The sequence below is a fragment of the Aotus nancymaae genome, unplaced genomic scaffold (genome assembly GCF_030222135.1).
Source record: "Aotus nancymaae isolate 86718 unplaced genomic scaffold, 86718_ANA_hifiasm-v0.15.2.pri h1tg000030l, whole genome shotgun sequence".
In the NCBI taxonomy this organism is placed as follows: Eukaryota; Metazoa; Chordata; class Mammalia; order Primates; family Aotidae; genus Aotus; species Aotus nancymaae.
Window position 1 is genome coordinate 823940 of NW_026988443.1, and position 54837 is coordinate 878776.

Sequence of the window (54837 nt, forward strand, 5' to 3'; positions counted from 1 at the left end):
TCCACTGTGCCTGGCCTGTTTCATTCTTTCAATGGAGTCTTTCATTGAATAAAAGTTTTTAAATAATTTTTATTGAAGTCTAATGTTTTGATAAGGTATAAGGTTCAGGTTGTGGCTTATTTATTTATTTTGCCTGTGATTGTCCAATTCTTCCTGCACCATTTATTGAAAAAACTATCTTTTCCTCACTGAATTGCTTTGGCCTCTAAGTAAAAAAAATCAGTGGGGCATTGTTTTAATGCCGGCTCATTCACTCTTTTGGTGAGGGGAGGATTCCAGCTCTGGGGTTTGGGGGATGGCTGAACACCTGACACTCAACACTTGAAAGAAGAGCTCCACAGCAGTTTATGAGTCACATGTACTGAGAGGAGGATACCCCATGTCCACTGGATAACATAGGGGCTGCATTTGGGAACAGAGTGAACCAGCAAGGGCTGTGGGAACAAGAGGGAGAGATGACTCCTGGTTCCTGTAGCCTGTAGGAGGATGTACTGGCTTGTTTGAATAATTCTGTGGGCTGGCAGGAACTGAACCCCATTATTCTGAGATAAGCAGGAACTGTGCCTGGTCCCCATTACTCTGAGATAAGCAGTTAACTGTGCCTGGTCCCTTTGATAGAGCGCATTATCCACCTTATCCACGAGGAAGAGTGGGGAGTAGATCTTATGGTTAGGCCATTAAGAGCCCTCCTGATTTCACCAGATGTCAAGGCAGCAGTACATATTATTGGGCTTTAATTTTAGGCCTTACACAACAGGCATATTTGTGTATGCTGGATTTTCTAATCTGTTCCATCAGTCTGTCTATCCTCCTTCAAAACCACATATTCTTGATTACTGTAGCTATTATCTGACCCCTGGAGGCTTCTTCTTAGGTGTCTCTTTCTGGCCGACCTATGGTTTAGCTGGCTGTGCTTAATTAAGTGGTGTTACCAGACTCTTCCTACTTGCTGACCAACAAAATCACTGTTGTTAAGAGTTCCCTTAGGTTTGAACTTCCCCAAACTCTGCTTTAAATAAAGTCAATTCCTTCAGGGGTAGCTTTGGAGCGCTCTAGTCTTGTTGACTCTCTCCTACTGGGCAAAATTTCGGAGCCACTACTCCCAGGTGATGGGTGGGGTGGTAGCCTCAGATCTTCTTGGCTTGATTCTCTTGGTGTGGAATGCCTGTCCAATGAATGAACTGAGATGACGGCAATGGGAGCCCCTATCTCCTCAGCCTAGTGCACCAGGGATCTAGGCTTATCCTGTAAGTTGGGGCAGTGTGGAGGAAGGAAGCCTCTGATCTCTCAGCTGCACACAGTAGGAATTTAGCCTGTTCAGCTAGGAGTTGGAAGAGATGGGGAATCTTGTGGTCTGCCTTTCCCAGCCAGACACCACATCCCTTAATTGGGAACTGAGGGGAGAGGGAGCCCTGTCTTCTTCATCACACCTGCTGAGAATGGAGCCTTCATCAAACTGAGCTGGGAAGGAGGGTGCTGAGGTATGGAGTGGATTGTAGCTCAAGTGCCATGGACTCTTTTGTTCTTACTGAGTTTTAGTAGATATTCCTGAATAAATGTTTCTTCTTTGCTGTACATCCTTAGGACAATTTCCAGAGATTAAAAAGCTTCGCCAATTATGCTTATTTCACTGGGGAGTGGGTCTGCATAGCTCCTCACCATGCCATCCTGGAAGTGAAACTCCTCCCTATGCAAAACTTTCATAGTCAATATTTTGGCTAAAGAGGCTAAAAATGTCACCAACAATTTTCTTGGTAGACTGATGGAAGAGTAGGCCCAGGGTGGCCTACACAAGAGGAAACTGACATACCAAAATTTCCTTGGTATACAACAGAGGAAGGGATCCAAAGACTTGGGGAGATTAGAATGTTAAAGTGGATTTATCTTATGAGACCTGCTCACTCACCTTGAGAGGGTCAGAGGATCCTCCTTTCACTATAGTTGTGACAAATAAGTTGTGAGATGAGCTTCAGCATCCTTGAAGAGCTCTGTGATGGCTCTCTTTTTTCCACCTTCTCTCCTCCTCCTCCTCTTCCTCCTTATTCCTTCTTCTTTGTCCTTCTTTCTCCTCCTTCCTCCTCCTCCTCCTCCTCCTCCTTCCTTCTTTTTTTGAGACGGAGTCTTAACTCTGTCACCCAGGCTGGAGTGCAGTGGCATGATCTTGGCTCACTGCAACCTCTACCTCCTAGGTTCAAGCAATTCTTCTGCCTCAGCTTCCCAAGTAGCTGGGATTACAGGCACACACCACCATACCCAGCTAATTTTTTATTTTAAAAACTTTTTGTAGAGATTGGGGGGTTCTCACTATGTTGCCCAGGCTGGTCTTGAACTCCCACATTCAAATGATCCTTCTGCTTTAGCTTCCCAAAGTGTTGGGATTACAGATATGAGCCACTGCATGTGGCCATGGCTCTTTAAGTCAAAAATACAGAGGGAACAGCTACCATCAAACTAAAACACTAGGTCAGGTGTGTGGTAGCTCACGCCTGTGATCGCAGCACTTTGGGAGGGCAAGGCAGGTGGATCACTTGAGGTCAGGAGTTCAAGACCAGCCTGGCCAACATGGTGAAATCCTGTCTCTACTAAAAATACAAAAATTGGCCAGGTGTGGTGGCAGGCACCTGTAATCCCAGCTACTTGGGAGGCTGAGGCAGATCACTTGAACCTGGGAGGCAGAGGTTGCAATGAGCTGAGATGGTGCCACTGCACTCCAACCTGGGCAATAAGAGCAAATCTCTGTCTCAAAAAAAAAAAAAAAAAAGAAAGAAAGAAACAATGGTCGGCTGTAGTGGCTCACTCCTGTAATCCCAGCACTTTGGGAGGCTGAGACACAGGTGGATCACTTGAGGTCAGGAGTTCAAGACCAGCCTGGCCAACATGGGGAAACCCCATCTCTATTAAAAAAAAAAACCCACCCCCACAAAAACACTAAACATAATGAGCATAATGAGGTGAATGGGCACTATGTTGTGGCACTTAATCACTGAACGGAAGTTGAGTATGGTTACCATATGGACAGTAGAACAGGCACAGCCATCAGAATGCCTGGCTTACAAGGACCTTTGGTGTTGCTACATGGTGTTTCTGGAAATAAAAGAGATGGGGAACCTACTGAAGACTTACTTGATTTGTATAAGCAGAAAATATATAGGCCTAGTGAACAGAAGTCTGACATGAATTGCCAAAAGAGGGAGTCATGTCTCCTCAATCAGACTTGAGTGAGTTCACAGATCCAGAGTCCCTTGAGTGAAGGGGTGGCTAGATCCCCCTTCAGGAAGGGCATTGGTACCCTACCAAAAATGTACACTGTTAATCTTCCTTTCAGCCTTCTCCAAAGGTACCTGCAGCCATTTACCAGGGTGACTGTGCATTAAGGACAGAGAAATATCCAGACGTTTTAAGGATTACTCAACACTGGTTCTGAGCTGACACCAATTCCTGGAGACCCAAATGTCACAGTGACCCATCAGTGAGAGCAGAGGCATAAAGAGGTCAGGTGATGGAGTTTTAGGTCAGGTCTGTCTCATGGTGGGCGCAATAGGTCCCAGAACCCATCCTGTGGTTATTCCTCTAGCTGTGGATTCCATACTTCAGATAAACATACTCAGCAACTGGCAGAATCTCCACATGGCTTCTGTGACCTCATAATGAGAGCTATTATGGTAGGAAGATCCAAGAGGAGGCCTTTGAAACTGCCTCCACCTACAAACATAGAAAACCAAAGACAATATCATATTCCTGGAGGGACTGCAGTGATTGGCGCTACCATCAAGGACTTGAAAAATGCCAGGAGGCAAACTTGCCAATTTTTCCTCTTCAAAAGATAGATGGATCTTGGTGAATGATGGTGGACTATTGTAAACTCAATCAGGTGATGACTCCAATTGCAGCTGTTGTTTCAGATGTGGTTTTATAGCTAATCAATATATCCCCTGGCACCTTGTATGCATATTGATCTGGTGAATGCTTTTTTCTCTAATCCTGTTCATCAAGAGTACTAGAAGTAGTTTACTTTCAGATGGCAAAGCCAGGACTTCACCTTCAGTGTCCTACTTCAAGCATATACCTACCCTCTAGTCCAAAGTAATAATCTAGTTTCAAGGGACCTCGAATGCATTTCCTTATTACACTGGCCTATTACACTGATCATATTATGCTGATTGGATCTGGTGAGCAGGAAGTAGTAACTAACCTAGATACATACATTGGCAATATACTTGCATGCCAGAGAGAGGGAAATAAATCCCACAGAAATTCAGGGGCCTTCCACTTTACTAAAATTTGTAGGAGCCTAATGGTCTGAAGCATGCCAAGATATCTTTCCAAGGTAAAGTAAAAGTTGTTGCATTTGGCCCCTTAAAAGGGACCACTAAGAAAGGGTCACAAAGCCTAGTAGGCCTTTTTGGATTTTGGAAGTAACATACATCTTATTTGGGTGTGCTACTCTGACCTATTTACTGAGTAACCAGAAAAGCTACCAGCTTTGAGTAGGGCTCAAGACAAGAGATGACTAGCAGATCCAGACTGCTGTGTGAGTTTCTCTGCCACTCTGCCATGACCCAGCAGATATGACTGTGCTTGAAGTGTCAGTGGCAGATAGGGATGCTGTGTGAAGCTGCTGGCAAGCTGCTGTTGGTGAATCACAGTGCAGACCCTCAGGAATTTAGAGCAAAACCATGCCATCCTCTGTGTATAATAACTTCTCTTTTGAAAAACACCTTGGAACAGAATAGAAAACCCATGTATGTCCAGATGATTTTTTTTATAAAGGTGCAAAAACAATTCAATGGAGGAGCAATAGTATTTTCAACAAATGGTGCGAGTGATATACATAGACAAAAATAAAAATAAAAAATAAACCTTGACCTAAACCTCACACTGTAAGGCCGGTCGCCTCGCCGGGCGCTTGGACACACCCCTCTCCCTCGCTGGGAGCTCGGACACGCCCCCCCGCCCTTGCCAGGAGCTCGGACGCCCCTCATCCTTCGCCAGGAGCCCGGAAAAGAAGCCCTGCCAGGACCTACCTGATAGCATTTTGTCCCATCCGGGTCCCACGCCCCTTGGGCTCAACCAATCAAATGCCTCCACTCCCTATAAAACCCCCCCCGTCTGAGAGGAGTCTGTGCGACTTCTCCAGCATCTCCTGTCGGACCGCAGAACCTCTCCCGGGAGCCAGATAAATTCGCATTGGATCTTCTTGTGCTGGCCTCAGTTTCTTCTTTTTAAACTCAGCAAGAACCTAACAACCCTTACGCACACATTTGTCCAAAAAGTAACTAAAAATGGATCACATACTTAAATGTAAAATCAGAACACTTGGGTTGCTTGCACACTTGGGGTTGCTTTCACCCAACTGTCCATTGACAGATGAATGGATAAATAAAATATGGTCTAATCACAGAGTGGAGTATTATTCATAATATCAAAAGTATGGAAATTCTGGCACATGCTATACCTGGATGAACCTTGAGGACATCATACTAAGTGAAATCAGCCAGTCACAAAAGGATAATACTATATAACTGCACTTATGTGAGGTACCTAATAGTTAAACTCAGACACAGAAGGTAGAATGTTGGTTGCCAGGGCTGGGGGAGAGGGGAATGAGGAGTTATTGTTTAATGGGTACAGTTTCAGTTTTGAAAGATAAAAGCCTCCTGTGGATAGATGATGGTGATGGTAGCACAACATGATGAATGTACTTAATGCCACTGAACTGTACACTTAAAAATGATTAAGATGGCTGGGCACGGTGGCTCACGCCTGTAATTCCAGCACTTTGGGAGGCCGAGGCGGGTGGATCACGAGGTCAAGAGATCGAGACCATCCTGGTCAACATGGTGAAACCCCGTCTCTACTAAAAATACAAAAAATTAGCTGGGCATGGTGGCGCATGCCTGTATTCCCAGGTACTCAGGTGGCTGAGGCAGGAGAATTGCCTGAACCCAGGAGGCGGAGGTTACGGTGAGCCGAGATCGCGCCATTGCACTCCAGCCTGGGTAACGAGCGAAACTCCGTCTCAAAAAAAAAAAAAAAAAAAAAAAAGATTGAGATGGTAATTTTTAAGTTATGTGTATTTTACACAATTTAAAATTTTCTGGCTGGGCATAGTGGCTCCCAGCACTTTGGGAGGCTGAGGCAGGCGGATTGCTTGAAGTCAGGAGTTTGAGACCAGCCTGGCCAACATGGTGAAACACCGTCTCTACAAAAATACAAAAATTGGCTTGGCATGGTGGCACAGGCCTGTAATCCCAGCTACTGAGGAGGCTGAGGCAGGAGAATTGCTTGAAACTGGGAGGGGGAGTTTGCAGTGAGCCGAGATCATGCTACTGCACTCCAACCTGGGTGACAGAGTGAGACCCTGTCTTAAAAAAATTAAAATAAAATAAAATTTCTAAATATCAAAAAATCACCTACATGAATGTTCATGGCAGCTTTGTTTGAAATAGTTAATAACTAGAGACAGGCTGGCCACGGTGGCTCATGCCTGTAATTCCAGGACTTTGGGAGGCTAAAGTGGGTGGATAACTTGAGGCTAGGAGTTTGAGACCAGCCTGGCCAACATGGTTAAACCCTATCTCTATTAAAAATACAAAAAATTAGCTGAGTATAGTGGCACACGCCTGTAATCCCAGCTACTGGGAAGGCTGAGGCACGAGAATCGCCTGAACCCAGGAGACGGAGGTTGCAGTGAGCCAAGACTGTGCCACTGCACTCCAGCCTGGGCAACAGAGCGAGAATCTGTCTTAAAAAAAAAAAAAAGAGAAATAATTTGAGACAAACTAAATACCCTACAATGGGTGAATTATTAAACAAATGGTAGTACCACAGAATACTACTCAGCAGGGTAAAGGAAGAAACTACTGGTACATGGAACAACTTGGATAGACGTCAAGGGTATTATGCTAGTGAAAAAAAAAAGCCAGTCTCATAAGATAATGTATTATATGATTCCATTTATGTAATGTTCTCAAAACGATAAAATTATAGAGATGAGAAATATTAGTGGTTGCCAAAGGTTAGAGATGGTGGAGGAGAGAAGAAAAGAGGGGGTGGGTTTGACTCAAAGGCAGGAGCACAAGTGGTCTTGGAGATAGAACAATTCTGTATCTCAATTGTGCTGGTTACAGAACTCTACATGTGACATAATTGCATAGAACTACACACACACACACACACACAAACGAGTGCATGTAAAACTCATAAAATCTAAATAAACTCTATGGATTGTACTATTATCAGGTTCCTGGTTTTGATGTTGTACTATAGTTACGTAAGATGTTACTACTTGGGAGAACTGAGTAAAGGATACATGGGACCTCTCTGTATTGTTTTTGCAACTTCCTATCTGTATCTTTGAATCTATAATTATTTCAAATTTAAAAGTTAGAAACAAACAAATAAGCAATCAAAACCAAATTTGCTTTGGGCCTTAACAGAGTCTGAAGGCTTGACCATTGACCAGCAACTTACCATGCAATTTAAGTTGCTCATCATGAACTGGCTGTTGTCTGATCACCGAGCCATAAAGTTGCATGTGCACAGCAACACTCCACCATCAAACGGAAGTGGTACATATGAAATTGAACTGGAGCAGGTTCTAAATGTGCAAGCAATTGTGTGTCTTCCCCATGTCCATGGCCCCTACTATTGCTATATTATCTTCTCTCAATCCCTACCCACAGCTTCATTAGGAATTACCTATGACCAGTTGCCTGAAGAAGAAAACTCTTGGACTTGGTTTACACATGGTTCTGCATGATCTGCAGGTAGCACCTGAACACGGACAACTGCAGTGCTGCAATTCCACTCTGGGATGGCTCTGAAGGATGGCAGTGATGGGAAATCCTCCCAGTGGGAAGAAGATAAGAGTAGTGTACCTGGTTGTTCATTTTACCTAGTTAGAAGTCTAGATCCATACTTTTTTATGAGCAGTGGCTAATGGCTGGATGGTCAGTACTTGAAAGGAACATAATTAGGAAGTTGGTGACAAGGAGGTCTAGGGAACAGGTATGTGAATGGACTTCAGCTCGAAATGTGAAAATAATTATTTCCCACATGAGTGCTTATCAAAGGGTGACCTCCACAGAGGATTTTAATGAGATGGATAGAATAACTCATTTTGTGGATGTCAGTCTGCCTCCTTATCCAGACAAATGGACTCGTGAATAAAGGGCTAGGGATGGTGGTGACGCATGAGATCAACATGGACTTTCACTTGCCAGGGACAATCTAACTACAGCTCCTGATATGGCACCACTCCTGAGGTCTCAGTCAGCTATCTGGTTGTAAGTTAATTACATTGGACCATGGAAAGGGCAGCACTTTGTTCTCACTGGCATAGACACTTAGGATATGGATTTGCCGTTCCTGCCCACAGCGCTTCTGCCAAAACAACTAACCTTGGACTTAATACTTTATTATTTCACACACTGTTACCTCTGACCTAGGAACTCACTCCACAGCAAGTGAAGTGTGGCAGTAGGTCCTTGCTCATGGAATTAGCTGGTCTTCCCAAGTTCCCAATTATCCTGAAGCAGTTGGCTTTACACATGGGTGTAATCAATCTCTTTTCTCTTAATTTGGCCAACTCAAGATGTAAAAGGTCTGTTGAAAATGGTGTGCATCAGAATAGCCTGGAGTGAAATAGATTGTCTATTTTAGCAGAGAAAATGGGAAAAGAATAAACAACTGTGTTCCTCTTGATAATTTTTAACTCTAGCTTGTCAGTATTTTCACTCTTCTGTATGTTTGCAAATTTTTATGCTAGACTTGAAAACCAGACGCTTGTCTGAGCAGGCTACCCTCTTACAAGACATTGTGCCCTTCCTTCTGTGTTGCAGGTGTCTGGGTCACTCGAGTAGGCGTAGATGGTATAGAGGCAATAAAAAAAAAAACAAAACAAAATCATGGCCCAGGGCTGAGATATGCACGTGCGACCAAACGTTAGAATCAGTATGAATCCACAAGTGCGCTGATATGCAGGTCATTCAAGTGCTTAATCTAATGAAACTCAAACCTTTACTGGAGTCGGGAATGAGCACTTTCTCTACACTCCTCGTCTTATTCATCCCTTAGATCCTCATTGCACTTGGACCCTCCCTTTCCGTGCTCCTATGAACCTCGCCGGGGTCCGCAGTGCCAGTTCGGGTAAGCCCACGGTCCCCCGCCAGCGGACCTCTCCGGAGCCCCTGAAAGAGCAGCCAAATTCACCTAGTCGGTTCCACCCTCTTTCGGGCGCTAGCTTAGCCCGCCCACGCCCGGCCGCAGGTCCAAGCCCCGCCCTCGGGTCCTAACGCGAGGCCCCCGCGGGGCTGTCCGCGGCCGCGCCGGGCTCCACCTGCCGTGTAGCCCGTCCGGACAGTCCCCCACCCCGGCCTGCGCTGCGGTATAGACTTAGGCTTCGGGAATTCAGCTGGGGGCCGAGGCCCACCGTTTGATGAGGAGCAGTTGCGGTAGGCGGTGGGCAAGGCTGCCCTGGGCGCAGGCCGAGTCGCGGCTCGGGCTCCAGCATGGCGACGGCGGTGCGCGCTGCGGGCTGCCTCCCTGCGCTATGCACCGGGACGGCAGGTGAGAGCTGGGACGCCGGGAGCAGGGGCTCCGAGCGGGCCGGGAGGTGGGGGTTCGCCTGGGGCCTGCAGAATTCTGGGCGGAGGGAAGCGAGAAGCCGCGGCCCGGTTCCTCACGCCGTGCTCCCACCCTATGCAGACCCGCTGTGTGACCTTGCCCGCGTCCTCTCCCTCTCTGGGTCCCGGAGCTCTTGTCTGTAAAATGAGAGGGAACTGGAAGTCGTTCTCCGGGGTTCTTTCCTTCGCAAAATCGCTTGATCGTGCTTGGCGAAGAGGAGCGGGAACTGGCCAGTATTGCCTTTGGGGTGCGCGCGACCCCCGGGTTGATTTGGTATTGTCGGGGTGGGCTTGCCCTCCAGCATTACGCTCCGTGATAGAATTTGCATTTTCTGTTTGCTCAATTTTTTTTTTTTTTTTTTTTTTGAGACAGAGTCTCGCTCTGTCGCCAGGCGCCAGGATGGAGTGCCGTGGCGCGATTTCTGCTCACTGCAACCTGCGCCTCCCGGGCCCAAGCTATTCTCTTGCCTCAGCTTCCCGAGTAGCTGGGACTACAGGCGCGTGCCACCATGCCTAGCTAATTTTTGTATTTTTGAGTAGAGACGGGGTTTCACCATGTTGCCCAGGATGGTCTCAATCTCTTGACCTCTTGATCTGCTCACCTCGGCCTCCCAAAGTGCTGGGATTACAGGCATGAGCCACCGTGCCCGGCTTTGTTTCCTCAGTTTTACTGGAAGTCCACAATCCAGCGTTTGTAGTTTCGAAATCTGAAGACCCCTAAAACCCGAATATATGTATTTTAAAACTAATTTAGCTGCAATCTTTGCAGTCATTTGGCAGAAAATCTGACTAGAACATTCTTTTGTCCATGTTTTCGCCGTCTCCTCCTCTTTCAAGGCCCCGTTCAAATAGCTCCTAGCTGTTGTAGCTTTCCGTCATTTTCCTTACTTTATCTTTACAATGCTTTCGTGAGATAGAGACTGTTACTCCCATTTTACAGATGAGGTCGTTAAGGCACACAGATTCAGAAATTTGCTTAAGGTTAGACTAGGTGGACATCAGATTTGGCACTCATACCACCTGACTCCAAAGCCTGTTTTTTTGTTTTTGGTAATAGCCTCCTTGTTGAGATACAATTCACATACCATACAATTAATACATTTAAAGTGTATGTTTCAATGATTTTTAATATATCACCAGAGCGGTGCAGCCAACATTATCATCACTCCAAAAAGAAAACATGTACATTTTAGCTGTCACTCCCCAGCCTCCCGTTGGCCTCCAGCACAACCACTGATGTACTTTCCCTCTCTTTCTGTAACCTGCCTGTTCTGGACATTTCATATAAGTAGAATCATGTAATATGTGCTCTTTTGTGACTGGCTTCTTTTCATTTAGCATAATGTTGTAAAGGTTCATCCTTGTAGCATATACCAGTACTTCATCCTTTATGGATGAATAATATTCTATTGTATGAATACCGTATTTTGTTTATCTCCTCATCAGTTGAACATTTGGTTTGTTTACACCTTTTGGCTCTTAGGTCTATTTTGCTAGAAACATTTGTATGCAGTGTTTTTGTAAGTTTTTATTTCTCTTGGGTATATACTTAGGATTGTAATTGCTGGGTCCTATGGAAACTCTGTTTAATGTTTCTTTCATTCCCACCTTCTGTCGCCCAGGCTGGAGTGTAGTGGCACGATCACGGCTCACTGCAGCCTCCATCTAACAGGCTCAAGCGATCTTCACACCTCAGCCTCCTGAGTAGTTGGGATTACAGGTGCATGCCACCATGCCCAGCTAGTTTTTCCTTACTTTTTGTAGAGAGTGGGTCTCATTATGTTGCCAAGGCTGGTCTCTAACTCTTGGGATCAGGCAATTCTCCTGTTTTGGCCTCCCAAAGTGCTGCCATTGTAGGGTGAGCCACTGTGCTGGGACCTATGTTTTGGTGTTGAGGAACTGCCAAACTGTTTTCTAAAGTAGCTGTACCATTTTACATTCCTAGCAGTATATGAGGCTTCCAGTTTCTCCACATTCTTGCGAGCACTTAATATCTGTCTTTTTGACTATAGCCATCCTAGTGGATGTGGATTTTTTTTTTTTTTTTTTAAATACAGGGTCTCACCCCATTGCCCAGGTAGAAGTGCAGTGGCACAGTCACAGCTCACTGCAGCCTCCACCTTCTGGGCTCAGGTAACCCCTCCCACTTCTGAGTAGTTGGGACTACGGGTGTGTGCCATCACACCTGGCTCATTTTAAAAAAATTCTGTAGAGACAGGATCTCACAATGTTGACCAGGCTGGTTTTGAACTCCTGGGCTTGAGCAGTCCTCCCGCCTTGGTCTCCCAAAGTGTTGAGATTACAGGCATGAGCCTCTGTACCTGGCCAGCCCAGTGGATGTGAAGGGTTATCAGTTTGTGGTTTTGATTTGCATTTCCCTCATGAATAAGAAGCACATTATCATGTGTTAATGGCCATTTGTGTATGTTTTTTAGAGAAATATCTATTCAAATATTTTGCCCACTTTTAAATTGGGTTGTCTTTTTATTGTTGAATTGTAGGTGTTCTTTATATATTCTAGGTATAAGACCCTTATATCAGATAGATGATTTGCAAAATTTTTGTCCCATTCTGTGTGTTGTCTGTTCACTGTCTTGATAGTATTTTTGAAGCCACAAGTTTTAAATTTTGGTGAAGTCTCATTGATCTATTTTTTCTTTCTGTTGTTGTGCTTTAGGTGTCTCATCTAAGAAGCCATTGCAAAATCCAAGGTCATGATGATTTACCCCTATTTTTTTTTTTTTTTTTTGAGACGGAGTTTTGCTCTTGTTACCCAGGCTGGAGTGCAATGGCACGATCTCGGCTCACCGCAACCTCATCTCCTGGGTTCAAGCAATTCTCCTGCCTCAGCCTCCTGAGTAGCTGGGATTACAGGCACGCGCCACCATGCCCAGCTAATTTTTGTATTTTTAGTAGAGACGGGGTTTCACCATGTTGACCAGGATGGTCTCGATCTCTTGACCTCATGATCCACCCACCTCGGCCTCCCAAAGTGCTGGGATTACAGGCGTGAGCCACCACGCCCGGCCCCCTATGTTTTCTTCTAAAAGTTTCATCATCTTAGCTCTTACCTATAAGTCTTTGGTCCATTTTGAATTAATTTTTTTTTTATTTTGAATTAATTTTCTTTTCTTTTTCTTCTATTTTTTTTTTTTCTGAGACAGAGTCTCGCTCTGTTGCAGGCTGGAGTGCAGTGGTGCAGTCTCAGCTCACTGCAACCTCTGCCTCCCGGGTTCAAGCGATCCTCCTGCCTCAGCCTCCCGAGTAGTTGGGACTGCAGGCGTGCACCTTTTTGTGTTTTTAGTAGAAATGGGGTTTCACCATGTTGGCCAGAATGGTCTTGATATCTTGACCTCGTGATCCACCCACCTCAGCCTCCCAAAGTGCTGGGATTACCGGCCTGAGTCACTGCGCCCGGCCTGAATTAATTTTTATCTATGATGTGAGGCAGGGTGCCAACTTCATTCTTTTATATGTTGATATCCAGTTGTCCCAGCACCACTTCTTGAAAACATGATTCTTTCCTCATTGAATGGTCTTGACACTTTTGTCAAAAATCACTTGCCATAAATGCTTCGTCGGAGCCTGTTCTGGATTACCAGTGTGTGAGGGGGCACACGGTACGGTCAGCCTGGTGCTGCGGGGGTTCCAGAGGGAAGCAGGAACACTGCAGAATCAGGGAGCCTTCGCTAACAGGTGTTGTTTCAGACAGGGAACCTTGCAGAGACACAGAAGTATGCAAAAGCACAGTGGGTTCACGACTGACTATAAGTCTGGCATGACCAGAGGGAGGATGGAGGAGAGAGAGGTGGGGCAGCAGGCTGGTGTGGAAGCTTAGGGCCATGTGGCAGGCCTATAGGCTATGCTGAGGAGTTTTGACTTTGTTCTGAAGGTAGTAGGGAACCAGAGAATAATCTATCAGAGCTGTGAAGTGACAGACCTGTTGTTTTAGAAAAGCCATGAAGCAGAGGGGGAGAAATTGAAAGCAGGAAACCTACTAGGAAACTGTTGTTACTCTGTGGCTGAATGATGATGAAACTTGAGCAAATAAGAGTCATTGAGGCCACAGGAAAAGGTACAGCTGACAGGTGGATTGATTTTTGAGGAAACTGAAGGGCTTGGTAACTAGTTGGCTGTGAGGGTGAAGGGAGAAGATGAGGTGTGATGTCAGCTACTTGACGAGTTGTCCCGGAGCCCAGAAATTACTTCTTCCCTTGTCTTGGTTATTTATTCTATATTTTGTGGGTGTTACTGTTTAAAATGTTCCTTTTCATGTAGACATGTATCTTCATTTTTTTTTAATTTGCAGGTCATTTATTGGGGAGACAGCTTTCCCTAAACATCTTACCAACAGCTTCCATTTTGGCATGGAAGACTGCTCTCAGCAATGGTGAGATTCATTAATGCTACTACCTTTTCTCATAAGACGTAATGTCGGAGTAGTTTCTATAGTTTTTAAAAATGTCAATAATCACCTGCTTTTTTCTCTTCTCTCTTATTTTTTCATTTGTTAGCCTGTTTAGTCTTACTGCAATAATCACATTCTTTATGATAGAAATACATAGGATTTGAAGAGTATTTTCAGATTTCTTAACGATTGCAATTGTTATGATTCCACACTTTAAAAAATAATAACTAAATAATAATTACTGGGTTGTTTCTGTGTATTAGACTTAGAGCTATTATTTTGATTAATCCTCACACCAGTTTTTATGAGGGAGTTACGATTCCCGTTTTATAGACAATGAAGTGAGTCTCTGAGAGGCTAAGTGACTTGTTAGGAACACACAGCCAGTACCTGGCAGGATTGGGACCTGAGCTGTCTGGAGACTGTGATGCTTTCTCATACTGTAGCACCAGCCCTTCACTGCCTTTCACTGCCATAGGACAGGGCCCTCTCTTCATTCACTCTCTAGGAAGGAAGGAAGCCAACCCATGCTGAGCCCATTATACTTGTGATCTGTTAAATCCTGTTTTTTTTACATGGACTATAGTTAAGACAGAATTGAAATCTTACTGTCCCCTTGAGTACTTGGAACTCTCAGTTGCTAGGCTTGGCTTTTACTCTTGTTCCCTTTCCTCTTGTTAACTTCACCTGTGAGATGCCTTTATAGCTCGGTTGAGAGGTCCTGGAGAGGAGCTTAGCAGACCTGGGCTCTTCGCTTTGTCTGTTCACTTGTTGGTTGGTTGATTCATTCATTTACTCGCTCACTCACTCACTCACTCACTCACTCACTCACTCACTCACTCACAAGATGCTTCCTCTATTACTGTGAGCCAGGCAGGGTCCCCGACCTGAGCTAATGTGGGGCCTAGAGAGGGCTTCTGTGAGGAAAGTAGAGCAGAGCGTTTACGGCCAAGGGGACAGCCCCTGGCAAGGCCCTGGGTGGGGAAGAGGCTGACTGTTGGAGTGAAAGCAGAATTCTCTGCTCCACCACTTCCTATCTTTGCAGCCAGGTGCAAACGTGACCTGGGAGCCCTGGTTTCCTCATCCATAAAATAGGGATAGTAATTTCTACTTTGAACTGTTATATTATTTCTTAAAATGTTGAACTTCCAAAAAGGTACTAAAAGGATTATATTTTAAAACCAATTCCCTTTTCTACTCCTTCTCATTGCCAGTGACACTTTTTAATTATTTCAGTTTTCTCTGGTTATATTTATAAGTTATGTTGTGGATATTCTTTATCAACATTGTTACGTTAATTGAGAATTTAACTCTTCATTTTCCCTGCTTTCTCCAACATAGTTATAAGCACACTTTTGATTAATCTCCGATCAGTGTTTTTATTGTTAAGTTTGTATATACTTATAGCTGAGTTAGGTAGAATTCTATCATTACATTTTCTTTTTCCTACAACAGTTTCCTTAGTACCTGTTACTATATTTTTGTAAGTGCTGCAATAGATGGGTCAGACAAATAGCAATAGTTTTCTAAAATCTCTCAAACACGTCATTGATCAGCTGGTTTGACGTAATAGATGAGATTTAAATTAGAAGGAAGAAGTTCATCATGGTGAAAACTGTAAATGCTGAAACAAAAAACCCTCGAGATCAGACTCTGTGTGATGTTTGTTTTTGAGAGTCTTGCTCTGTTGCCCAGGTTGGAGTGCAATGGCACTATCTCGGCTTACTACAACCTTTGTCTCTGGGTTCAAGTGATTCTTCTGCCTCAGCCTCCTGAGTAGCTGGGACTACAGGCGTGTGCCACCATGCCTGGCTAATTTTTGTATTTTCAGTAGAGACAGGATTTTACCATGTTGGCTAGGATGGTTAGAACTGACCTCAAGTGATCCGCCCGCCTTGGCCTCCTGAAGTGCTGGGTTTACAGGCATGTACCACCACGCCCAGGTAATTTTTGTATTTTTGGTAGAGACAGGGTTTCACTATGTTGGCCAGGATGGTCTTGAACTCCTGACCTCAAGTGATCTACCCACCTTGGCCTCCCAAAGGACTCTGGGTGTCTTTGACTTGACCCACACAAGGGTGCTTTTTGGGCTTGGCGCATTTTGGACTCCAGGGCAACTGTTTCCTGAGACGGGGAGTTCATAGACTGAAATTAATAATAATTCAGAAAATGAGAGCAAAACTGATAATTGATCATTGATGGATAATCTATAACTGAGTGATTTAGCATAAGCTGATGCCATCCCGTTTTAAAAATTACAACACATTTTAAACAAAGTCGGTTGTAACAGTGTATTATAAGTGACTGCTTCTCAACTCTAAAGTCAATTTCTTTCTGCTTTTGACAATTGGACGTTTTTAACATTATTAGATAGGAGAAATATTTCAGGCTTTCAAAAAAGGTTAAAGAATTCTAAATTTGTTAGTAACAATTTTCCACTTTTCGAAGTATATCCGAGATTGCAGTACTAAACAGTACAAGATTAAATATCTTCTTTAATGTTAATGTAAGTAACCTAATATTAAGTAAGATATTTTGTTGAAAATTAAAGAGTTGGCCAGGTGTGGTGGCTCACGCCTGTAATCCCAGCACTTTGGGAGGCTGAGGCAGGCAGATCACATGAGGTCAGGAGTTCAAGACCAGCTTGGCCAACACGGTGAAACCCTGTCTCTACTAAAAATATGAAAATTAGCCGGGTATGGTGGTGGTGCCTGTAATCCCAGCTACTCAGGAGGCTGAGGCAGAAGAATCACTTGACCTGGGAGGTGGAGGTTGTAGTCAGCCGAGATCGTGGCCATTGCACTCCAGCCTGAGTGACAAGAGCAGAACTCCATCGCCAAAAAAAAAAAAAAGAAAAAAAGAAAAAGAGCATACAAGGAAACCTAAAACTAAAGTGTATGCTGCATGATGGGATTTGGAATGATGAAGTCCTCAGTTTAAAAATGAAAAGCCAGTATTTCCCATCTACTTTTTATTTACTAATTCATTAAGTGAGCTAATAGGTCCAGAGGGACCTCAGGGTGTCATCTGTCTGCCTCTGTGCAGCTTAGTAAGTCATCTGAAATCAGAATTAATGTTTAAATCCCACCTACTAACTAGTCTTGTGACTTTCAGCAACTCCCTAACCTCATAGACCTAAGTTTATTTTGTAAAATGAAGGGGTTGGATTAAATGATCTAGTTTAGTTAGATCATTTAAATTAATTAAGAGAGGAATAACCTTTTAATTAAATTTTGATATTTAAATAATTTTAAAGATCATCTAAAATCATTCAAAGATCATCTAATTTAATTAAAAGGGGATTGTTCCTTTATTTTTCAGTGTCTGTATGCTGTGGACATATTTCGATAGCTTACTGTAACCATTTAATACTACTTGTTATTGCCATGGAAGGTCATTGCTGGTGTGTGGCCCTCTGTGGCCATAAAACAGCTGTTACCATCTTCTTCGTCACTTCATGTAGACTTGAAAATAGCTGTTGTCACTGTTTGATTTTCTATTTTTCAAGCCCATACCCTTAAATAACTTTGTTTTCTTTTCTCTAGGGCTGTTCTAATTTCCTGTATCACTTCTCTTGTAGTCACTAGTATCTCTATTGAAATGCAAAGCTTAAGGGTGTGTGCACTCTTATTTGTTAGGAGTGTTCCCATTTCTTCACATCCACCAATTCTCACCCTCCCCTCTTCCTTCACAGGACTTTACCCTCCATGAATTGATTAGATGCTGCCTCTAAGACATAGATGTTTAAAAACTTTTTAAGTAGTATGTGCATTTGGTGATAACAATTTCAAAAAATACAAAAAAAGCAAGTCCCTCATATCCAGTTTTAAATGTATCATATTTCTTCCCCAGAGGCAACTGTTGTTTCCAGGTTCCTGCATACTTCTGGGATAGTCTATGAAGTGCATTCATGGCCGCTCCTTGTTTTTTGACATGAAGGGTAGGATAGTGTACATGCTCTCCTGCACCTTGCGCTTCTGACCAGGCCAGTTGCAGGTCTTTCCACTGCAGTATCTTGCTGGCTGCATACAGCAGAGGGCGCCAATTGCCCTGAGTAGACTGCTCATCTAGGTTATCGAGTGCAGTGCAGAAACTCTGGTATGGACAAATCTTCTTTCTTTACACATTGCGCCCATTGTGTGGATGAACTATAACTTTCCCAATTAGGATGGGCATTTAGGTTGTTATTGGTCAAAAGTTTTGTTTTATTTTTAAAAGAAAGACTGTCCTAAAAATCTGATTCTTAGAAGTTCAGGATTTTAGTGACTTATTTTTGTTAGTAATGATTATTTGATGCTATCAGTGTTTTTCCACAGCCATGAAGTGTCTAACTCAAAGTTTAACCCATCTGCCTACAGGCCCTTTGTCATCACTGGGAACCAGAGACACCCATCCTTACGCCAGCTTGAGCCGTGTGCTGCAGACACAATGCCGTGTTTCTTCTTCCAGTTACCTGATGGGCCAGCAGTATAGACCGTATAGTTTCTTCACTAAATGTATGTAGAGTGGCCACAAACTTCCTGTTTCTTGAAACAGGAAAAGGATTTCTTGTATCTGAATTTTTCATCTTTTTTATATGAATTAAGATTTTAGTGATTAGAATGTACTGTTAAAATGAAAATGTTCCTTGATGTACCTCCTAGAATTATCTTACATGCTACCATTTGTATTTTGGGGAGTTCCAGTTTGCTTTAGTCCCCTCATTTGGGGCACCTGAGGCCTGAAGAATATTGAATCATGGCCAATATCCCTTGCTGACTTAGATTCACACCAAGAATATATTCATGTTTTCATTTGTGCCTTAGTTGAGGAGACAGGACATCTAATTGGGAAAAGTTAGTTTTAAGGAGATTTATTCATTAACACTACTCTTATTTGTGATAGCGTTTGAAAGAGTCTAATCTGAACTGAGACTAGCTTGTCAGGTAATAAACGGAGATTGAAGGCCAGGCACAGTGGCTCATGCCTGTAATCCCAGCACTTTGGGAGGCCGAGGCAGGTGGATCATGAGCTCAGGAGTTCAAGACCAGCCTGACCAATTTAGTGAAACCCTGTCTCTACTAAAAATACAAAAATTAGCTGGGTATGTTGGCATGCGCCTGTAGTCCCAGATGCTCGGGAGGCTAAGGTGATCACACCATTGCATTCCAGCCTGAGCAACAAGAAGCTCTGTCTCCTAAATAAATAAATAAATGGAGATTGAATTCACAACTCAGCATTAGGCAGGTTAAAAGAAATTAATATTACAAAGACAGTTCATTATTAGTTTAGAATATTTGGTAAATGCAGGGAAAAAAAAGAGATAGTCACCTGTATTCCTACTACCCTGAAATACTGAGTTTGCTGCTTTTTTCATGTAGTAATATATTACATTTTTCAATGGACTTCTGCAGTGCAGTCTTACGACCATAGAATATTTCATTGTATAGATTCTATACATTCTATACAATGTATTCATTCTATACAATGAAATATTCTATGGTCGTAAGACTGCACAGCTCGATTTAATTTGGAAATCTCCTGATAACTAGGTCATTTGTGTCGCAACAACACAGAAAAGTCTTGGTGGGGGATTAAGCAACATAGGTTTAGCTGAACCTGCAGATTTCAGTACAGAGAAGAGAGAGATGGGTAGAGTTGGGGCTTTTAGTCTCTCCCCTTGGTATCCATAGCCCCAGTTTTTTCTAAGAGTTGACTTAGTACTTTAGTGGGTATATCAGATTTACAAGCCTTGGGAATTTTTATTTTTTAATAGCCTTTTTCCGTTCTAAAAATCCTTGTTCTAGAGGTGGCCTTACCCTCCGAGACCTCATCCTTCATGGTTGTTCTACCCCTGCCTCGGACTCTCTTCATTCACTGGCATTCTTCCTCAGTTACAAGACTCAGTACTTTTGTGGGTTTATGGCTCCAAGTAATAGTAAGATTCACTCCAGTGAGGCCATCTCAGTTGAAACTTGCATGTGGCTAGTTTTTGCTGTTTCAGTAGGAAATAGTCTTTGATTTTCTGAATCTCCAGGAAATAGGACACACTTTTTCAAAACTTGTTAAGATTTCCTACGAATATCGAACCTTGTCCTTGCAAACCTATCTCTTTTCTGTGGAGGATCCACTGTTTAAATCCCTTTGATTCAAATTAGCAAGCTGTGTTACTTAGCATGATTAAGAGAGAAGTAACTTGGTGTATAAAATTAGATACTACAGTGGATTTATGTATATGTGTGTATATATATAACATGAACTTTATCTTTTATAACTATGATAGTTAATAGGTGTATATATTAACCTAGCTTCACCCTTCCGGAAAATGACAGAAAGGATTGAAATGATAGTAGATGTGTTCTAACTAGCCTTTTAGGTTATTTGGAATCTTAGACCTGTTGTAAAAATAGTAAAATCTCTATTAAAAGAACTTAATTCACCTTATAGCCATTATAGAACATTATGATCATGAATAATATTTAAGAATATGGGAAAAGACTCACAAACCAATATATACTATGCATACATGTATAAAGAAAAAGGTACAATGTACATTCTTATCTAACAGTGGTAATGGGATTATAATTATTACATTCTGTATTTTCCGGATTTAAAAAAAAATAACTATTTTATAATTTGAAAAAGGATTAAAAACATTTTTAATAGCATAATGGTATTCAAAGGTTGACTAATGACTTGCTGTCTTTTTCTTTTTCTTTTTTTTTTTTTTTTTTTTTTTGAGACAGTCTTGCTCTGTCTTCAAGGCTGGAGTACAGTGGCATAATTATAGTAATCTCAAACTCCCACCTCAGCCTTTCAAGTAGCTGGGGCCGTGGGCACATGCCACCACACCTGGCTAATATTTGAATTTTTAGTAGAGATGATGTCTCACTGTATTGTCCAGTCTGGACTCAAACTCTGGGCTCAGGTGGCCCTCCTGCCTCAGCCTCCCACAGTTCTGGGATTATAGGAATGTGCCTGGTCAACAGCTGATTTTATAACTATAGATTGTGGTCCAGATTCATGGGTTCAGATTGAAATGTTGATTCTTGTTTGGACTAGGAAACTTAGGAAGGATAGTTATTATTTTACTGCTTATAATGGAGGCAAGAGGACAGGGAGGAGGCCTACATCATGGTTGATAAAATATCAGGGAAAAAAACTTATTGGTAAGTAACTGAGATTTAAATGCTGGCTTTTAAACAGAGGGCAAAATCAAATAGTGAGAGTTTTGTGGAGGAAAGTAATAGAATTGTCTCTTCTTGGGCTTTCCAAATGTAACCATCTGATATGTGCAAAGAATGATTTAATTTTGCTTTCATTACCTCAGTGATATATGGGTAAAGCTATAAGCTGACCTCTACTTCCCTTATTATTCTATAGGAGAGCATAGACCATTGCTTGAAAACTACAGAATTAGAAAAAAAAAAAAAAAAAAAACCCTGTTTCATTACAGTGACTGCAGGTGAGCTGTGGAAAGGTGCTTTAGCAGAGACCGGTGCTGGAACAAGAAAAGGAAGAGGCAAAAGAAGTAAAAAGAAGAAAAGAAAGGATCTGAACAGGGGTCAGATCATCGGTGAAGGTAAACTTATTCATAAAAACAACTAAAGTGCTTTTTAAAGTTTTTTATCCCAGATTTTAAAGATACTTTACAAATGAGAAGCATCAAAACATTTCTCATGAAGGGCACTAGAATCCGTGGTTTTAGAATTCAACCAGATGACTTACTACTCATTTCCAGGATTCTGGGGGAGGAAGATCCCGTAGAAATGGATTTATTCATTCAGCAAGCATTAAATATCCCTGTGTGTCATCTCCTATAACAGTGTGTGCCCTCAAAAAGGTTATGATTAGTGGTAAAATAGAGAATAAATGGAGAGTTGGCAAATATTCCCTGGAAAGGGAAGATAGTAAATGTTTTTGGCTTTGTGAGTTACATAGTCTGTTTTGCAGCTGCTCAACTCTGCTGTTGTAGAAAAGTTTTAGGTTTTTAATACTTTTAAATGCTTTTTATCTGTATAGCATCCAATTTTTCAACAAACAGCCACAGACAGTACACTGTGGAATAGGCATCACTATGTTCCAGTAAAACTTCATTTACAAAAACAAGTGGTGGACTTAGTTGGCCTGTGGGCCTTAGTTTGTTGACACCTAGAACACACAATTGTTTATACTCATGGTTTTGGAAGAGTAAAAATAGTGTAGTGTACTTCAATCAGCCCTTCTTGTCCTGTGCTTGCTGACAAACCATCTTTGATAGTAATGACCTTTCAGGAATAAAGAAAACACCTGGTACCACACCTCCAGCATCACATGTCTACTCGGATGTTTTTCTTTTTTTCTTACCTTATATCTTTTTTTTTTTTTTTTTTTTGAGACGGAGTTTCGCTCTTGTTACCCAGGCTGGAGTGCAATGGCGCGATCTCGGCTTACCGCAACCTCCGCCTCCTGGGTTCAGGCAATTCTCCTGCCTCAGTCTCCTGAGTAGCTGCGATTACAGGCACGTGCCACCATGCCCAGCTAATTTTTTGTATTAGTAGAGATGGGGTTTCACCATGTTGACCAGGATGGCCTCAATCTCTTGACCTAGTGATCTACCCGCCTCGGCCTCCCAAAGTGCTGGGATTACAGGCTTGAGCCATTCTTACCTTATATCTTATTTTTTTAACACTTGTTTTTTAAAATTATAAGAATCATGTATATATACTTTCTCAGTAAAAAATATAAAGATTACAGAGAAACCTAAAGTCCCCCTGGATGCTGCTTCTACTTTCTTCAGTCCTCTCTCCCTCAAGGAAACCACTGGCCTCATATTGGTGTGTTTCCTTCAGTTTTTTAATACATAAATACCTAAAAAGGTAATACTAAAGGTATTATGTATTTAATTTATGGATAAATACCTAAAAAGAAATAGATATCTTTGTTAAAAAAAATAATTTAGATTATGTCACATGGTACTTGTTGTCTGACAGTTTACTTTTTTCATTCAATAATAAGTCTTGGAAATTATGCCCCATCAGAACCTAGAGAGCTACCTCGTTCTTTTGATTTAATGCAGAATGCTTCAGTGGAGATGCTGTGGTTCATTTAACCAGTCCACAATTGCTGGATATTTGGACTACTTGCATTGCTTGCTTTTACAAATAATATTTCAGTGGATGTCCTTGTTCAAGCATCCATATGCTTTGTACCTGTATGTGAGTGTTTCTTTAGGTAATACCATGAAGTACATTTAAGATTTTGATTGTGCCAAGTGACCTACCAAGGTAATATGTTAGCTTATGCTCCAGTGAACAGTGTCATCATTATCTGTACATGGATTGCATGATTTTTTAACACTTGGAAAATGGGTACTTTAAAAAAATTATTATTTATAATATTTTTAAACCTTCAGGGCATTGTGGTTTTCTGTGGCCTGGTCTGAATGTTCCTCTTATGAAAAATGGAGCAGTGCAGACCATTGCCCAAAGAAGCAAGGAAGAACAGGAGAAGGTGAAGGCGGACATGATCCAGCAGAGAGAAGAGTGGGACCGAAGGAGGAAGATGAAGGTTAAACGGGAGCGAGGATGGAGTGGAAGGTCATGGGGAGGCGTCAGTCTTGGACCCCCTGACCCTGGTCCTAATGGAGGTAGCAGACTCCTGGTTTTGTTTGCCTTTGTGACAAAGACAGAGAGAGTGCTTGTAGTTTAAAATTTCCTTGAAATGGTATTATTACTTGTCTTTATTTTGCCTTTTTCCAAAAAAGATTTGAGCATCTTTGAAATAACATATATTAATATCCCAACTGTATTTTATGGAGTGCAGAAGTATTCTACTAACAGGATAGAAAGCACTGGGTTCCTGGTGTTTATTGTGTACCTTCTCAGATCCTTAAATGTGGGGATGTGCACTGTAGACCTGCAGGAGCTGCCTGTAGGATACAGTGTTTCCCAAAAACTGTTGGCCACAGGGGCACCTGTGGAGCAGCATGGCTTGGGAGTGCTATTTCCGTACTAGAAGTCAGCAAAGCAGATAGTTGTCATTAATCCTATAAAAGAACACATGAAGCAAATATTGAAAATACTTAGGCCAAATTTGAAAACAAAGTTTCCCGCTCCCTCTTTGAGTATGTAAAGCAGTAAAAATCATCCAAGAAGCCTATTCTTGTCGATGAATGAGAGAAGAGGAAATAGCTGAGAGTTTGACTGCTTTCTTAAGAACTTTGGTGTAAAGAGGAGGGGAGAGGTTGAAATGGAGAGATTCCAAGGAACATGCTTAGAACTGATCAAAATGCTTCAGTCAGGAGGAGGAAGGTATGGAAGGAAGAGAACAAAGTCAATGAACCAAGTCCCTCACAACGGCCCAGATCCAGAGTCTAGAGACATGGCTTCACTTGTTCACAGAAGGAAGGGCAGGGCAGAGAGTCAGGTGAGCCTGTGGGGTTGTAGTGGAAAGGTAGGGGAGGGCGTTGCGTAATGTGGGGCCGCAGTTGGTCTGTAAGGAAGAGGTGGAATCATCTGCGGAGAGTGAGGTGGGAACATTGATGATTATGGCCTCCAGATTATTTATGAAAAGGTAGGGTATCTGAAACTGGCTTTGAAATTAGCCAGTGGAGTGAGAGTTGAACAGAGTTTAGAGGAAAGAAAATTGGCTGTGGGTTGATGTGTGTTGAAGCTGACTAATGCATACATAAGCTTTTGTTGGTTCTGCTGTTCTATTTTTCTTTGATTGAAATTATCTGTGATAAAAATGTTAAAAAAAAAAAAAAGAACACAGAGAGTCTTTGAAATGGCTGCAGTGGTAAGTGGAGAGAGGCCTAACTGAAAGGACAAAAAGGCCAGCTGGCAGCAGGGAAGACTTGATGGAATTGGAGTCCATGAATTTTTAGTGGCCCCTGTGTATGAATACTTTGACTTCTCTCTAGCAGCATCCAGCAGGTCAGGAGTGGCCAAGAGCTGCAGGTCTGGCTAGTGTGGAGAGAGCAAAGGGTGAAGGGTTTGAGGGCATTCACAAGATCTGGTGGAAATGATGGACTATGGTGTCTTGGCTGAGTGGGAGAGGCCGTGAAGACAGAGGGAAGCGGAAGGGAAAGCAGGGATCCAGGGTCTGGAGGGGCCAGAAGCTGATGAGATAGAGATGGATGGCCAGGAGGAGGATGCAGGTAAGGAGATCAGTGTCTGAGTTTATGAACATACTGGTGGAGCAGTCTCTAGTGATGAGGGGTAACTGGGGCATGGCCTTGAGAGTAGGACCAAAAGATCTGTGATGGTGCCCATGCTGAAAATGCTTTCATGTTAGTTGTGTACACACATTTCATCTGTATGCCTGTTTCTTTTCTTCCTACAGAAACATACGAGGATTTTGATACCAGAATTCTTGAGGTAGGCTTGCAGAATTAAATACCTGGTTAAGCCTTTGGAGAGGCTGGGGTGGAGGGGGCAGGGACAGGACAAGAGGAACTGTGAGGGAATGCCTTGGCATGACTATTTCTTACACACAGCTGATCTGGGGAAGGAAATTATGCAACTTTAATATCATTTACTTGATACTGGCTTTTCTGACTACTGCACTCTGTGGGGGTGCTACCAGATTGAGGTCTAATGATAAGGTAGTATTGTGAACTGCAGGATTTGGAGTTGAGGTTTAAATTTCCTATTTCCTAAGACTAAAGTAGCATTGGGAGTCTATTTTTGAATTATAGACCAGCTGTATCTAGCACTCAGTGCAGGAAGCTGGGGTTGGGTGGAGCTCTGGGGCAGGGTAGAAAGCTTAAAGTTGTGGTGCATGTCTGGTTTTTGATAGGGAAATGGTCTCTGGGTTCCTCACAGGCCTTTGAAACTAAAGCCTGTATCAAGTAAACTATAGTCACTTTCTGGAGCGTTCTCTAAAATAGTCAACTTCCCTTTGAGCTGGCACTGAATGCTCAGTGTTTAATACCATGTGGAATAATCATTTATTGAGTTTGTGATTGAGCCTCACCTAATATCTGTATTGTTTCCTCAATATCAATTGCATTGTAGGATTTAAAATGTTTACCAATATTATGTCTTTGGTATTCCCACTTAGAGCTTTTGAAAGTTAATCTCTTTGAAGAATTTGTATGTATGTGGGTGATTTTCGATAAGATCCATGGGGGTGGATTCAAGCTCCCTTTCCTTTTAACCCCATTTTATGGGAAAGAGACAGCTATGTACTAGAGAGCCAGCTGCTGTGTAAGCAGTTTAGTTAACAGTTCATAGTTCCTGGCCTTTTAAATACACAGAAAAAATACACATTTTCCTATAATTCAGAATAAGCAGGTATTTCCAAATATTTCCAAATATGCTAATCCTGCCGGGCACGGTGGCTCACACCTGTAATCCCAGCACTATGGGAAGCTAAGGTGGGTGGATCACGAGGTCAGGGGTTCAAGACCAGCCTGGCCAACATGGAGAAACTCCGTCTCTACTAAAAATACAAAATTAACCAGGTGTGGTGTAACATGCTTGTAACATGCTTGTAACCCCAGCTACTTGGGAGGCTGAGGCAGGAGAATTGCTTGAACTCGGGAGGCAGAGGTTGCAGTGAGCTGAGATCATGCCATTGCATTCCAGCCTGGGCAACAAGAGCGAAACTCTTGTCTCAAAAAAAACCAAAAAATCCTTAGCATAGAGAGCCACTCCTGTGCTCGTTATATCTGTATACTGCCTGTCATAATTTCTAAGGATTATTTTCCTCACATTTTAACGTCTCTGACATTGGGATACATCTTACAATCAGTGATAAACTATATCAAAGTTTGATCAGCAACTTTTTTCTTTCTTGTGGTACCTTCATTAAGACAGGATATATCGAGATGTATAATGTCAAATTCCTTTAAAGGTTTTCTCAGTTGAACCCTCTCATAACCCTGTGAAACGAAGAGAAAGTCTCGTTTCTGTTTTCTTTCTGAAACAGTCAAGGAGGAGGTTTTGTTTGGAGAAAGGCTGCTACTTTTGCTCGGGAGTTGGAGGATGTTCTCTGTGTGTGCCTGTTCACCGTGTATGCCTGCAAGAAAGGCAGATCCCTCTAGTTCCCTCCTTCAGATTTTCTTAATGTGCTATATTTCTGAGACATTTTGCCTTTTAGGTAAGAAATGTTTTCAGTATGACAGCGAAAGAGGGAAGAAAGAAATCGATTCGTGTCCTGGTGGCTGTGGGGAACGGAAGAGGAGCTGCAGGTGAGTGGGGAGTGTTGGCACCTCAGTGGCAGTGGTGTGCAGGGGCAGGTGTGGTACGGGCCATGCTGTGGAGCCCACAGTATCATGCTGCTGGCCAGACTTTTTCCACTGATTAAACCTTTTAGTGGTTTGGGTTCACAAAGCTTATGTTAAGCCCATGACATCCCTTAGGGAGAAAAGATGAAAATACCTTTTCCTCTGAGGAAAAGGAGTATTATAAAAGGCTTAGGACATTATTTTATTATGTATAATAGTGGAAAATTAGAGAGAAAAACACTAAATGTTCAATAGGGCCATGGTTATAAAAATAATATAGCCATATAATGTAATATTCTGTATCCATTAAAAAATTATGGGAAATTACTTATAAAATAATGTGCTAAGTTAAAAAACACAAAAACTTTATATAAGACCATATAAAATCCTAGTTTTTTTTTTTTTTTTAAATATATTTATATGCAAAGAAAAGACTGGAAAACTATACACTGAAAAGGTTAATAGTGTTTACTCCAATTAGTAGGTTTGCTGGTCCTTTACATTTTCTCCTATGTGTAGTTACCATAGTGGACGCCTGTTTTTGAAATGTGTTCATGTCTACTGAAGGAAAAGAAAACAGGAAAATCACCTAGTTAGTGCTGAATATTTATATTGTTTCCAATTTTTTTCTAATTATAAAAAACAGTACAGTTCGTGTATATGTAATTTGCTTTACTTCTGCAAGTTTATCAATAGGGGAAACTTGTTGCAGTGAAATTGCTGCCCTAAGGTTATATGCATTTTAAGTGTTGATAAATATTGCGAGATTGCCCCTTCCCAAAAGGTTGCACCAATGTATGTTGCTCTGCACCATCTCGCCCTTGCCAGCCTTGGGTATCATTAAATTTTACTGATTGTCAGTATGATTTGTGAAACAAATCTCTCAGTTTTTATTTGTATTTTTTAAAGTATGAGAGCTTGAACACCATTTTACATGTTTATTGGCCATCATTTTTTTTTTTTTTTGAGATCTGTTCATTTATGTGCTTTGCCCATTTTTCTATTGGGTGGTTATTATTTTCCTTACTGATTGGTATAAGCTGTTGGTGAGTTAAGGACATTAACCCTTTGTCAGTCAGATATTTTGACTTAGGTTTTGATTTTTTCCCCACACAGAAGTTTTAAGCCTTTCTGTGGCAAATGTATCAGTCTTTTTATCATGACTGGGTTTCTGTCTTGCTTAGAAAGTGTCATTTGAATATTATAAATATTAATAAGTTTCCCCATATTTTCCTCTAGAACTTCCATGGTTTAATTTGTTTTGTTTAAACTAGGAATTGGCATTCACAGCCTCTTTTGTCCCAGGTCTCAGAGGTCCCACGTGTCGTATAGAGCAGTATTGTCTTATGTTATTTTCCCCTGTATGATATAAAAACAAAATACGTTGTTAAAAACAAGATACAGTGGCAGCAGATAATGGCAGCATCTCTGTAACTGCTGGTAAACCATATTTCATAGTTAAGAGTTTGTAAACTAAAGAGTCATTGATTTGGATTCCTGGTTAATTAAAATCTGAATTCCATTTGACGTTCCAGTGAAATCATGGTTTTACTTTATAGCAGTGGATGTTTTTTCCCACCTCTTCTGTTTTGTTTTGTTTTTTTTCCTTCCTGAGAGGATCTTGCTGTCACCCCAGATGGAGTGCAGTTGCATCATTACAGCTCACTGCAGTCTTAACCTCCTGAGCTTAAGTGATCCCCCGACCTCAGCCTCTTGAGCAGCAGGGATAACAGACACCTACCACTATGCCTGGCTAATTTTTGTATTTTTTATAGAGACAGGGTCTCACTATGTTGCCCAGACTTGTCTTGAACTCCTGAGCTCAAGCAATCTGTTCATCTTGGCCTCCAAAAGTGCTGGGATTACAGGCATGAGCCACCATTCCTGGCCCCTTTAATCTATCTTTAAATGTTCAAAGTGATTTGCCTAATTAATTTAGAACATACTTAGTTTTTTAAAAGTTGAGTGTATTTTATCTAGCTATTTTTAAAAGGCCACATCTAACCTTGGCTTTTATAAATACGTGTAAATTTATTATTTCCAGAATAATTCAAAACAGATCTCTGTAGCTTCGTGTTTTGTTACTTTTTTTTGTTTGTTTTGATACAGGGTCTTGCTCTATTGCCCGAGCTGCTTGCTGGAGTACAGTCATAGCTCTATACCCTCAAACTCCCAAACTCAAGTAATCCTCCCACCTCAGCCTCCCAAGTAGTTGGGACCACAGTCAGGCACCACCATGCCAGGCAAATTTTTAAAATTTTATTTTTAGTAGAGGCAGAGTTTTGCTATGTTGCTCAGGCTGGTCTCAAACTCCTGGACCCAAGTGATCCTCCCACCTTAGCCTCCTAAAGTGCTGAGATTACGAGCGTGAATCACCACACCCAGCCGGTTATTGGTTTTGTATAGCAAGTCTTTTGTGGGTGGTGGAAAGATGAAGTGCTAGAAAATATTGTAGGAGGTGAAACTTGAAATGTGGCAAAAGCCACATGGGCCAAATTTTTGTCTCTTTTCTTAGTTTTGCTTTTTTTTTTTTTTTCTTAAGGTTTTGCTCTTGGGAAAGCCACTGACCGGTTGGATGCTTTCAGGAAAGTATGTACATTCTTTTCTTGGTTGACACTCAGTAAAAGATTAGTAAGCTATATACTAGACACAGTGGGAATCACAAAAAGATAATAATTTGTCCCAGAACCTTCCCAGGAGGCTTGCTGTCAAGAGTTAATTAGCTCATAAAAATCAGTTTCAGAAGTACTTACATTCCTTCACACCATTTTTTATCAGATTTATAATTGCCAGCCAAGTTAGGAGACAGCTGTAGAAGTTTCAACACTGACAGAATGTTTGAAGATACTAAGGAATTATTGTTAATTTTTTTTTTTTTTTGAAATAGTATCTCACTCTTGTTGCCCAGGCTGGAGTGCAATGGCATGATCTTGACTCACTGCGACCTCTATCCCCTAGGTTCAAGTAATTCTGTCTCCACCTCCCAGATAGCTGGGATTACAGGTGCCCCCGACCACGCCTGGCTAATTTTTGTATTTTTGGTAGAGATGGGGTTTTTCAATGTTGATCAGACTGGTCTTGAACTCCTGACCTCAAGTGATCTGCCTACCTCAGCCTCCGAAAGTGCTGGGATTATAGACGTAAGCCACCACGCTTGGCCAGGAATTATTGTTACTTTTTTTTAGGCATGATAGTGATATTGTGGTTAAGAATTAAAAAAAATAAGTCCTTATATTTTAGAAGTATATACTAACCTTTTTGCATAAATGAATTTTTAATAATGAAACATTTTATTAAAAGTATTTTTGGAATCCTTGAAAAGATGTAAATTTCAACAGATTTAAGAAAAACATTTTCCTTCTTTCAGGCAAAGAACAGAGCAGTTCACTATTTGCATTATATAGAACGATATGAGGACCATACAAGTGAGTGTTAATCTATTTTGTTTTTAATTTGCAGGATTACATTTGTTAAAGTATGTGTGGCAATATATCTCTATAGATACCTTTGTGTTCTCTCTTATTATATTCTTACACATACATGAATTATGAAAACAATCTCCTAAGAAGGTTAGTAAAGTGAATGAAATTAGAGCTTATCATTTAGTGAATGTGCATTGGCGGTTGAGGCTAGTGTACGTTGCTTTGCAATATTTGCAAAGGCATTAAAGCCACACACCTAAACCTTCTGTGTTTATGTTTTTACCTTCCAGTATTCCATGATATTTCATTAAGATATAAAAAGACACATATCAAGATGAAGAAACAACACAAAGGTAACTTTAAAACTCTTACCATTTGTTGATGATGAAGCAGAGAAATTATAGCAGTTCTGTCCTGTCCTCTATTTTTGCTCATCTTTAGTTGAATTCATCTTGATTTAAGAACTCATATTAGATTTAAGAATGATGAGGCTCTAATAGTCAAGGCACACAGGCTCCCGTGAGCACAGGCTTGTTCCAGGAATACTTGATGGTGGGGAGAGCACATTGGAAATGGGAAATAGCAACTGACTGGAGTAGGGTTTGGAGGAGTGGAAATATTAGTTCCTCACAGGGAATTCATTGATGCTTTCAGACATTTCTATTCTAACTTATTCAGGTCCAGGTGTTTACTGCTCGTCAAGTTCTGATTGGATGTCTTCTGTGAGCTGGGTGCTACGCTAGGCACTATGCAGAGATGGACTTTCCTGTTTTGTGGACAAGAAGGCAGGCAGGCAGAGTTCAGGGTCATGGGCTAGGGCAGGCATGCCTAGTGGTCTCTGAGTGTAGGATTCTTGAACATTCTGATTTGCATTTCACCTGTAGTTCTACAATAAAGAATGATTTTATGTAACTTTTGGTGTATAAATCTCAAAAAGTTTGAGTCAGAAGAGATAAAACATTATATTTAAAATTGCTTATCAAAGCTTGTAATACAACTTTGCTAGAGCTATGGCTTGGAAATAAGTAGCCCTCAAATACAGAATCAGTTGTGTTAATGCACCAGAACTTGCCTTCTGCTTTAAAACCATAATTAACCATTTAAATGCTGAATAAAAACTATATATTTTGTCATTAGAAAAGGTGTTGACTTCAAGGTTTAGATCTGTGCTGTCCCACACAGTAGCCACTAGCTGGCCTGGCTAGTGAGCACTTCACATGGGGCTCTTGAGATGTGCTCTAATTGTCAAATACACACCAGAATTCAAAGACCTAGTACAAAAAAAGAATATGAAATATTTCTGAAAAAATCCTCATCACCACTGGTTATTAGAGAAATGCAAATCAAAACTACATTGAGATACCATCTTACGCCAGTTAAAATGGCGATCTTTAAAAAATCTGGAGACAACAGATGCTGGAGAGGATGTGGAGAAATAGGAACACTTTTACACTGTTGGTGGGAGTGTAAATTAGTTCAACCATTGTGGAAGACAGTGTGGCGATTCCTCAAGGACTTAGAAATAGAAATTCCATTTGACCCAGCAATCCCATTACTGGGTATATATCCAGAGGATTATAAATCATTATACTATAAGGACACATGCACACGAATGTTCATTGCAGCACAGTTTACAATAGCAAAGACCTGTAACCAACCCAAATGCCCATCGATGGTAGACTGGACAGGGAAAATGTGGCACATATACACCATGGAATATTATACAGCCATCAAAAACGATGAGTTCGCGTCCTTTGTAGGGACATGGATGAACCTGGAAACCATCATTCTCAGCAAACTGACACAAGAACACAAAATCAAATACCGCATGTTCTCACTTATAGGCGGGTGTTGAACAATGAGAACACATGGACACAGGGAGGGGAGCACTACACACTGGGGTCTGTTGGGGGGAAATAGGGGAGGGACAGTGCGGGGTGGGGAGTTGGGGAGAGATAGCATGGGGAGAAATGCCAGATATAGGTGAAGGGGAGGAAGGCAGCAAATCACACTGCCACGTGTGCACCTATGCAACAATCTTGCATGTTCTTCACATGTACCCCAAAACCTAAAATGCAATAAAAAAAAAAAAAAATTTCTCAAGACAAAAAAATAAAAATTAAAAAAATAAATAAATTGAGGCTCAGAGTGATTTAAAAAAAAGATATTTCAAAAATGTTATTGTATTGATAACATTTTTAAATGATAATGTTTGGACATATTGGGTTAATAAAACACATTATTAAATAAACTTTTAAAAAACTTTAGAAAATGCATCTATGAGAATGTTTAAAATTATGTATATGCATCTGCTTATGACTTGCATTATATTTATGTTGGGCAATGTTGTTTAGATACATTTTTATATCTGGATGATTTTGAATGACTGCTTTAATTTTAATTTAATTGAAGAAGCTACCTTTTAAAATCTTCCCTGTCTTTTAATCAAAGCTGTATTGTATTAGCTAGACCATTACCTGTTTATTGGGGTTAAATATTCTGATTTTGAAGCTAAAACAGTCTGTAGTACTTTTAGACATTTCCTAAACACGTATACATTTATAGACATTTTGTACATACATGTACAAATAGGCATTTCCTAAATGATGTTCCTATGTGTTGCTAGTTCTGTGGGAGATAGAATAGGTGTTACTCCAGAAAGGATGCCAGATGTCAGAACAGGATTAAGGAAAGGCACCAAAAGTGTTTGTGCATCTTTGTGAATGTTACAGTCTTTAATGCACTGCCATACGATATGAATCTCCCAAGGGAAATGGAAAGTGTGTGTTTCCAAACTTATTTAACCATGGAACACTTCTACCTTGGCAATAGGACAGTATTCCGTTCCACACACAGCACTGCAAAACTTTGCCACATAAAATACATGTTAAGTTTTATTAAACAAGTGTTTTTTTGGCATAGTCTCTGCCTGGAAGGTAGTCAAATCATTACCATAAGGCTGTGACCACTGTCACGTGGGTGTTTGTGTATGTGTGACACAGTGGCCAGCATTTGTGCTGTGTCTGTGCTGGTCCAGGTACTGTATATTATACACCTTGGTGCTCACCAGCAGCACTGCTAAGTAGGTATTGTAGGGAGGAACCTTCTTGTCTGGGTCATCCAGAGAGCAGTGGCAGGGTAGAGGCTGCCTCTCAGCTCCTTCCGGAATCTGCATGATACCCCCTTCCATGTGTAACTCTCTCTAGGTGTGTGTGCACCTGTGCTCAGCCAGACATGGGTGCATTATGTTCACACATGGGCACATGTTCTGTGTGTAAATAACTCCACATGGAAGAACAAAGGACTCCATTGTGTCCTGTCTTTAGCTATCCTCTTAAGTTCTTGCATGCTTTAGCATAATTAGGGAGGCCACAGTTCATTGGCCCTTTCAAGTAGAAGAAATAGTTCTTGACCATAAAAAGTCAAATGAGAAAGACAGTAATGTCCAACTTCCAGAGTAGATCTACGTTGGAGCAGAAGAGGTGTGTGCTTAGTTTCATGTCTGGCAAATAAGAATGTTAGAGGCCACACTTGGGCCGCTTCACGTTCGCTCACTCCACCTGCATTTGCCAGGTACTGCTCTAGGCTCTGGGGACACTGTCATAAACAAACAATATCCTGGCCCTTATGGAAGCCATCTTCCACTGAGGGGAAACATTGGATAAACAGGTTTCGTTGAGTGCCCTAATCAGGGTACTGTGTTAGAGTAGGAGGGAGGAAGGTGGAAGGAAGGATGCCATCTTGAGTAGTGTGGTCACAGAAGGCCTGTGTGAGGAGAAGCAATTTGAGTGGGACCTTGAAGGTGAGAAGGAGCCAAGGGGGCAAAGCTGGGAGGACATTCCAGGCAGAGGGAATCCCAAGTGCAGTCCTCAAGGCAGGGACGCTAGCAGGAGGTGGTGTGTCTCTAGATGAGGTCAGAGGTGGGCAGGACTCAGGCACAGAGGGCTCTGTATAGGCCATGTCATTCTTTATTTTAATCTCGAGAACGGTGAGTGGAGGGCTGTCTTTACATGGGGAGCAACATGTTTGGCTTGTGTTTTTAAAGCTCTCTGGAGAAGGGATTACAGGTGGAAAGGGGTAGGGCAAGTGGCTGGAGGGGAGACCCCCTAAGATTTAGAGGCCAGCAAGAAGGGAAGGACAGGCCAGTAGCTAGGAGGAAATCTGGGAAAGGATGTGTTACCATAAGAAAAGAAGAGCTTCTCCAGGAGGAGGAAGTGGACCCTCTGCTCAGGGCAACAGAAGAGTCAAGGGGGAGGCCAAGGCGGGTGGATCATGAGGTCAAGAGATCGAGACCATCCTGGTCAATATGGTGAAACCCCGTCTCTACTAAACATACAAAAAATTAGCTGGGCACAGTGGTGCGTACCTGTAATCCCAGCTACTCAGGAGGCTGAGGCAGGAGAATTGCCTGAACCCAGGAGGCGGAGGTTGCGGTGAGCCGAGATCGCGCCATTGCACTCCAGCCTGGGTAACAAGAGCGAAACTCCGTCTCAATAAAAAAAAAAGAAGAGTCAAGGAAGGTGAGAAGAAGAGATGTGTCCCTCCATCCTTAGTTAACATGGGTCTGGGTGCCAAGAATTTTCATGCATCTTTGTTAATAACAGTCCTGTTTTTTTGCCCTCTGTGTTCAAGATATTTATAGATGTCATCTTTTTAATCCTTGTAGTATCCTGTTTAAGTAAGTGTCATCTTAGAAGTTAAGTAAGTTGTCAAGGGTCAACTCACTGGGAAGTGGTGATACCAGAATATGAACCAGTTTCCTGAAGCCCTGAGCCTAAAGCCATGTGAAAGTCAGCGGGGTGACTCCACCCACTTCAGGCGAGTGAGCTGTTTCACCCGGTTTCTCTATTTCTAGGTTATGGCCTCCGCTGCCACAGGGCCATCATTACCATCTGCCGGCTCATTGGCATCAAAGACATGTATGCCAAGGTCTCTGGGTCCGTCAATATGCTCAACCTCACCCGGGGCCTCTTCCTTGGGCTCTCCAGACAGGTAACCTTCTCCTGGGGTCTGAAACAGAAGTTTTAGTTTGTATTTCAGTTGTGTGTGTTGGGACTACCGTGCCCTGGGGCCTTCTGGAGATGCTTTCCTGTGGGCACCTGAGGAATTGGGCATTCTTTTTTGTCTGTGGCTGCATCAGTTTAGTTAAATTCACTGAAAAGTTCATGAAAATTACCTTTTAAAAATACTTCATGGGTTTTTCTAAGTAGCGTTATTTCAAGCCAGGAATTATAATCTACGTGTCGTTATGAAAATAACACATTGCTGTTCTAAAGCTCTGAAAGTATGGAAAAGTAAAATAAAAAGAGAAGGTCCATTTCCTAATTTAGTCCTTTCAGCCAGGGCTAGGGTGAAGCACTCAGGGCACCTCTGCATTCAGGGCAAGCACAGTCAGTTTCCTGTTACCTGCGTAGGTACTTCGGACTGATGCCTGGGTTGGTAAGGAACTATGAACTTGCCAGGTTACTATTCCTCATAGGTGGAAATCCTGGGCCCAGCTTCCAGTCACCCACCATGGAAGAGAGGGCTGTGACTCCACTGGTCCCCCATTCTTGGGTACCCGTCCTGCTTGCCCAGTAGGGCTGGCCTGTCTCTTAAAAGGATGGGTAGACCTTAGCACAGATGGATGAGCAGATTAGGTTCAGTAGGTTTCATTTGCTGAACTCTGTCAGGTGAGGACTTTGGCAGGCTTCCTGACACTTCAAGAGTACAGTGGTGGGTTTTAGTTAAAGTGATCCAGGGAGTAATTTTCCACATCTCCAGGAAAATTAGAAGAAAAAGAAGGCTTTGGGTGAAAGATGTTTTTGAACAGCTTTTTGTGTGTGTTGGCACTGCCTAAAACACCTGTCACAGCACTTCTAAATTGAAACATTAGAGGTTTAATTAAGATGTTGGTTTTAGGTAGGTTTTATTTATGATCCAGTAGACTTGTTCTTTTATGTAATATTTTTGTTTTCTGTTCGTCTTTTAAACCTTCTGATATGATTACCATATATCATCTCTCCTAAAATGCCATCAGCTATAAAAGGTTGCATTATTTAATATGCTACACAAAAAGAAAAAGATGTCACCAATTTAGGTGATATGCCTTTGATTGAAAGATACACCAATATAAATTATTATTTTGTTTATGAAACTGCTCATCTCTTTTCTAATTTCAAACATACATAGAATTAGAATAGTGCAAGGCAGCCATAAGGCCTGGGATCATGGGATTGACATATCAGGTATGTCATTGTACCGTGAATAATGTCTACTGAACTAATCTGCCTGCTTCCAGATCTCTGTAGCCTCCCTCTACAGTGAATCCCCATGGCCCTGTTACCTAGCTCATGACCAGTTGCTTCTCAGTACCACCCCCAGTTATTTTGAGCCAAATCTCAGACATTTTATTTTACCCCTAAATATTTTAGTATATATTTTCTAAAAGATAAGCATTAAAAAATACCCTATAATACTATTATCATATCTAAAAATTTAACAGTAACTTGTATCATCAAATATCCTATCCATGTTCATACAAATGAACATTTGAACAGTGTTCATACAAATGAACATTTGGACTAATGAACATTTGTCCAAACAAATGAACACATTCCATTCGTTAGATTAAAAAAATGCTTTTTACACAAAGTGTTTGAATCAGGCTGCAGAACAGGCCAATGTATTGTATGTTTTTGCTATGCCTTTTCAATAGGTTCCCCTCGTCTTCCCCCTGCCCCTTATGATTTTTTTGCTGAGGAACCCAGCTTGTTTGTTTCGTAGTGCTTCCCGGTCTGTTGCTGACTAAAATACCTGTGGGGTCCTTAATGTCTTCTCTCCCGTATATTTACTGTAACTTGGTAGTTAGATCTAGGGGATTGGTGAGATTCAAGTTCAGTGTTTGGCATAGCATGGTGCATAATCAGGAGGGTTTAGAAGGCAAGGGACCAGCAGCCAAGGGCCTTCCTTTGTCCCAGTTTGGGGTGGGCAGATGAAGCTGAAATGGCACCACCCATGACAGGTTACCAGAGTTTAGCCACAAAACACATTAACCCAAATCCTCTGAAATGGCCTTTGAATTCCGCTAGGCTGTACTGCTGACTTCCTTCTCCCTGTGGAAGTTCCTGCTCTTTACGTTGCAAATGTACTTCAGACCTAACCCGTTCTCAATTTGGTCTTGCCTAGGAAACCCATCAACAGCTGGCTGATAAGAAGGGCCTCCATGTTGTGGAAATCCGGGAGGAATGTGGTCCTCTGCCCATTGTGGTTGCCACCCCCCGGGGGGCATTGAGTAAGGATCCGGAGCCAGAGGATGAAGTTCCAGACATCAAACTGGACTGGCAAGACGTAAAGACTGCGCAGGGAATTAAAGGCTCTGTGTGGTCTAATTTAAAGAGAGGTGCCACGTAACCTTTCTGGCCTTGTGCAGCCAGTGCCCATGCTGCCCCGCACCTAGGAGAGACTCAGCCCCTCACAGCTTGGGGCGTTGCCTTGTTTTTTGTTTGTTTTGAGGAAAGTTTAATCTTTAAACTGTTGAGAAATAAATAATTACAGCTTTCGTTTATTGAGCACATGGTACATGCCAGTGTGATAGGATCTTTACATGTATATCTCAGTTCAAGACTACTTTAAATATTCACCCAAAGTAGCAAAAGTAAATGAGTTAGGGAGACAGGGCTAATAATCTGACCCAATCAGTCATATGCACAATAATAATTGCTGTAATAATTATAGTTTATATATATATATATTAACTAATTCGTCCAAAGTGAATGTGATTAACTTCATTTTACAGAGCAGTTAAGTAACTTGACTATCTTGAAGAACTGCCAAACTGTTTTCCACATGGAAATGGAAGCCTGTAGGCTACTGTTGGGAATGTTAAATGGTGTATTAATTGTACACCATTGTAATTTTGACTTGTGTTTCCCTGATGGCTGATGATGTTGAACATTTTTTCATGTGCTTATTGGCCATTTGTATGTGTTTTTTGGAGAAATGTCTATTCAGAGCCTTTGACCATTAAAAAAATTATTTTTTGTTATTACTGAGTTCCTTATAGTTTCTAGATATAAGCCCCCTATGAGATACATGCTTTACAAAAGTTTTTACCCATTCTGAGAAACATACATATATATATAAAAACATATATATATGTGCGTGTGTATATATATGTATATATGTATGTATATATTTTATTTCTTTGGATAGTTTTTCTGCCCCACTTACATCCTCTTTCTGGGACACTGATGACACAAATGTTAAACCTTTAATTATTGTCCGTGAGTCCCTGAAGCTCTGTTTATTTTTTTTTCCAAATGTTAAATCTTTTATTATTGTCTAGTGAGTCCCTGAGGCTCTGTTTTACTATTTTTTTTTTCCAGTGTGTTTTCTCTCTGTTGCTCAGTTTAGGTAATTTCTGTTGTTTTATCTTCAGGATAACTGGTTATTTTCTCTTTCCTTTCCATTCTGCTTGTGAACCATCCATGCAGTACTTTAACTGTGGCTATCATCGTATATTTTAATTAAAATTTCCATTTGATTTCTTTTTTATATCTCCTATTTCTTTACTGAGGTTTTCTATTTGCTGAGACTTTTTTTTTTTGATTGCTTCAAAAGTGTTTATAATTGCTCACTGAAGCATTTTTATGATGGCTGCTTTAAAATCCTTGTCATCAGTTGGGTGTGGTGGCTCATGCCTGTAATCCCAGCACTTTGCAAGGCTGAGGCAGGAGAACTACTTCAGTTCAAGAGTTTGAGACCAGCCTGGGCAACAAAGTGAGACCTCATCTCTACAAAAAATAAAAGGAAATTTAAAAGTTAGCTAGGCATGGTGCCGGTAGTCCCAGCTACATAGGAGGCTGAAGTGGCAGGATCATTTGATCACAGGAGGTTGAAGTTGCAGTGAGCCTTGTTCACGCCACTCTAGCCTGGGCAGCAGAGTGAGAACTTGTCTCCAAAAAAAAAAAATTATTGTCATAAAGTTTCAACATCTGTGTCATCTTAGTGTTGACATCCCTTGATGTTTTTTCTCATTCAAATTTACAATTTCCTGGTTCTTGTTATGATGAGTGACTTTGGCTGTATCTTGGACATCTTCACTGTTATGCAACGAAACTCTGGGAGTTATTTACATCTCTCAGCATGCTTCCTCTGACGGTGCTGGTGTGCGGTGGGGCACAGCCTCATTACTGCCTGGTAAGGATGGAGATCCAGATTTCCTACTGTGGCTCTTCTTGAGACCTCTGCTGCTGCCTTTCTGCTGGAATTAGGAGGAGCACCCTAATGACACCACGGCATAGGGAGAAGGCTGTTAGGCTGGATAGTGAAAGTTCTCAGCCTGTTATATTCGGTGAGGGTGGGGCTCTTTTTTTTCCTGTGGTATTTTGCTAGAGTAAGGTAGTTATTTCCTAGAAGTTAACTGTCTTGTTTAACTTCTTTTTTAAAATACCTAACAAATTTCAAGACAATGAACTTTAAGCAACAAAGGGCAATGATCCTTTGGAGAGGGGAAACAAAATTATCTGTTCTTAATATCTGGAGAAAGTGCATGGCTCCAGGAAGGGTTACCCCATCAGGACCTGGAGTTGATGTGCAGTTGGGCGGTCAAGGTGGTTAGAGTTCACAGGGGAGAATGCCTTTGAGGAGAGGGCTGCACAGCAGGAGAACTAAGATCTGTAGAGAGTTTCCATCAGATACTCAGTTACAGTGCTTGCCTGTGAGGAAACTCACCCAAAAGAATAAGAGGGAACAGTGTTTAGAGCTGAAAATAGTGCCTGTTTTCAACAGCCACAGTGGAAAACCTTATAACCTAAGTGGCATTGGAAGAAAACTAAGATGCTTTAGTAGTAGAAAAATTAATTCTATATAAAAACTACCCCTGGTCCCAACTCACAAAGCTTAAAAAAAAGACCAAACGAACACATCTGTTTCCAGGTAATTTAATTGTGTTCCAGCACATGGCTCAAGAATATAGGAATACAAAAACTATACCCGATAAAGTAAAATATACAATACTTGGCATCTAATAAATCACTAGGCATGCAAAGAAGCATGAAAATAAAGCTCATAATGAAGGGAAAAATAAGTCCATCAAAGCTGACCCAGGAATCAATAGACAACATTAAAGCAGGTGTTATGACTGTATTCCATATGTTCAAAAAGCTAGAGAGAAAAACATACTAAGTAAAGGGATGGAAGATACAAAACAAATTGAACCTCTAGAGATGGAAACTATAATATCTGATGAAAAACACTGGATGCAGTTAACAGCAGATTGGACATCTCAGAAGAAGATATGAAAGAATTTGAAGACAGCAACTTAAACAGGAAAAAGACTGCTGAAGAAGAGATGGTAGGAGAAATTGGGCTTCAGAGAACTACGGGACAACTTTGGGAGCCAAATATGTATGTTACTGGAGTCCCTGTAGAAAGAAGGTATAAAAAAATTTTGAAGAAATAATAGCTGGATTGATGACAACTAGTGAGACCCAAGAAATGCAATGAACTGTATCAATCAAATTTCATCTAGCAATGTAAGAGGAAATTTTAGAAGTGAGGAAGAGGGAGAAAGAGAACACAGCTTAGGTACAGAGGAAGAAAGGTAAAGACAGCAGCTTTCTTGTTGGAAATAATGCAAGGTAAGAGACAGAAACACCATTTTTAAAGTATGGAAAGAGAGACATTACCCACCTGGAATTCTTTGCCTAGTGAAAATATCTGTTAAAAATGGAAGGTTTTCCAGACATAAAATCTGAAAGAATGTAATCAGCAGACCTGCCTTGTAAGAGTTGTTAAAGGACGTTCTTCAAGCAGAAGATGGTAACAGATGGAAACCTGCTTCTGTGCAGAGAAATAACACTAGAAATGATAACTGGGTAGGTTATATGTATAAAGGATTTCATATATCCTTTTATTTAGATGTCTTTAAAACCTAATTGACTAAAGCAAAAGTAATAATAATGTATCGTGGTTTTCAACATGTAGAAGTAAAATATGTAATAATAGCCCAGAGGCGGAGAGGGGAGAAATGGAAAAATGTAGTTGTGTGGTTCTTACATATTTGAAATCGTGTAGTATATGAAGGTGGATTGGTTTAAGTTAAAGATGTGCACTAAAAATCCACCCTAAAGGAATCACAGAAGTAACAGTTACAGCTATTAGGCCAACAAAGGGGATAAAAATGCAATCTTAAAACTTTTTTTTTTGAGACAGAGTTTCTCTTGTCACTCAGGCTGGAGTGCAATGGTGCAATCTCACTCACCACATCCTCCTCCTCCCGGGTTCAAGTGATTCTCCTGCCTCAGCCTCCCGAGTAGCTGGGACTACAGACACCCGCTACCATACCCGGCTAATTTTTGTATTTTTAGTAGAGACAGGGTTTCGCTCTGGCCAGGATGGTCTCAAACTCCTGACCTCGTGATCTGCCTGCCTCAGCTTCCCAAAGTGCTGAGATTACAGGCGACAGCCACTGTGCCTGGCCAAAACTTTCTATTAATAAGTTTTAAGATTGCATTCTAAAAGAAGGCAGAAAAAGGGACGGGAACAAGGAACAGACAAAATAAATAGAAAACAAGATGCAAGATGGTAGATACAAACCCAGCCACATTCATAATCACCTAAAGCGTAAATGGTCTGTGTTCTTTATAACCAGTTGGTTGATGGTGGTGGTGCTGTCAACTGGGTCCTTACTGATGTTCCTCTTGCGAGATCTGTCTGAGAGGGGTGTTGATGGCTCTAACCTATAATAATGGATTCATCTATTTCTCCTTGCAGTTCTATCAGTTTTTGCCTCATGTATTTTTTTTTTTTTTTTTTTTTTTTTTTTTTTTTTTTTTGAGACGGAGTTTCGCTCTTGTTACCCAGGCTGGAGTGCAATGGTGTGATCTTGGCTCACCGCAACCTCCGCCTCCTGGGTTCAGGCAATTCTCCTGCCTCAGCCTCCTGAGTAGCTGGGATTACAGGCACGCGCCACCGTGCCCAGCTAATTTTTTTGTATTTTTAGTAGAGACGGGGTTTCACTATGTTGACCAGGATGGTCTCGATCTCTTGACCTCGTGATCCACCCGCCTCGGCCTCCCAAAGTGCTGGGATTACAGGCATGAGCCACCGCGCTTGGCCCTGCCTCATGTATTTTTTGATGCTCTGTTTTTCATTAAAGATTGTTTTCCAACCTAGGCAACATGGTGAGACCTCATCTCTACAAAAAATTACAAAATTAGCGAGGCATGGTGGTGTGTGCCTGTAATCTCAGCTACAAGGAAGCTTAGACAGGAGGATCGTTTGAGCCTTGGAGGTTGAGACTGTAATGAGCCATCTTTGCACTCCAAAAAACAAGGATATGTTTTCTTGGAAAATTGACTCCTTATCATCATGTAATGCCCCTATATCTTTGCTGATTTTCCTTGCTCTGAAGTCAGCTCTGTCTGAAATTGATAGAACTACTCCCACTTTCTTTTGATTCGTGTTAGCCTGATATATCTTTCTCCAATTCTTTTACTTTTTTTTTTTTTTTTTTTTTTGAGACGGAGTTTCACTCTTGTTACCCAGGCTGGAGTGCAATGGCACGATCTCGGCTCACCGCAACCTCCGCCTCCTGGGTTCAGGCAATTCTCCTGCCTCAGCCTCCTGAGTAGCTGGGATTACAGGCACGCGCCACCATGCCCAGGTAATTTTTTGTGTTTTTAGTAGAGACGGGGTTTCACTATGTTGACCAGGATGGTCTCGATCTCTTGACCTCGTGATCCACCCGCCTCGGCCTCCCAAAGTGCTGGGATTACAGGCGTGAGCCACCGCGCCCGGCCTCAATTCTTTTACTTTTAATCTACATGCGTCTTTATATTTAAAGTGGGTTTATTGTAGATAGTATGTAGTTGATTTTTGATTAAGAATCAAAATCTCTCCCTTCCGACAATCTGTCTTTCCAGTTGTGTATTTAGACCATTCACATTTAGAGTGATTCTTGATATAATTGAATGAATGTCCGCCATACTTATTACATTACCGTTCTTTGTTGCCCTTGTTCTTTGTTCTGGTTTTGTCTTCTACTTTCTCTGCCTTATGGTTCAGTTTTCTCCCCTTTCTTAGCATATGCTTTTTTTTTTTTTTTTTAACTTTCCTTAGTGGTTATCCTAGATTTTACAGTACACATTTACGGCTAATCCAAGGCCAATTTCAAACAGCACTATATTGCTTCTTGGGTAGTGGGAGTCCCTTGCATTAATAAAGTATTCCTAATTCCCCCCTCATATCCCTTGCTGTCAGTCGTTTTACTTATATAATCTATACTCATCAAGTACATCGTTGCTGTTACTATTTTGAACAAACTATTACCTGTTAGATCAACCAAGAAAAATGAAGTTTTTATTTTCCTTTCATCTATTCCCCCTTTGATGGTCTTCCTTTATGTAGAATCAAGTTTCTGACTTACCTAATTTTCTTCTCTTTAAAGAACTTTTAGTATTTCTCACAAGTCATCAAATTCCCTGTTGTCTGAGAAAAATCTTTATTCTCCTTTACTTTTGAAGGATAATTTCACAGGAAACAGAATTCTAGGTGGTGGTGTTTTTTTTTTTTTTTCTCCTCTCACCACTTTAAATATTTCACTTCACTCTTGTTTGCATGGTTTTTGGGCAGAAGTTGGATATAATTATATTTTTGCTTCTCTATAGGTAGGATGCTTTTTTCCTCTAGCTTCTTTCAACATTAAAAAAAAAGTATTCCTTTATGAGAAATATCACACATTCATGATGCTCTCTAGTCAGAAGTTCTTTGAAATGACACTGTTGCTTTGGCCATTTGGAGAATGGAGTCATCTGACTCATTTGTTGTGCAAATGGCCTTGCAGATAGCATAGGTTTTGTTTTTGTTTTTGTTTTTTTGAGATGGAGTCTTGCTCTGTTGCCCAGGCTGGAATGGAGTGGAGTGCAGTGGTGTGATCTCGGCTCACTGCAACCTCTGCCTCCCAGGTTCAAGCGATTCTCGTGCCTCTGCCACCCCAGTAGCTGGGATTACAGGTGTACGCCACCACGCCTGGTTAATTTTTGTATTTTTAGTAGAGATTGGGTTTCACCATGTTGGCCAGGCTAGTCTTGACCTCCTGTGACAAGTGATCCGCCTGCCTTGGCCTCCCAAAGTGCTGGGATTACAGGCATAAGCCACCGCACCTGGCCAGTAGCATAGGTTTTAAGCTTGCCATTAAACCTGCCTGTTGGCTGGGCGCAGTGGCTCATGCCTGTAATCCCAGCATTTCGGGAGGCCAAGGCGGTGGATCACGAGAACAGGAGTTTAAGACCAACCTGGCCAAGATGGTGAAACCCTGTCTCTACTAAAAATACAAAAATTAGCCAGGCGTGGTGGTGGGCGCCTGTAATCCCAGCTACTTCGGAGGCTGAGGCAGACAATTACTTGAACCCGGGAGACAGAGGTTGCAGTAAGCTGAGATGACGACACTAGTGTACTCCAGCCCGGGCTACAGAGCAAGACTCTGTATCAAAAAAAAAAACAAAAACAAAAAAACCCTGCCTGTAACCTTGTCAAATTTGGCCACATTTACCTAGATGGACGTCACGTCCTTGGCACAAATGCTACAGTTGCTGGTGGCGCATTTCCATGGGACAGTCACATCCATGAACTCGCAGGCATTGTTTCACACATTGAGGCTGTACTGCTGCCACTGAAGCTTTCAAGGTTTTTTCTTAATTTTTGATTTTCTGCAGGGTGAATGTGACGTGTAGGTATACTTTTTTGGCACCTTTGTGTGTGTGTGTGTTTGTTGTGTGTGTGTGTGTGTGTGTGTCTGTTTTCCTGGATCTGTGGTTTGGTATCTGACATTAATTTGGGGAAATTCTGAGTCATTATTGCTTCAAATAGTTTTTCCGTTCCTTTCTCTTTTTCTTCTTTCTGATATTCCCGTTAGTATATATTACACCTTTTGTTGTCCCACAGTTATATCTGTTCCAGTTTTTGTTGTTGTTTAGTCTTTTTTCTCTTGGATTTTCAGTTTTGGTTAACTGGGCTATGGCATGTCCTCAAGCTCAGAGATTCTCTCCTCAGCTGTGTCCAGTCTACTAAGGAATCCATTAAAGGCATTTGATGGGGCTGGGAGTGGATAAGATGGGCGTGAGGGAGGGATTACAAAGGGGCATGAAGCAGCTTTTGCCGGCGACAGATATGGTCAACAAATTGGCTGTGGTGATGGTTTCACAGTGTATACATAATCAAAACTTACCCAAGAGTACACTTTTTAGTGTGTAGTTTATGCTAAACATCTTTACAACCACCAGGAGGCAGAAGGAGTTTCCCAAATAATACAGTCCCTGATTACTGAATGCTGCAATGGAGACATTGATGATTGGAGTAGAAACCTCTCTCTCTTCTCAGTGAAATAATTTGCAGTTAGAAATGCTTGTGTCCAGGCCGGGCGCAGTGGCTCACGCCTGTAATCCCAACACTTTGGGAGGCCAAGGTGGGCGGACCACGAGATCAGGAGATCAAGACCACCTGGCCAACGTGATGAAACACAGTCTCTATTAAACATACAAAATTAGCTGAGCATGGTGGCGTGTGCCTGTAATCCCAGCTATTCGGGAGAGACTGAGGCAGGAGAATCACTTGAACCAGGGAGTCGGAGGTTGCAGTGAGCTGAGATCACCCCACTGCACTCCAGCCTGGCGACAGAGCAAGACTCTGTCTCAAAAAAAAAAAAAAAAAAAGAAAAGAAAAAAAGAAAAAAAAGCATGTCCTACCTACAGAGGTAATCACTTCTGTTTGAAATGCTAAATGTGAGATCTTGAAGGACTGTAAGTACCTACTAGCAACATGATTAAAGTTAAGCTTCCAGATTTGCAAGACAAAGATTACCTTGAAAGAATCACATTTGCTTCTTTTCCTCTCCTGAGCGGTTTTCAGACACCTTTCAGCTGAAGATCATGCATTCAAACTGCAGTTTATCACTAGCCTAAAGTGTAAGGGTTGTGGGGCAGAGGCAGGACACACGTCGGATCTGGGGACTGAAGCTTGAAAATCCATCAACTTGCTGTGTGATGTCAGTCGTGCTGCTTAACTCTTCTGTCTGCCCCCAGCACCCTTCACCACCATCTTAACTTTCTGAAAGTAATGAGCTTTTCATCCCGTGTGTGTTATGTAAGATCCACACTGCCGGCCAGTGTAGCATAGGTGGAGAATAAAGCATCCTGCTGTGTGTCAGTGGTGGCTGGTGGACTGCAGGGGACAAACAGCAGCCTGGGGAGTGGAGCCTTCTGAGCTCCTCCTAGACCTGTGGCATGTGAGGTGGAGCCAGCATGTCAACAGCCTAGGGCTGCTGCTTCTAAGAGGCTCATTTATTTATTTTTTTTAATTTTTAATTTTTTTAGACACAGTTTTGCTCCATAGCCCAGGCTGGAGTGTAGTGATGCAAACACAGCTCACTGCAGCCTCAACTTCTGGGATCAAGGGATTCTGTACTTCAGCCTCCCTTGTAACTGGTCACAGGCACATGCCACCACACCCAGCTAATTTTTTTTCTTTTTGTAGAGACAGTGTCTCACTTTGTTGCCCAGGCTGGTCTCGAACTCCTGTGCTTAAGCAATCCTCCTGCCTTAGCCTCCCAAAGTGCTGGGATTATAGGCGTAGGTGACTGCGCCCAGCCAGAGGCTTATTTATTTTCAGAAAGAGGCCAGCAAATGAGAGCTGAGCTCTAGGTACAGGAAGAAGCAATGTGTGTCTGCGCTGCACAGCGCTGTCACTGGCTGCCACAGCTCTGTAGTCTGTGACAAGCAGAAACACCTTGGCCTTTTTCTTAGCACTCAGATCAGTGATTCTAGACCCTCAGAGATTTTGCTCATTACTTTGATGTTGATTGAGCTCCTCATTCTTACCTAGAATATTGTTTAGTGTGTATGTAAGTCCTGTGACTTTAAGGTTTTTTTTAAAATTTATAATGTGCTGATATTTATTGAACACTTAACATGTGCTTGACAGTGTTGTAATCCACTTACATATCTAAATTAATAACCTTGAGCAATTAGATTCCCAGATTAAATAACTTGTTCAAGGTAACACATAGCTAGAAAGGGGTGAGGCCAGGGTTGACACCCAGGCAGGCTGGCTCCAGTGCCCAGCTCCTAAGACCAGGCTACCCCAGTGAGGCTAGACAAGTTCCCTTAACTGGGAATCCCAGCTCAGAGAGTTGAAGGGAGGCAAGGGTTTCAAAGGCCTTTGAAAGAAAGCTCAAAGAGCATTGAGGAGTGAAAGGATTTTTGTGTAGGGTCATAAGGGACAGTAGGAGGTGTGCGTGCACACACTGGGTAGAGGGTCCAGGGACTGTAGCCTCGGGGAGCTTGGCTAGTTAGAGCTGAAACTGGATTGCGTGTGGGAGCCAGGTGGGGCCTGAGCCATCCTGGGTGTCGTGAGCAGTGCAAATTCAACGATAACCAGGTCTGTGCATTTTTGGCTTTCCACAGTGTCAGACTTTGATGCTATTTCAATCACAGGAGCCATGAGCTCCATGGCAGTTTTCCTTAGGACTTCCTGTTTACTTCCTGAGTCAGAGCACATGGGCTCAAGCCACTGCACAAGCCAGTCAGTACTGCAAGCCATGTATAGTCATATACTTAATCAATATATAAATGTTACAGATTAAACATTCCACAACACACAGTTAACATTTAACATCAAGAGAAAGGCGGTAGGAAAAAGGTTAACACACCAGTCCAGAGAGAGTAACAGAGAAAAAGAATCTCCTAGTCTGGGCTGGTGCAACCTTGAGTACTTTTAGGAAGCATCTTTGATGTGGGCAGATGTCAGGTGCTGATCACCAGTGACTGCAAGACTGGGTCTGTTAAGATGGCCATTTGAGGCTGCCGAAGTCCTGCTCTTATGGCCACAGCATCCTCAGATGAGGACTGAATGGAGGAGCGTGCTTGGTTATGTCCTTGTCTGGCTGAATGCAGTCTTTATTGATCAGGCAAAACATCTGGTTCCTGTTAGCAAAGTGTCCTATGAAATGTAAGATACAGTCTTAGTCTGATGGAATTAGTTATGTCAAGGGTGCTGTATACACCAGGACGCATAGTGGTTGCCGGGGCTCTTGGGGAGGGGGAAGGGAGGGGACCCTGGCAGCTGCACAGGCGCCTGTAGGGTGGGTGGGACGCCCCGACGCAGTCCTGGGGTCCTCAGATCTCCCCAGCTTTGCCCAGCGGGCAGCTGAGCCCTAGTGGGGTCCCTGCAGGTGGGGGGCGCGCCGCCAGGATGGCGGCCGGGAAAACCTCTCCGTTTCGCCAGGCGCTCTGGGAGGAGTGGGCGGGGTGCGCTGGCGTTTGGGCCGCAGGTGGCGCCAGCTAGGACCTGGGAAGCGTCCCCTGCCTCCACCCTCGGGCCGGCGACGCGCTCAGCCACAGGAAGGAGCCTTTGTTCCATGTTCCCGGCAGTCCCATCCTCTTAGCTGCTGCTGCTGGTTTAAAGAGCGTTCTGTGCGGGTCTAGACGCCCCCGCCTGAACAAGGTGCTTTCAAGAGGGGGTAAGTAAGCGAACCCCACTCGTTGTTTGCTCGGCGAACGCCACCGGCTGGCCCGAACGGGTTGGGCACTGGAGTTTCACGAGAGGGCTGGGGTGCCAGCCCCGCCGGGTGAGCTGCACCCAGGAGGCACCCTCCCTCCTGGGGTGACCGGGTGGGCGGGGCCTGCCTGAGGGCAGCCAGGAAGGGTGTTGCGGGAGGGAGAGCTGCAGCTGGCCGAGGGCTCAGCACTCACCGATTGTAGTTTTTCCTTCCTTCCTTCCTTCCTTCCTTCCTTCCTTCCTTCCTCCCTCCCTCCCTCCCTCCATCCCTTCCTCCCTCCCTCCATCCCTTCCTCCCTTCCTCCCTCTTTTTTTTTTTTTTGAGATGGAGTTTCGCTCTTGTTGCCCAGGCTGGATGGAGTACAATGGTGTGATCTCGGCTCACTGCAACCTCCGCCTCCTGAGTTCAAGCGATTCTCTTGCCTCAGCCTCCTGAGTAGCTGGGATTACAAGCACCCACCACCACACTCGGCTAATTTTTGTATTTTTATTAGAGATGGAGTTTCACCATGTTGGCCAGGCTGGTCTGGAACTCCTGACCTCGTGATCCCCCCTCTTTGACCTCCCAAAGTGCTGGGATTACAGGCGTGAGCCACCATGCCAGGCCTTCCCCCCGCCCCCAGACGGAGTCTTGCTCTGTCACCCAGGCTGGAGTTCAGTGGTGCGATCTCGGCTCACCGCAACCTCTGCCTCCCGGGTTCAAGCAATTCTCCTGCCTCAGCCTCCAGAGTAGCTGGGATTACAGGCAAGCACCGGCAAAGCTGGCTAATTTTTGTATATTTAGTAGAGACGGGGTTTAACCATGTTGGTCAGGCTGGTCTTTAACTTCTGACCTCAGGTCATCCACCCTCCTCAGCCTTAAAAAGTGCTGGGATTATAGGCGTGAGCCACTGCGCCCACGCCCAGCTGATTGTGATTTTTAAAACAACCGAAGTAGAAAAAACCCATGAGCTTCACTTTCAAGCATAAAGTGGGATACCAGGATTGGGTGGCATTGGAATGCTTCAGAGCGTTCTTTCTTGGCTCACAGCGCATTGAGAGACTCTGCAGACTGAGGGTCACGAAGAAAAAACAATTTGCTATTCAAATGATGAGATAGGGTCCAACCTGAATGAATAATACAAAGAAGGTTGAGTGGCCTGGGGCTGCTCTTTCTTCCTCTGTGTCCTCAGCTTCCCTATCTGTAAAACAAAAGGACAGACCAGACCCCATGATCCTTAACGGGGGCTGAGGCTACAGCCTTAGCTTCCGGGGTGCAGATCTGGGTATTCCCTGGGCACAGTGCCTGAGCATAGCTTCCTTTCTGGGGAGATCAACTCACATCCCCAGGAACCCCGTTGGAAGTATCTGCCCTAGCAAGCAGCTCTGAGCCCTTAGCTGAAGGTTCATCTTTGATGATGGGATTCCTTGGAAAGAAAGCTGCCCCTTAATCCCGGGGGCTGCCCTGTGTGGGTGCCCACACAGCAGGGCTGTCATATTTTTTTCTTATCCCTGGAGAGCAGCCCAATTCATGTCTGGTAAACACAAACCGGGAGGCCCTTTCTTTATGAACACTGAATATGTAATTGAAAAACAGGCTCAGATCTTCATCTTACAAATGCAGCTGCTGCTTCAGACATGGTGCTGCACCCAGCCCAGGCCTATGGGGATTCAACTCATAGACTCATGAACACACACGTAACCCACGGGATCCTTAAGGCCTGGGATGGCAGTCCAGAGCCAGCTCTCTCTGCCTCCTAAGCCTTTGAGTCCACTAACACCCAGATCCTTTCACTCAATGGAGGGCAGGCTGAGAACTCTTCTAAGAATCTAAGAGCCTGAAGTGTTGGGTGGGTCAGGGACTCACTAGGATGGCAGCTACAGTGCCCTCACCCTCCCCCGAGGCAGTTCCATGGTCAAAAGTTTCACTCTGTCCCAGGCCCTCCTCTCTAGTGCTGCCCTCCCTGTCACAGACTGAGATGACTCAAGTCCTGGACCGCACCCGGGCCAGCTGTCACCCGGGTGGGGCGGGAGTGGGGTGACTGCCTGCCCAGCAGCCAGGGTGGCAGCCACCCAGCTGCTCATTAACTCCGAGGTGGCCACTGGCTCCAGGGAGGCCCTCTCCCCAGGACTTCCCAGCCTGTCCATGTTTGAAGATCTCTGTTTAATATATATATATTTTTAAATTCGCACATTGGTCCTCTATCCAAGACACATGTGAATAGTAGGTACACTTCTAGTAACTGTCGATGGAGACATAGGTTTGTAAAAAGTTGCTCTGAAGTTAGCGGTGTTTTTAATGTAGGCGCCACAAACACATGTATGCACTTTGAGAAACAGCACCGAAGGCGCTGGACTACAGTTGGATATGCAGAGGTAGTCCCCAGGGCCCTCAGGGTGGAAGCCACGGGTTTAGAGTACCCTTGAGTTTCCAGTGAGAGCTGAACTCAGCAGTGTGCACCCCCCACACACACATTCTTGCTCTACTTGGGTTAGAACTAACACTAGAGGATAAGGCTGTAAGGCCCATGGTGATCATGCCATCTCTGAGATCTTCCAGGCGCCCCTCGATCTCAATGAGGCTGAGACCAGGACCTTCCAGTACCTTCTTAGTCTGTGGTTTCCAAACCTGGCTGACCATAAATGAACCTTCTGAAAAAGCTTTTTAAAAATGCAGATTTCTGGCCAGGCGTGGTGGCTCACGCTTGTAATCTCAGCACTTTGGGAGGCTGAGATGGGTGGATCATGAGGTCAACAGATCATGACCATCCTGGCCAACATGGTGAAACCCCATCTCTACTAAAAATACAAAATTTAGCTGGGTATGGTGATGCGTGCCTGTAGTCCCAGCTACTCAGGAGGCTGAGGCAGGGGAATTGCTTGAACCCAGGAGGCAGAAGTTGCAGTGAGCTGAGATTGTGCCATTGCACTCCAGCCTGGGCAACAGAGTAAGACTCTGTCTTAAGAAAAAAAAATGCAGATTTCTGTCCAGGTGCAGTGGCTTACACCTGGTATCCCAGCGCTTTGAGAGGCTGAGGCGGGGAGACTGCTTAAAGCCAGGAGTTTGTGACCAGCCTGGGTAACATAGCGAGACTCAGTGTCTACAAAAAATAAAAATTAGCTGGGCGTGATGGCGTGTACCTGTAGTCCCAGCTACTTAGGAGGCTGAGGCGGGAGGATGCTTGAGCCCAAGAGTTCAAGGCCGCAGTGACTTGTGATTGTACTACTGCACTCCAGCCTGGGCAACAGAGAGATAAGAGAGAGACCCTGTCTCAAAAAAAAAAAAAAAAATGCAGATTTCAATGTCCATCACTTGGCAACTGGATCAGAATCTCCAAGGCTTGGGTCCAGGGCTCTATTTTTTAAAGCTCCCCAAGTCTAGGCAACACACAAAAGAAAAGGGCGTGTCAATTTCATGAATGCATCCAAAAGCCAGACTCCCCCAAAATTATGGCACGTCTATAGAACATTACAGTATTCCTGAGGTGGAACCTGCTGAAATAAGAATTATTTCCTTTTCTGGGTGATGCTTTTCTTTTATTCCTTTGGTATCTGAGAGATGAAGTTTTGAGACACCAACAGATGGAGGCGTCTCATCTGACTAACAAAAGGCTGCTCATCTCTGGTCATCTCTCTTCTAAGGTACAATTTCTCCTGAGCCTGAATGTCCTGGACTCCAGAGCTGGCGGCTCACGTGGCCCCATAAGTGGACACAGATGCGTTTGGCTGCAATCCACAGGCAGGTTCTGAGAGTAGGACCCGGTGGGCATGGGGTGTTCTGGCTCTCGGTTATAGCCCTTAAAGCAGAAAGCACAGTTCTGGGCCACAGTGTGCTTGACTCCTTCCTCCAGGACCTGAAGTGGGTATCTGGTCACTACACAATAAGCAAACACAGCCTTGGAAGACAGATTCGGCCAGGAAACTGCAGACCCACATGACACAGCAACCTGAGCTGACCTTCCCAGAAAGAGGATCATAGATCGTGGTGGAACTTGCCTGAGTTCATGGGTCCTGATTTGATCTCTGCCTTTCTCCTTGCGAAAGAAAAATCCTCACATGATGGGGTTGGGGTGTCCCTAGGACTACCAGAATAATGGCCCCAGGACTGGTTCAACCATAGTCTCTAACTGTAATTTACTAGAGCATCAGTTTAAAAGAAGAAAGGCTTGTGATCAATCGCTCCAAGAGAAACCCCTAAAAACTGATAAAAGTCACACCCATTCTTGGTAAGTCTCTTGGCAAACTAGGAGTAGAAGGGAACTTCTTTGAGATAAATGGTGCTTACTAGAGTAAGCCTGAGATTGAATGGTGAAACTTTAGAAACATTTTTTCTTTTGCTGCAGGGAACAGGGCATGCATGCTTTCTCGTTCACCATTCAATATTCAATTCTGTCTTGGGAGCTGACCCAGCACAGCAAGCTAAGAGGAGGGACAGAAAGGAACAAAGCAGTCTTCATTCCAGGGGACATGATTGTTCACATGGATAACCCAAAAGGATCGATGGCAGACTCTTAGGGCAAATGCAAGCAAGGCTCAAGGTGGCCCGATACAGGTGACCTCATAAAAAATCTCAAGGTAGCCAATGCCCCAGCAATGGCCCGTAAAAAAAAGTGACATAAAAGAGATTCCAGGCCAGGTGCAGTGGCTCACGCCTGTAATCCCAGCACTTTGGGAGGCCAACGCGGGTGGATCACGAGGTCAGGAGTTCAAGACCAGGCTGGCCAACATGGTGAAACTCCATCTTTACTAAAAAATACAAAAATTAACTGGGCATGGTGGCTCATGCCTGTAATCCCAGCTACTTGGGAGGCTAAGGTAGGAGAATTGCTTGAACCTGGACCCGGGAGGCGGAGGTTGCCATGAGCCAAGGTCGCGCCACTGCACTCCAGCCTGGAGAGCGAGACTCCATCTGGAAAAAAAAAAAAAGGGTGATTCCAGTCATGGAGAACAAGTTACAAAGCACAGGAAGCAGAGGACTTTATGCTAAATTAAATAGTGAAATAAGCTAGACACAGAGAGACAAATACCAAATGATCTCACTTATATGTGCAATCCGAGAAAGTCGAACTCATAGAAGCAGAGAGTAGAATCGTGGTTACTTTGAGGAGTTGGTAGTCAAAGTGTGCACAATTTCAGTGGGGAGGAATAAATTCAGGAGTGATCTGTTGCACAACATGGTGACAACAGCTACTACTAACAATGTATCGTATGCCTGAAAATTGCTAAGAGAGTAATTTTAGGTAATGCATATGTTAATTAGCTTGACTTAGCCATTCCACAATGTACACATATATCAAAACATTGTGTTGAATACTATATATACAATTTTTGCCAGTTAAGTATTCTTAAATTTAAAAATATATATACATTAAACATGTACTGCATGCCAGACATTCTTTTCAGTGTGTTGACTATTCTGTTCTTGCAACACCTTTAAGAAGTTGGCATTAATTCCAGAATAGGCAAAGAAATTAATGGAACAGGCCAGGCTCAGTGGCTCATGCCTGTAATCCCAGCACTTTGGGAGGCTGAGGTGGATGGATCTCCTGAGGTCAGAAGTTCGAGACCAGCCTGGTCAACAGGGTGAAACTCTGTCTCTACTAAACATACCAAAATTAGCTGGGTGTGGTGGTAGGTACCTGTAATCCCAGCTACTTGGGAGGCTAAGGCAGG

General features: G+C 42.8%; 1 protein-coding gene across 1 annotated transcript; it reads left to right on the plus strand.

Annotated features, from left to right (window-relative positions):
- Window positions 1-9498: 9498 nt before the first annotated feature.
- Window positions 9499-39183, plus strand: MRPS5 (mitochondrial ribosomal protein S5). The gene is made up of 12 exons (XM_012438319.3): window positions 9499-9570; window positions 13936-14016; window positions 18393-18530; window positions 21470-21595; window positions 23408-23641; window positions 25339-25373; window positions 27100-27190; window positions 29769-29815; window positions 30594-30651; window positions 30939-31001; window positions 35504-35640; window positions 37816-39183. Exons 1-12 carry the CDS (start codon window positions 9513-9515, stop codon window positions 38038-38040), a joined length of 1293 nt encoding a protein of 430 aa, XP_012293742.2. The 5' UTR covers window positions 9499-9512; the 3' UTR covers window positions 38041-39183.
- The last annotated feature ends 15654 nt before the right edge of the window (window positions 39184-54837 follow it).

Bases quoted from the DNA above. Each gene is read 5' to 3' on its own strand.
- MRPS5 (XM_012438319.3), top strand. From the start codon at position 9,513: ATGGCGACGGCGGTGCGCGCTGCGGGCTGCCTCCCTGCGCTATGCACC. The intron at 18,531-21,469 runs GTATGTAGAGTG...GTTTCATTACAG, and splicing joins GTATAGTTTCTTCACTAAAT to TGACTGCAGGTGAGCTGTGG. The intron at 27,191-29,768 runs GTGAGTGGGGAG...TTTTTTCTTAAG, and splicing joins GAACGGAAGAGGAGCTGCAG to GTTTTGCTCTTGGGAAAGCC.